Source organism: Nothoprocta perdicaria, unplaced genomic scaffold (genome assembly GCF_003342845.1).
Source record: "Nothoprocta perdicaria isolate Ctin4 unplaced genomic scaffold, notPer1 scaffold_194, whole genome shotgun sequence".
NCBI lineage: Eukaryota > Metazoa > Chordata > Aves > Tinamiformes > Tinamidae > Nothoprocta > Nothoprocta perdicaria.
In genome coordinates this window covers 36,829-108,917 of record NW_020455138.1, presented here as the reverse complement: position 1 = coordinate 108,917, position 72,089 = coordinate 36,829, and the positions used below count along the sequence as shown (strand labels likewise).

At 36.6% G+C, this 72,089-nt stretch overlaps 1 protein-coding gene and 1 long non-coding RNA gene across 2 annotated transcripts; both read right to left on the bottom strand.

Annotated features, from left to right (window-relative positions):
* Positions 1-19,049: 19,049 nt before the first annotated feature.
* FAM19A2 (family with sequence similarity 19 member A2, C-C motif chemokine like) lies at positions 19,050-69,921 on the bottom strand. Its single transcript, XM_026037248.1, has 5 exons — positions 69,813-69,921; positions 43,623-43,775; positions 42,445-42,569; positions 27,790-28,036; positions 19,050-21,014 (listed from the first exon to the last, which is right to left on the bottom strand). The coding sequence occupies exons 1-4, from the start codon at positions 69,916-69,918 to the stop codon at positions 28,025-28,027; spliced, it is 396 nt and encodes a 131-aa protein (XP_025893033.1). The 5' UTR covers positions 69,919-69,921; the 3' UTR covers positions 19,050-21,014; positions 27,790-28,024.
* Positions 41,271-42,221, bottom strand: LOC112945608. Its single transcript, XR_003249046.1, has 2 exons — positions 42,008-42,221; positions 41,271-41,369 (listed from the first exon to the last, which is right to left on the bottom strand). It is a non-coding gene; the product is annotated as an uncharacterized LOC112945608 (long non-coding RNA).
* Positions 69,922-72,089: the final 2,168 nt, after the last annotated feature.

Below are 72,089 nucleotides of genomic sequence, written 5' to 3'. Positions count from 1 at the left end.
ACTAGTATGTTGAGGTATAACTGCTAGATCTCACTACAACTCAATAACCCCCTGTTGACTGTACAGTGTCTGTATAACCATTTGTATGGTACCATTTAAAGGTGCAAGAAACACTTCAACAGAAATATGTCATCATAGTAAAATAGATGTAGTAGCAATATAATAATGTCCGTCTGAATTTTGGCTGATTTTCATGGCCAAAGGCAAGATGAGAAGCAATAACTAATTCTACAGTAGATGAGAATTTAAGGTTTCTCATCTTTTCTTTGCTGAATATTTAGATAAAATGCATTTTACAGCTGCCAAAAAAATTACAGCACATACCACAATTTGCAGTTCCATTACCCAAGATAAATTAATACAGTATGACAAAGTGATTCAGCAGCCTTACTCTGTTATTATTACCTGTTTCAGAACTCCCAAATAAAATCAGTTTGCTGCAATGCATGTTGTGTCTCCCAGAGCCCCATTAGTTCTCTTGCTACCTTAGATACAAATGACTGTTAGAAAGAAAAGGTTTATCTTAACGCCTATAAATATCACACCACATAATTAAGTGGTCTGAAAAAGAGGTAAAAAAAGTTATTTTAGGACCATGTCTATATTAGCACTGTGGTAATACTACTGCTACTTAATAAGACACATATCCTCCAGGGCTATTGAATTTCTTTACAAATGAGAGTCCAGGAAACAGCATTATTTGCATTTTAATCTGATGAAGTTGAGGTGTGCATACACTATAAATCCAAACTTAAGTGGTGAATCAGGCAGAAAAACAGAATAGAAGTGATAGAACAGATTAATTTTGCTTATTGTATACCAGCCTTCCTCATGGAGACAGGAAGTGGCCCAGTTAACAAGATTTTGCCAAAGACTGCAATCTTGGTATTGACCTCAGAATCTACCAGGCCTTGTTTTGATATGAGGTGATTTTCTTGTGCTTAGCTATGATATCCATTGTCTAGCAATGAGGTAAATATTGTTTAAATTTGTTTTAGATAAGTTTTGGTTTATAGTAACCACAAGTAAATATTCCATATGGAGTAAACAGTCTAGGACTTGGACAAAAAGAGATGTGGCTGGATGCAGACATGGCATGATATCAGAAACCCAGACTATAAGTACCACTTACCATGGTCAGTCATTAGCCTGTGAATAAACTGTATAAAAACAACTCCAAGCAAATGCAAGACTGAGCAGGAAGAAACCCACAATGCCCACTCTTGTTCTCCTAACACAGGTCTCAGGAGTATGACAACTCAGTGCAATGCTCCCTTCTCTGTTCTTCAGCGAGGCTTAAGTATCCAGAGAGACACTGAAAAGGTGAGCACAACATCAAAGTATAGTGGAGATACTAGCAAGATTTAGTATAATTAATGAGGATTTTCTGCATTAGTTTGGACTACTAGACTGTTAAAACATTAACTAGGCTAACAATAAGTTCTTAGTTCCGGATAGATGATATATTACCTTTTGCCTTTAAGAGGATTTTGAACACAGTGAGGTAGAGAAGCTGTGTCAGATTTTAGGTAGCTGAACAACTATGCACTACATGGTCATCTGTTAATGTAGGCACTTCAATTCCGTTCCCAGAGTTAAGTGAGATGTGGTCTCCATCAGCTTATATACTCCCTGCTAGGTCTAATATAATACACAGACTCTGATAGGAATTCTCACTCTAATTTCAGAGGAAATTAAACTTCTTTCAACATAGAATAATTATGATAAATTTGAATGCAAAACTCATTTTATAATATGAGGTATTGTTAAAAAAATCCATTTTCAGTGTGGGAGCTGAACTCCTGGTCACTTCGTTTCAAAGATAACAGTCTGTGAACTGCAAATAACATTTTTCCAGAAAAGGATTTTCATGTCTCCTAATAACAGCTTTACCTGTTTTAATTTTAAGATATATGATATTGTTGCTTTCTGTCCACTCTGGAATGGTTGCATTTTAGTGAGAGGTAAAATTATGATCTCTTTAATACAAATGACAAAAAAAAAGTAAATAGAATGCCATTCTTACTACTTGTCACTTTACAGACCATTCTTCATAACACAGAGCTAGCACTTTTTCGCTGACTATTGTATTGCGATATATCTTTTTTCCTCTCTTATGCTCAGTATCACATTATCTACCATGGTAGATTAATCCTGCAACTGGGGTTTCATGTCTATAGAATTTAAAATTTCTCAGAAAGCAAGAGTGAGAGTAGGAGAATGTTGACACTGACAAAAAGAGACTCAAGATTCAGTTAATAAGGTCTTGGGTAAGAGAATATTTAGGCAAAATATGGTTGGGAAATAAAGCAGCACAAAATCAAACAAAGTGCAGTAGGACTAATATCAGTTCATAGGGTGATCTCTGAGTACTTCACAATCAAGAGATTGTCCAAAAACTAGAAATGTGGACTTATTGCTTAGAATGATTAAAAGAGCCCATGTAAGCTCATTGCTTACAGGAGCCCATGTAAGCAAAATGAGGAATGGATAGAAACAAAACTGTATAATCTAGCAATGAGTTAAAAAAAAAAAAAAAAAAAAAAAGTATAGATACATTAGAGGGCATGGAGAGGCAAAGCAAAATATCTTGAGCTGAAGTCTCTCAAGTTTTGTTTCAGTTTACACAAAAAGGTTAATAGTGATCAGATGCTTCACAAGATTGCTGTTAACAACAAAGGGATGTGAACACAGGCCAGACTAGAAAAAGAATACATTGGAGAATATTTAGGTATTCAGGAAAGTTATATATATTCAAGTCACAAGGCCTGAGGAAATTTGTCTTAGAGTAAAGCAATCTTTGAATCATTAGTGATTATCTTCTAGACTTCATGGAGAATAGATGAAATCTGAAAGGGATGGAGAAGGATAAATATTGATTTTGCCCTTAAGAAAAGTAAAAATAAACACCTGGGGAATTGGAGATCAGCAAACATAACTTTGTTATGCAGAATGATGTTGAAGCAAATGATTAAATAATCAATTTGTAAGCACCTAAGAACAAGAAATCAACATTAGGCATCCACAATCCATTTCTTGAGGCAAAACTATGTCAATGACTAACCTGTCTGCCTCTTTTTTGGCTGTATCTCAGTGAAGAAGAGAAGAAGTATTAGCAGAGCTACATATGGAACTAGAGAATATTTTTGGCATAGGCACTCTCTCAGGAGAAAAAGTAGGGCAAAATGCTTTACAATGACATCACACCAGGAGCTGAAAGAAGTATTGGCAATGAAAGTTGTTTCTGTTTTGCCTGGACACAGATGCACAGCAAGTCAAAGAACAATTTTTAAGGTAGACATCAATCAGTTGCCTCACACTAGGAGATCGTATTAGGTGGGAACTACCTAATTGTGTCCTGAGTTCAAATCCAGTCCATGTTTTCTAAGGTGAGGAAAAGAAAGGCTTCTTACAACATTTGTGTTTAATTGAGCCAAGAGGGGTTGCAAACACTTTGGAGAGCGGATTTAAAATCCAAAATAATCATGATAAATTGGTGAAATGGACTGAGATCAATATGGTGAAATTCAATAAAGACATCTGTGAAGTACTACAGAAAGCTCAAATGCACAAATATAACACAGGGAATAAGTGACTAGGCATCTATACTACAAGAATGGATTTGGGGGATATAAAGAAGTCCATAGTGAATACAGGTCAATAGTGTGCTGCTGTTGCAAAGAAGATAAATATAATTTCAGGATGTATTACCTGGAGTGTGGCATGTAAGAAAGAGAAAGCTCTAGAGGGCCATCTGTCCTCTCTCCAGACCTGTCCAGTCTGAAGTAGTAGTAGGGAGATGAAGATAAGCCAGAGAAAGTGCAGAAAACAGCAATGAAAATGAAACGGTTTAGAAAATGCAAAATGTAAGAGGAGACAGAAAAGACTATATTTAGACTGCAAAAGGCCAAGGGGAAAACAAGATCATAATCCATCATTGTCCCTCCAGGGTCAGTCTTGTCTTCAGTGCTCACATGACTCCTGCTTACGTCTCTTTCCCTTGATATTTGGAGAAAGAGGAAGGAAAAAGTTTCTAGACTAACTTATTCCTTATTGACAAACAATGACTGGGAGAATTAAAATTGAAAGACACTGTTTATTTTTACAAGTCTTTTGTCCCATCTTTAGAGTGTCCCCGCTAAATCTTTTTTTTTTTTTCCCCAAATCTTTTTAATGAGCCTATTCCTCTAGCATATAAATTAATATGTTTTTGAAACAGTGCAGCTAGACCTCACCATTTAGATTTAGGTCAGTGCATGATTTATTAACTGGGACATTTATAAGCATAAGTTGGTCTGTCATTTTTAGGGCCAGATATTTGATGATATGCATAATCCTTATGAGATTTACTAATGATGTGCAAGATAAAGATAGAGTCTGTTATCTGTAAGCCACTCTAAATCAGCTCCAAAATCATATCAATTGGAATGGCTCCCATAGTGCCATAAAAAATTGAGCATTTTCACAAAAGAAACTGAGCTCATCAGTGACACGAGTATATTAAAGCTCCTTACAATACATGAGGTACATGGTAATCCTCACTTCTTATTGACTTGCTCAGTAAGTTAATACTTCAGCTGGACAGACACCTACCAGCACTTATACTGGTAGATGTAGCTGCAGAAATCATATCACCGGTGTCTTGTATGTCTTGTCCTAGATGTAGCGTTGCACTGCAGCCGTTCTGTGTTAGTAGGGAAAATGTCAAAAGGAGTATTTACTTTGATGTTTAGAGAGAAATCAGATACATGTGGGGTATTTATATACCAGGCCCCATCCACTAGAATGAGCAATCTGCAGAACTGACTGTTTAGTCAATGTTTCTCTTTCAAGACTACACGGCAAGAGTGTTCATTTTCCCTTTAGTTTTGGTTTTGGAGAGACCCACTCCAGATTTCCCAGTACGTATTCCTAGTAAATAAGACTTCTTCCAATGTCATCAGAACTGGTTAGTGGTGATCCACCAAAAGATGTAAATGAGAACTGCAGGGTTAATAGTTTGGGATGTCAATTTTGTTTTCCTTTTATTTTTGTTTCTCTTTTTCGTGCTGCTGTCTGATACTACAGCACAAGGTCCTCATTATCTTTGAATGAATCAAATACAGGCAGACAAATAGAAAGAACCAAGCAATAAAGTGAGTGCTTCTAATTGAAGACAGAATAAAGCAGATAGAAATTATAAATCACACTTCTTTCTGGTATCAGAGATTCTCGTACTTATGATTAGCAATGCAATGAGTTGCAAATTTTATGAGAATTTGAACCATATGTTAATTCTGAAAGAATGAGAAAGCACTTGAAACATTGCACTATTATCACTCACAGCTCAAAGTGAAAGGGAAAGAAAAAGAATCAATGACCAGGAATCATGTTCAGAAATAGGAAAGAGAGAAGGGGATTAGGCAGTAAAATAAAAAATGTTCAAGACTGTGAAGGAAGGAAAGGAAAGCTGTAGAAAAAGTGAGGCTATCTCTGAACAAATGAGACAGTTCTTAAATAAAAGGCAGAAGAAAACAGGAAAGGGATTTATGGTCTCTGGTTTTCAAAATAGCAAAACCACCTCTCCCATAGAGAGCAGGTATGGATTGGGTAGATACTTGCTCTCCACTGCTCTGTCAGGAAGCTGTCAGACTACAAATGCAACAGGACACAGTGCTGCAGACACATTATTATTTTTGAAAAGTAGGTTGCTAAAACGCACCCTGAGCAGAAGAGTAAGGCTAGTCTTTTGGAGTATTACTTACCACAATTACTTAATCCCAAATTTGATTGAAATTTACAGAACGACATAGTGTTGACTGTAGTATATCTACAGCATGGGAGGTAACCTGTAGCTCACACCATGAAAAGCCTGCCAGATGTGTGCCAAATTTATGCATATCTTATGTCACGGCCCTTTGCAGCATTTTGCATGTAATGGAAGAAACGTTTGCTCAAGAGGAAGGCAAACAAAAGGAAAGAATAATAGAAAAGGACATTTGGAGCTGTAGGAGAGGAAAAAGATGTCAAGTCCATTTTGTCAGAAAACTTTTCTCTACACTAAGTTTTCCTGCATAAAAATGCAGAAATAACAGTGTTCTCTAATTAGACTTCATATGAATATAATAGTGAAATATTTCTTTAAAAATCTGTACAGTCTCCAAATCCTTGATGGTTTTGAAAATCAGCTTGGACAAAACCCTGAGCAACTTGGTCTGACCTCAGAGTTGACCCTGCTTTTAACAGGAGATTGCACTAGAGACATCCTGAGGTTTCTCCTAGCTTGAATTATCCTACGATCTTGTGATGCAAAAAAACTTTTTACATCAGAATGCTCATTTGCACATCTGAAAAGCCACTAAAGCAGGAGGCAGGTTCTCAGAAGTTTGTAAATATGTCATATATGTGAATACTTTCTGAAGTTGTATCTGTGAATAGCTGCAGAACATAGAGGCATAGGATGCTTTTCAGAACTTTTGAGTTCAAACCAAAAAGTGTATTGAGCCTGGATCCAAAATATTTTACCATGAGATGCCATTTTTGTGATACTTGTCACCGTATAAATGGCATCAAATTATGGTTCCAGCTCACAAGAGAAGGGAGGGCTTCAGGGAGGACAATGTACTTAAAGGAGATATCATCTCTGTCCTGCATGGATGAGGTTTTGTGCAACAAATATTGGATCACAACTTCTATCATGTCATTTATCCTATATCAGCAGGCTGTTATACTATTTGTTTTTCTTGTTTGCTGTAATAGTGTTCATCTTTGCATAATTTTTTTTTTTAATTTCATTGTGACCTTCTGCGATTGTGGATTCTTCTGTCAGCTAAGTCTACTTTCCACCATTTGAGCAGCATAAACAATGTCATGGTGAGAATTATAGCTGTGACAAGAAGTTCCCCACTGGCAAAACAATTGTGGAGGTTGAATTGTCTCCTCCCATACTGCTCAGTTAATGAATAGGAAGGCAAAGTGATGATGTGATCATGAAACCATGCAAAAAATCAGCTGAGAAAAATGCACCTCAGATTTAACTCAAGATGCTTTTTGGGAACTGTTTCAACAGCAGTAGGAAATGCAAATCAAATGCGGTAAACCATTTTCTCAGTGCACCTGAGTAAATATCACATGTACAGATATCACTGGTGTCCCAGTTCAATTTGATTAGCTCATACCACACTGCTTTGGAATGGTTCATATTTGTATTGAAAGCTCTTTCAGTGTTACCTTAAAATTTCCTCAAAATGTGAAAAGGAATGTGAGAGAACATACCACAATGAAGGAACTGGGAGAAATAGGCACAATTACTGACAAAATGAAGTGCTTTCCATGAATATTATAGCATTATGAGTATTGACAGGGAAACAAGAAAACTTTACTGTGTACAAGATTCCAATTTCCATTCAGGCAAGAAATTGATGCCCTTTAAAATCAACCATTCATGGCACTAGGGAAAATCCTCACTATGCTGAACATGCAGAAGCTGTTGGGATGCTCAAATGTCATGCATTCTCTGTGAGGACAAGACACTTTTGAAAAGAAACAATATCAAAAATAAAATAGAGAGGAGGAGGAGTTTGTGGTGTGAAAGGTGTACAGTTCTTGAAGCTGTCTAGTGAACAAGGCCATTCTCTTCATTTAAATTACTGCCTTGGCAATTAAATGTAAGAAAATATTAGCACAAAAGAAGTATTTTGCCTTCTGTGAAAAGACATGTGTGTTGCATACAGACTTTGTTATCTATTCCTTGCCATCTCACTAAAATCATGCCGACTATATAGAATTTTTTACAGTGAAATATTTTATGGTTGTCTGGAAATATGACTCCTTCCAGAAAGATATTATATAATATCATATATAGACGAGTTTTAGAAAGACACATATGGGGTAGGGAACTAAAAATGTTTCATATTGCACATATGAATACTAAATACAGATGGATGTTGATCATAAATCTGTCTTCTACACTAGTTTCCAGATTTTATACATAAACTTCCCAGAGCCTCTTGCATATACTTTAAATCTTATCATATTAAACATTTTCAGTTTCTTGGAGGCTAATCTTTTTCTCTAGCTAATCTAAAATTTATATTAAATGTGAGTGTATCAAATAATGGCATGTGTTTTGTTTGTTGTTCAGATGTGATAATTGTTAATATCTTTAGATAGTATTTTCCATTAACATAGATTAGATTACATCAGTTAGCTGCATCTTGTGAGCTGAGGAGATTAAATGTTGCTGGCACAGAGGAACCTTAATTGGAATCACTTTGAACCTCATATCTTATGCTTTCGTGGAGGAAAACAGGGTAAATTGTAGTGGTGATATAACACAAAAAAAATCCTCCTTTATTTGCAAATCATTTAAGAAAGCATTCAGTATTTTTTTTCTCAATAATTAACAGGAAATCTGCCTTAATGCTTTTGGTTAAACAACTGATTAATGATAGTTCTGAAATTTAAAAGGCTTTAACAATTCACTGAAGAGCTAAGTGACACTAGTGTGAGCAAACGGTTCACAGGATGTGCTTCTGTCCTGCAATAAAGGCTATGTGAAGTACACTATTGAAGTGTACTCCACAGAAATATGTGACACCTCCTAAAGAGCACTCTCCTTAGGCCACCAGTCCAAAGTGAATCAGGGTAAGGGAACTTCAGCACTCAGGCATGTTTGTTTTCATCTATGGTGTATATGGGCATGTAGCACAGTCATTGGCTGCAAATTTTTAATCAAAATTCTTAAAGCCTGTCGTATCGATACGTGATAATGTTTTTAGGTAACTATGTGTTTATTTTATTTCAGTTCCTAGGATGAGGAGACTTTTAATCTGCACTTGCTATATTGTGCCTGATAAATTTTATGGATTGAGTAAGGGTTTATTTCTTTCTCAAAGAATATCAATTTAAATATAGGCTTCTGTGCTTTGTAGTTCAAGGACAGAGAAGAATTTAATTGGCTTATGTAGATTGCTTTCTGATTTTTGATACTTTAATAAAACCCTTTGGTCTTACCATGCCTTTCCCTTTCCTAACAATTAAGCAGAAAACAAAAGCTTAATATAAAAGCAGAACTTTATTAAACTCACAGACACATGCAATAAAAAGCTCCAGAGCACTGCAGTCCAACCTGCTAAATGTAAAAGTGTTTCTTCAGATTATCAAACATGTTTAACCTAAACAGAGGGGGCAGGAAAAGAAGAAAGAAAACCCAAAGTACAAATTAAAACCAAATTATCTATAAATAACTTCTAATAAATTCTCTAAATGTAAAAGGACCTCTGTTTTCTTCTCTGAATCTGCCTTTTTCTTTCTTGCACTGGATGAAACCATACCAAAGCTGAGTTAAGTAGGGAGTATTTTTGTCCTATTCCTTCTGCAGTTGCTTAGGCTATGCCTGCTCTAAAAAAAATGTGAATGTGACCAGTGAAGCACCTGTCTGGGTACTTGCTTATATTCTAACTGATGGATTACTCACCTTGCGGAGCACCTTCTCTGATTCTCTTTGTTCATATTTTGAAACTCTCTCAAGAATCCAGAGCCAGAGAAAATCCCATTCATCCAAAGCTGTCATTTTATGATGTGGCATGGATAGAATGACTGTAACAGAGACTCAGACTGAAGGTGCAAATTAACAGCCTTGTATTGCACCTTTCAGCTGCATCTGGCTACATAGGTACATTTGGTCCACTGCAATGCAAAGACACCCACCAGCTTGAGCTGGCTTTGTTGCTTCCCTAGTAGAGCAAGGCAGAGGTGCTGGTGCAAGTGTGGTAGTAACCACTTGTTGGTTGTACCTGACTGCTAGCTTTGTCTCCAGAAGAGAGAGCAAAGACATGGTTTACATGGACAAGCTTGACTTTGCTCTGGCACAGGGAAACATTTTTTTTGTACTATCTCTGTGAAGATTTCAGTCATCTTGGCTCTTTACTTGGGCTTCTTGACAGGCTGTGTGACCCATATGATTTCAAAGTGTCTGGAAAGGAAAAGGCAGCATCTGTCTTTTAAAGAAATGAAATATTCTCACATTATCAAACTGCATATACTACAATGAAGAGATGGGACATCTCACAAGGATGAAACAATAGGGATGCAAAACTGAATTCAGTTCATCTGTCATCATTCAGTCTAAGTAAACATATTTATAAAAATATCTGTAATGTAAGACTCTATAATCCAGGAGGCTATCTAATTAGCAATTATCCCATACATAAAATAAAGACAAAGGATGGTAAAGTAATAAAATATACAGAGATATAGCACTTTGTAACAGAACAGCAAAAGAAAGCAAGGTATTAATGGGAAAGAGCAATCATGGTATTGGATCTTTCAGGAGAGCTTTGGAACCATGTAATGCTATTAAAGGATGCTTTAAGAGAATTGCAAATGTGTGAAACTTATGAAATGTTTAGGGGAAGGAAAAAAGGAAGGAAAAAGGAGAGACTAGGGTGGATCAGCGAGGAACAAGTAAAACTGAAGTGGAAGGGGGAAAAAAGGGCTGATGGTGCAGAGCTGACTGCTGATCAGTATGCTTGTGCTGATCACCAGCTGCCTGTCCTTTCTTCTTATTAAACTCTATTTAATATAGCCATTTTCTGTGAGAGTTTGCTCTCTGTTCTGTGTGGGTGTGAGTGATTCACTGGCAAACTTCAAACAAACTGAGTTTGTCAGTGACTAGGAGGAGATCTACATCAGGAATAACCTCAGGTCTGACTGGATAGGGGGCCCAGTAACCAAACATTGATAACTGACAGATGTACTCCACCTTTGTATTCTAGGGAACTACAGATGTGGGAGTGCTCAGAAATTGGGAGAGTCAAGGTGTATATGCTCCACTTAGAACTTTCAATCCTGATTGACCAGAGACAGAGAAAAGGATTGGGCTATTTCATGTTTATATGTGTGTTTGTGTCTTATTAGCCTCTGTTGGTAAAGGCACTGATCTCTTGTCTGTAAAGCATGTGTATTGGCATTGTCAGAACACAACTTCAGTAGCTCCTGGACCTGGAAATGGGAATGGCAGCAGCATTATCTGGGAGAGAGGAGAAACCTTAAAGCTCTCACACATCTTGGACTTAAAGCTTTCTGTTACACTACTGGAAGCTCAGCTTTGAAATGTAAGTTCTTCTTGAGGCCAATTTTGCATGCATACACAATGTGGCATCACAAGGATAAACCTCGCATCCTTAGGAACGCTTAAATATGAATGTGAGTCACCATGAGAAGAGTTCACAATCTGCAGCCAGGCTAACTTGCAGGACCACAAATATTTCTTATGGATGACAAGAAAGGCATGTCTCCCTGTAATTATTAGCTGATAGTAAAAAACAGATGAAGAACTCCTTTTAGCTCTGCTGAAAGTATTAGGTCTCCTTCCCTTGCCCCACGGAAGAAAAAGCAGTACAGATTAGTGTAGTTAAAACAGGAAAGTATAAGTAACTGATACAAGGATTATTGCAAAGAATCCTTTCTCTACTACCAAACAAAAGAGAGATGTGAGCACAGCGCAGAGGCAGATCCCAAGGTGGATTTCCAGGAAGCAGGATTACACAGTGCCATATTACTGATGAGGATAGAGCATAGCATGGCACAGCAATTCTCTTGACATGGTCTCAACCACAAATTCCATTACACCTATTGCTGCTTAGATCTCTGAAAAGTAAATCAGCTCATGCTGCTGGGTATGAGTTTACTTCTCACACTCAAATTAGAGCTCACTCAAAGCTGTCTCAGGCATTTCTGTGCGCAGACTGCTGTGTAGATGCCCCAAAGTGTGCACAGATCAGCACACTCTGCAATATTAAACTCCTTGGCTCATGCTCTTTAAGTACTCTTAGGCATTTGCACAGCATTTTTTTGTTGTAAGTGTGAATGAAACATTGAAATTTGAGGCCTGCAAGCCAATATTTCAAACTAACTCATTTGTGCACTTAGTGTTTGATCCACAGCCCGCTAGAGACAATGGGAAGACTGCCATTAACTTCACATCAGGCTCATAAAAAATGAGGCAGATAACTCCCATTAATGTTAATGAGAGTCATGTATATAAATCACCTAACCACTGATGGAGAAAGGAACCTTTCTCAGTTCTGCTTTATACACAGCTTTTTCAAACTGTGGTGTTCATGCTCCTCCTGTAGTACTGTTAAGACAAAAGGTTTTCCAACAGCCATGTCTTTCTTGCTGGTTGTCAACCCAGTTCAAGAGTCATGTAGACAGAAAAATACATTTAATCAGACAGTCATGAAATAACTATATTTAACATGGTAATAAGCAAATTCAGAAGTACAGTGAAAGCATTCCCCAGAAGAAATACACTAACAATTCTTTTCTTTTTTTTAAATGAATTTTACCTAAGCATTTTACTTAAGAAAGAGAATTATTTACATTTTTTCACCTCTCCCCCCATAAAAAGATGGGTTAGATTTTTTGTTTCCATCTATGATTGCTTCGTGTAGCCTCAACATCATACAAATTCCCCTGCTCTACCAAGAAGACATACATCTGCAGAGTTATAAAGCTGTCTACAATTAGTCCCATTTGCTTTAGCCTCATTTGTAGGCGTGTCCTGCGTAGGCCAGGTAAGATTAAACGACGTGGATAGGCTACTATGTCTATCTTTAAGGAACTTCTGTGGCTTAGAACATTTTTTACATTCATTATTTATACCAAAAAAAAAAGAGACTTCATATGTTCAGTGTTCTCTAACTCCGCCTTTCTCTTTGTATAGATAAAAATATGTAAACATTTTAAAGCAAATAGAAATTAGCTTTTAGAAAGCAGGCAAAAATATTGTGTGACATTAACTGTCTATTACAACCTCACCAATAGTTAATTTTTAAGAGGAATTTTAATAACATTCTAGAGGCTACATTTTCCTGTACATTTCAATAATGATGGATCGTATAGACATAGCGCGGGAAAAATGAGCTATCATTAGCAATTTGTCACCACCAGGAGATATTGAGATTCCAGAAAGCATTGCAAATGGATTTTTAGTTTTCATGACTAGGCTGCAGCTGCTTTGCTCCACCAGATTTAGTCTTTCTTTGGCTGCTTATCCTTAACTCCTTAATGTGACACATTAATTATAGCCCCTCATATGCTCATTCTTTCAGGTCCCCCTCTCTGGAAATGTTGCCACTCAAATAGCAAAGTGCAAGCTTTCCATCATTCTAATAGTTAAATAATGGCAAGACTGTGCAATTGAAACAGCATGAAAGGTCACCTTGACAATTCTCTGACTGGTAAAAAGTAGCTAAAGGCATCACAGCTCTTTATTGTGAATGAGCTGACTGAGTTTATGACTACGCAGGATATTTTAATAATCTTCAAGTTTGGCACAAAAGAGGGAAAGACATTCTGGAACTGCTGCAAGTGATCAAATATATCAAATGCAAGGACAGTGTTTACAAAGCATGGTTTTGACCATATTGAACAACTTGCTGTATGAAGTTTGAGCCAATGACAAAGCCTTGGGAATGGCTGGTACAGGTATTAAGTATAAAATTTAAAACTGAGCAGAAGTCCATAAGAACCCTAAGGCACTTGTGAGGTTCTAAGAAATCTCTATTTTCAGGATTTAAGTAGCACAGGAAAATACTAGGAACTTGCACTGGGGCTTTGCACAGGAAAAGCTTTTTTCAGAAAATTTGGAAAATCTATTTTCCAAATACCTCTCATAAATTGCCTTTTCTATGTGTTTTATGGTAGAAGTAAAAGCAGGACAGGATTTCACATGTTGTTTTCCTGGAGGTGGGTCCAAAGGCCATATAATTCTTAATCTCAGCACATTAATACTGTGTCTGGAGAAACTGAACAGATTCAATATTTTTTTGGCACCTGCATTTTGCTGTTATCTGAGTTCATAGTTTTTCATATGCCCTTTCATCTGGATGTTCAATGAACTGCAGCTGAATTTTTTGAATTATATAGCTTATACAGTATATAATTTATATGCTTATGGACATATTCTCCTAGAGGAGAACTTCACTAATGATACTAGATCTATCCCAAACACAAAATGGCCTTTTATTTCCTATTATGTTTCCTATCAAAATTGCTAAATATCTTTGCTCAGCTTACCACTAGATCCTTTAACAAAATGCAAGGTAAGATGAAAGCTATATGGACCTGGATAATAAGCACTTTTAACCATCATTAACTCAAGTCCAGTTAAATCATTTCTTTGGTCCCCAGTCTCATGGTGTATCCATATATCTTTCCAAAGACATAAAAATGGGGACTGCTACAGACTGCTACAAAAGAACTGCTACATTCCTAACCAAATCAGCAGGGACATTAAGTCCTGAATTTCAGAAATCATTGCATACATCAGTACTTAAGGACCCATCTTTCAAGAAGCTATTAATCTTTTATATTAATATTACTACTACACAAATTTCCATATAATCAAATGTGAATCAAAGCATATTATGAATGACGAAACACAATCTTATGCACATAAGCTGTAGCATCCTTCACAACAGCAAGGTTTAGCTGCTGTTCTAAGTAAATCACAGTACATCTTCAAGATTATTTTACTGCTTTATCTCTAACCCTGGTGCTGATGGGATGGAAAATAACCACACGCTAATGAAAGGTTTACAACCCAAACAACATTTTCTTGCAGTGACTAAGAAGTCACCATCTGATGGCATGACTTTAACAGGTGCAACCAGCAGCTGACAGGCTAATACATATATAGCACAAATGAATAAAGTGCAATGGGATGAACAAATAAGGAGCTGTAAAATGCATCTTTTACATGCGTTGTTTATACTAGTACAAAGTAGCAGTGTTAAACTTTCATTTAATAATAGCTATTTACACTGAAACTGTCAGAAACAAAGCCAATAGAAAAAACGGTCATCAGTATAAGATGAGAACGTGTAATAATGCATGTACTGCTTTCTGATGAGGCTTGAAAGAGCAACTGTTCTGGTCTGAAAGGTGCAGAGCAAAGGGTGCTGCTTGCCAGCAGCATACAGTGCAATCCTAGCCTAGGAGAAGACTAAGTATAAAAACAGTCCAATTTCAACAATAATGGAGGGTGATCAGTTCTGAATCTTTGGACCCTCCCTCCCAACAAAATGTTGGCTGTAGATAGGGATATCTGCCATAACACACACACCCCTTTTGGAAAAGCAATGACCCTGTGCATCAAAGGCAAACCTGCTGAAGAAGTGTCCAATATTTTTAAGACCCCACTGTGAGAGATGCTCACTCCCTCTCCATTGCTGTCTTTGTACTTACAGTTTTCATTTCCATCTATTCAGTTCCATGAGCCAAGAAATCTCTTGACAATATTTTGCTTTAAGAGTTGGACAACAGTGGAATCTGCAGAAGGGTTTCTACAGGTGATGGACCATACTTCATGAATCAGAGGGCTAAAGTTATAGTGTTCCCATATATGAGTCTTTCCATCTCCCACTCATCTACTAGATAACTTCTGCCACTGCCAAACTTCATTTTTGGTACCTTTTATAGCATCTAAGTTGCACCCCCCTGAAACCAGCTTTATGTTCAGAATTGAGCCAAGAATAAGAACAGGAAAAGATTTAACATAAAATAGAAAAGAATTGTAAGTGTAATTTAAAAAGCAAGAGAGCCTAGAGCATATACTAACTTGAATCCATGTTGGACAATCTTCTTTTATTTTGGAGACCTACATGTGCTGGATGTCAATCCCAATCCAACTTTCAGCTGAGCTGAATTAAAAGAATTTTACAATCTTTTGTGAAACAACAAGCCATAAGGCAGTCCAAATGATCGCTGATTTGACATTGAACTTACAAACACACAGCCAAAGGCCTGATCCTGCCAATAGATCTGCAGAGGTGAAGCTCTGACTTCTAGTCATGCTTATTAGTGAAAAGACATGGCTACATATAAACTATTTTGACAAATAATGTAGGAAAGACAAGTTGTCCTCAAATTAGAAGCAAAATTCCCCCAAATATTCCTAAGGCTACTATTTTATCCATCACCTTTCAGTATCTTTCTCCACAGCAAAACACAGTCCCATAAATATTGATTTTCTTAAGAAGTGGGACAAAATATTTCGAACTTTCTCCATGAAGTTTGCCTTTGTGTACAGAGGTCTTTTATAATATAAATTTAAATACAAAATCTTTCTTACAACATTTTCCATCATCTCTCCTCTCCATATGTTCTCCCACTAGGAATCTAATGAGTTCTGCATGTGAGGGATGACAAGGGAATATGTCTGAGAAATAATTCGAGCAATTATGGCATATGGAGGCATTGTTTTTGAGTCACTTTTGCCATGAACATTAGGCAGAGCATCTGGGACCAAATTCTGTCTACCTGCCCATGGACATTAGCAAAATCATCATCTTCCATTTGTAAATTCTGCTGAGATAATCCGCCATACAGAGAGGACCATTCCATCAGCCTTATGATCACAGAGCATATTGAAACACAGATCATTTATAATTACGAAAAAATGCTTCTGTTCACACAGAATAGTGTAAATTGGAAAGAAGTTTAAGAGCTAATGATAGAGACACATCATCTCTCCATCTTCTTCTCAAGATGTACTACAGAGAGTCCTTGTTCAGTTCCAGGACACTATTTATAGAAGAAACTTATTTTTTTCTATTACTTAGTTTGGTAAAAACTGACTGGATCCCAGCTCAAGAGAAAACGGCCAAAGAAAAAAGAAAGGTAAAGAGTTTAAAACTCTAAATCAGTAATATGAAGGGTTGGTTATATTTTGTATATATATTTGTATATATACAAATTTTCTATATATTTGTATAAATACAAATATTGGCAAATGAGGAACAAGGGGAGAAAATCTATTATATGAAAACAGAGTGACTAAAATGACTACAATATATAGTGGGAATTCTGGTTATGAGGACATAAGACTGAATAATATAATTCCTTTTCTTTGTCATATTTCATTTTGCAGTAAAGAGAAAAACATCAAAAGATTCAACTGATACATTGATATTTGAGTAGATTGCAACTCCACTTCCTTATCTTATTCAATAAACATGCCTCAACAAAACAAGTTCTCCCAGTTGCAAGAGTCTAGGCAGAGCTGTAGGTCACAGATTACAGAGACTCTGGGGTGTCTCAGCGCTGGAGAGAAAATAAAATGGTACTGCTTGTACTTGGGCTTAAACAGAATTTTATAGTTATGGCTATAAACATAATTCACAGACCTAATATAGAACTTTTATAGTTAGGGCTACATATAGGAAATAATATTTCTATTGCACAAACTATTTCTTGAAGTTTGTTTATAAGGCAATAAACTGGCTTTCAGCTATTTTCAAGTCCCTCAGTCATGGCTAATATTGATCTGAATATTTAATGAAGAAAATCTATTATCAAGAAATAACTGGATTTCATTTCTCCCTACATTACCTAATAGCATTGTCTGTACAGTAGCAAGGAGGGACTGTAATTAAAGGGAAATTCTTTCACCATTAACCCAAATAATGTCAGATACTTGTACTTTAGTGATCTTGCTCCTTCAGGACTTTCCTTGAAAAATCACCAAAGCATTTTGCTGTTTCTGCCATATGGCTTTGAAGGAAATCCCAGGGACATGAAAAAGATCTTTCCACCAATATCCCTAGAGAACAGGTCTTAAGATCTGTTGTCATCAGCACACACATCCCAGTCTTAGATTTCTGTGCTGTATCCCAGCAATTTCACCTTTTATCACAACCATATAAAAAGCTCAGATTAAAAAAAGAAGATAGATAACAAATAGCCAAGAAGGATTTTTTTTCTCAAATATTTGGCATGATAAAGCATTAAGCAGAAAGTTTTGTGACATCTTATACAAGCAATATCAAGGATGCAAGTTGAGAATGTTTTCAAAGGCTATAAAAGAAAAAACAGAAAACTATCCCAAGATAAGAACTGCCTTGTAAAGACTAACATAGAGATTAACTAATGTCCAGTGCAGCATTTAAAACCACTAAAATCATGAAAAACCATTTAATGCAATCAGATTGTTCAGCTGTGACATGTTTGATACAGAGCTTTCCTGGCAAAAAGAAACTAGAGACTAAGGCAAGCCTTCTTCTACAAATAAAAACTGAGCTCCTTTCTCTTACTAGCATCTTGATTAACAGCAAGTGTGTCAAAACTCCAGGTGTGAAAGAAGAGGCAGTAAATTAAGAGAAATGTTTTAATGAAGTCTTAAAGCAAAGAGAACTACAGACTGGGACTCTGTTTTCTCCTGTAATTCAGAGCTTCTGAAGATTAGTAATATCAAAAGGTAATATGATTTCCCTCTGATAATAATGCCTGGTCATCCTTGTAATCAGATGAAACAGGGTGCATCACAAGATATAGGAATGAATATATAAGGAAAAAAGCAGTTGAAGCAGGATTCATCTCCACATGTCTACAACATGAATGTCCATAACTGACCTAGTCATCTGTACTCTGTTTTCAAAGGCAGTAGTAAAAAGGGCACTATGGAGAGAGCTGAACTATGGTTTCCATCTATATCCCTTATAGAAATTCAACATATTAAACTGAAATGTCACCATTTCAAGAATGTCTACAACATTCAGTAAACAGATCTAAAACAGATATTTTCAGGACTCTCATTCTGTGAAGAAGAACAAGATTTTCATTCAGCCTCATCTAAGAACACTATGAATGCCCAACAGAATTTCCCAAGGCAATGCTAGAAGAGTTGTGATAAACATCATTTTCTCTTTTTTTTTTTTTTTTTGGAAAAGAACCTCTCAAAACGGTCAAAGATATTCCCAGTTCTGCTGAAGAAATACAAAATTATTATAACCTTTGTGATTCTTGTTCATTGAAGAAAAATTCTTTTTTTTTTTACCCCATAGGTAAGTAGAATACAATTTTCAAAGCACACATTCATACATGGGACTCTATTTTATATCACAATTTTATTCACTTGTTATGAATATTCACAACATTAATCTACTGCTGATAATCTATTCAGTATATTTGAAAATCCATTTATTTTCACTTATTGATATGCATGTGTTACACTTGTATATAATACAGTTTTCGTAGTGTTAGTTTAAGAATCAAAAAAAAAAAAAAAATGAGAAGCATGATGCAGATTTTTGACCAAAGAGAGGCCATGTTCAGATTTTATAAAATAGCATATTTGTACTTTGCACTGTCCCAAAGAAATAACTTTTTTAAGATGCTAGCATGTCTCATCTGTTAGCACAAATCCATACAATATTGTTCCATCTTAAAATACTGAGATACCTTGTAGCTGCTACAAACAGTTTATCCTAATGAAATTTTAATCAGAAAAGAATATCTTTCTCTGCCAACATCTTTGATTATTCCTCAGCAAAATGGTAAAATACACATGTCATTTTTATTTCCAACAATCATTTATTTTAAACTCTCCTGTGCAAGAATACAGCAGAGGTAATGAAATGGTTTTGGAGCAGCAGGGGACAGAGACAGACAGACAGGCAGTCTGTGACAGACAGAGAACTCCAGGGTGTTCATCCTTTATGGAGTTTAATTTATAACTACCTAGCCATGTCGACAGCTTGTAATGATAAAAAGGTTTCCCTCTTTTGCTGAGTCTGGTATCCACATAGGATATTTAAGTAAGTTTACCTCTATATAGTTTTTGACTACCCTCAAGTATGTGTGGTTTTCATTGCAGTGCACCAAAGCAAACAGAACTCTCTCACCCTCTCCAGGCATGATGCTTATGCAGTGTCACTAAAAGGAATTGCCAGCTCTCTGTTGTATCAATATTACAGATGGTACAATATACATTAAATGGACTATAAAATTATACATTCTGTAATAACTTAGAAAAAAAGCTCATAGATGCTTAAGGCCTTTAAATATTGAGGATTCTTTTCATGGAACAGCACATCACAAAGTTTTAAAAATTGCTACTGAAATAGAAAATAAAAAGTAAATGTTGTCATGAGATAATTATTTTGGCAAGGATCAGGAGATCTGAATTGAACGACTGTAAGTGCTTTTCTCTTATAGCAAACAAAGTGAGCAGACCTACATAAGCATCCAACAGTACTTGAGTTCAAGCAAGAGATTTTATTTTTAATAAAAAAAAATCTGAATGAGTACCATCCAATTTCAGAATTGCAAAACTTATATACATCCCTGCCTACCTTTTTAAAAAGAGATTAAAATAGTATCATTGACTGCTTACTATGAATTTCAAAGAATCAAAGGTCAGGAGAATAAAATATATAGCAGGAACACATATCTCCTTCAAATTAAATGGAAATGTATATCTTAAAGGTATAAAATGCCTTATAATCAAAGTGGTAATTGAGATTTGACTACTACCTTTTTAACTGCCAAAGAGCTGCAGTAGTCGGTTAGCCTTAGGAAAACATGTCAACCTGACTATACATTCTAACATGAATGATGTATTCAGATAACTATTACTTGTCAACAATAATTATTAACAATGGATATATATTTCCATTCCTATAACAAAGTATCTTCAAGAAGTTGAAATATGTACCTTTCAGAGCTCCAAGATTAGAATACAAATAAAAATGCCTAGAACTGCGCCATGCCAGAGGACAATTTCTGCAACAGAAACTTAATTAAAGTAGTGTGCAGTTCACCAGCATTCTAAATGCTGGACCAGGGTTCATTTTAGAGAGAAGGAACCAGTACATTTTGGAGAGTGATGTCATGAAGATGAAAAGCCATCAGTCTGGAATGGAGAATCTGAAAGGCTGCTGCTTTTTTGCACCTCTTGCAATACAGCTGCAAATTCCTCCGCAAGTGCAATTTTACAAGTGTACACATTTCAATCAGTTGAAATCTTTGTGACATAGAAGTTCAAAATAACTTTCCAGTGTTTTTGATCTTGAGGCTGTTGCTGATCACATGCCAGGTTCTCACTGATACAATTGATTCTGAAGGATACACCCCAGCAGTATAAAATTTCACTTCAAGGACTGCATGGAGGAATGAAATTCCTGGGTGACGTGTTTAATGTTACCAGCCTCAAGGTTGACTTGATTTGTCTTTAGCTATCGGGTTACCTGTAAAGAAAAAGCAAAACAGAAAATCAAAATTCTACATAGAGGACCTGTTCTCAAAGTACTGGAAATTGAGATTGAAATATAAGAGCTCTGTCCAGCAAAGTTCTTTCATGTGTTTTTAAGTAAGATAAAAATACTTAATGGTATTAAATGGGGTTGCTCCCCAGCTTAGACTGTGTGTTGAAGTGCTTTGTTGGAATGAGATCTGACAAGAAGAAACTGAAATATGACTATGCTTAAAAAATTCATGAGAAAAATCTAAAGGTCACAGGTTACCAGTCAACAAAAGCTAAAAATACTAGTTTCAAGAAAACCGTCTGTATTATGTTCATTTTTCTGTGTTGAAACATCTGTATCTTAACAACTATGCTTTTAAATTGTTAGCAATTGAATTTTAATATTGACTGTAACTGGAGATATATTCTTCTCTTTTTGCATGCTACTTTAAAATGCAATGTCCTGTTAAAGGCTACATACATTTCAGCAAGCAATAATCACTTAGTGAGGAAACAGGACAAAAAGCATGCATACATAAACAGGAGATAAATATACCCCGCTATTCACCAGGGGTAAAATAACTGTCAAGAAGTCCATTTGGAGTGGTTTCACCCAGGCTAACATGAAACAAGAGTGGAACAGAAGGACCACAGAGAAAGAGTGAGAGACAAAGTACTTCACAGTAATTGGACCTTTCCTGTGTTTGACTTGGATTTTAGACATGAAAAGAAAAAAAGAAAATCTGTCATATCAAAGAAGTATAACTTTAAGGAATATTTCTGCTGTGTCAGTGGATACAATTAATGATCATGTAACATTTTAACATCGAATTGTACCAGGGGACACCATCCCAGCTCTTGAGGAACAACCCATTGGATCGGTCACAATAGCACTTTCTGGCATCACGGGGCATATGTTTTTCATTTTGATTGAAAAGAGAAGGGTCATGCTCCTTAATGATGAAACATTCTTTTGCCCTCAGCAAAACTATTTGCATACAGCTCTTGTCAGCTCTGCAGAACAGGAATATTGAGCAGAATATTAAAAGGCCTGTTCTAGGAGTTCATTACTGTTTGCCTTCTCCATCAACCAGTTTCTAGGAATTGCACTTAAGAAGGCAATAATAAAATTGTGCTTTGTGATTTTTATGATACATGGGGTTATTTATCGCACTGCTCTTATTTTGTTCTTGCTGTTGGAAACAGCCTCATGTGGCCCCTTCTGTAGCGTAAGAATGCCTGAAAAAATAATGAAGAATTAATTTAAAAGTCAGGCAACATATTTCTATGCCACACACCAAAGCTCAGAAGGCTGACACAGCACCTTATTGTTATTTATTCTTTGTGTTATTATAACATGCTGGAATTCTGTTCACGGACCCAGGTGCCACTGTGCTGCATATTGTAAAATACACATCTCTTGATCCTATCCGCAGATGTACTTTTATTAGCTCCACTTGATACATACATATAAAATTGTGGTAAATCAACAGATGCAAAGCGCACTGAAGACTGATCAAATTATGTGAGGTTCCCAAAGAGGCCATATGAGGCCTATGCAGGGTCAAAGCATCTTACATTTCTGCACCACAGAGCAGAGCAGAACCAAAGCAGAATTAAAAGAAGGTTTCTCAGAGGCACAACTGAACAAGTACAGCCTCAGTAACTCACACAAATCACCTGCTCTGCCTACAGACACACTAAGTAAACACTGGCTTTTGAAAAGAGAGTCATACAAAACAAGGGCAATATATAAAGGGATGTTTTAGCCCTCAGAGTTCACAACACAGGTATGCTTTATGCTAGTACTGAACCGATCTGAACCAAGCTGCTTGACAAGGCAGGCCAGCATACCCTGGGAGAAGAAGGGAAACATCCTTGCAGCAGCATTTTCTACCCTGCTGGTCACCATTTAGAGTTGCAAAAATGTCAGAAAATATTTCCGAGTGACAGATTTTCCAGCAAAATTCAAGTGAGATAGTCTCACATATGGGGAAATTCAGTTTCCCCATTTGGCACTGCAACTTATCACATGCATCAAATGAAGCCAAAGGTAGCATGTACGGTGGTTTTATACTGTTAAATCTCCAATCAAAATCTTTTGAAAGCATAAATGCAACATGAACATCTATTTATTATTTTTATAACATCCAGTTCACCTACTTCAGTGCTTTGGTTACAGAGATAAACTGGAGCCAGCATTTTCACACATACATGAGCACCCCATTATACATCTGTTTACAAGTGCAAATGTGTTCTCCTCAATTGGTGAAGTCATGAAAAAATTATTGAAATCTCAATCTGCAGGCCTAAACTGCTAAGTCCAGCAGTCTAAACTGCCAGTGTAACTCCACAATTGCATGGGGAAAACATCCATTTACAAACACCGCTACATGGAATAAACAGGTGATGTGAAGCAAAACAGCTTCAGTGAGCTATTCAAATCTTTGCTGTAGTGGATGTTCCATCATACACACAACACATCACAATTATATAGACTATGAAGGAAAGCAATCAGCACATGCCTAGTTTTTATGATTACATGACTGGAGTTTTTAACTGCTTTCCCTTGCCTGAAGTTATATTATTCCCCCTGCTGTCTTTTTCTTTCCTTTTAACTCACAGTTCACATGCACCAACTCTGAGGAGCTCGCACAGTGATCCACGTTTGCCTCTATGTAAAAATGTAATTCTTGTTAAGCAAGCACACACCAACCATTAGCATTAATGGAAGTTATATATCCACACACATTAAGGACAGAATGGACCCCTCAGCTGGAAAGGCAATTTCATAAAGAAGCAGTGAAATTTTAGCTAATATCTAGTCAAGCTATTTTCAGAAATGCTTAATTCTAGCTATATTAAAAGCTGTGCATTTTGAGCAGCTAGGAAGCGAAGTATTGTGCCAATGGTCTTAATAGGAGAAAAAGGACTGAAAGCGGTGTGTTCTGATCTTTAAAATCCTAAGAGAACAGTAACACTGAATAGGAGCAAATCAAGTCTAATCAAATTTTCAGTTAATAATTAATATGTATGAAAAGTATCTTTTCTGCTGCTGAATGCAAATGGAAAAAAATAGGACATAACACCTTAAGCATTTTAGGTATTGATTTGAATTAATTTGTTCATACTTGGAGCATAATTACTTTATGCTAATATATTTTTAACATGGTTGTTATATCATAAATACAGCACATTAGACTCTCCTCACTTTCTTCTACTAAATGTGCAATTAAAGCATAATTACTCTGCAGTTGCAGACTTTTTAATTTAAATTGGTGAGTGGCTGCTGTAAATTGACTGTAATTGTACGTGAACTCACTAGTTGTATTTTAAAACAACAATGCATAATTAAATACAACTGTAGTTTTCCGTTTTTTTTTTTTTTTTTTTTTTTTTGTCATTAAACATGTTTAGCTTTTGGGTAGAACACATTTGCCAGTGTAAACCAAAGTGGACAACAGATCAGGGGGTAAATTAGAAAAGATACAGGTTCAAGATTTTTCTGGACTGCCCATCTCTCATTCAAGTGTTGCTGACAAAGGGTAAAAATGTGCTGGCTTGTAAAAACGCCCCAACTGAGGCACATTGCAAAGAAAACCCAGCCAGATACTTTTTCTGAAGTCTTCTTTCCACATAGACAGAGGAAGGAGGCAAAATCAAGTCTACAAAGAATGTCTGAGTGAATGTTCTCTAAACAGTAATGCATCTTTTCTTGATGTCATATACCCAAGCATCAGAGTAGCAGGGCCAAGATTAGGAATAATACATACCTTCTGTTTCTTCAGGATGACAAATATACCACTACATACTTGCTAACTACAAACTAGTTTATATTTGCAAATGAAGCATCTAATTACCTTAATTACTATTTAATGATGTTAGAAGAAAACAAGTAACAATGTACATTATATCGAAATCAGTGTGCGCTGGAATATTTCATAATACAATTTTTACATTACTAATGTTTTGGCTGGCAAGTCTTTAGATATTTCTTTCCATGTTTATGACAGACCATACACAAAATTCATATCAAACTACATGCTTTAGTTTGTAAAGTCCAGTACTTGAAACTTAGGAACTTGCAAATTGAATAGGTGCCCTTGTACAGTAAGCAACAGAACTTAGTAGAGGGGGTGGTGGGGAGAAGCCCATTATTAGGCCAGTGGGATCATGCAAAGGATGTCTTACTGTTAATGCATAGGCAGGCTGCAGGAAATTGTTAACAAATGTTTATTCCCCCACATTTGATTGAGAGGTACGGTGGACCTTCTGTTCCAGGTGTTCACCAAAGTATATAAATAAATACAGGAACAACTTAATGCCAGCCTTTTCTTTTAAATTAGAACTGTTCTGTCAAGCCTACAGGGTTGTGTGCACCATCATAGCCTGAGCATTATCTCAGAAATTCTCACAATACTCAAGAATCTTCAAATCTATCTTCTTTTTTCCTGAGTCAAACATGGTAGAAAGCACTTAAAAAATAATTCAAAAATTCACTGAAATACATGGAATAAGAAAAGACTGTGATATCCATGGTTTGCCTCTCCCATTTTTAAGAGCCTATCAAAAACAATAACAATGTGGGGATTTCTTAAAAAATAAGAAGCATTCTACAAATCTTTTTAATGGACAACCTCAGAAAAGCTAAATACAAGGAATGTTGTAAGATTCCCTTAGATTAATGCTTTATGAAAATGACACATTATGAAAACTCTTAGCAGTGGATTGCTTCTATCTTCCAAGATATGTAGTCAGAGATCTTGTACCAAGACAACCCTATTTGTACATATAAAAGTTATATCAAACTATTAAAAAATACGTAAGCAAAGTAATTCTTCAGCAAACCTTTCCTAATACAGAAGGAAATAGCAGTTGAAGAGGACTATAGTAGTCATACATTGTTTTGGTGCTGAAGGCTATAAGTATTACAATGCAGAACTAGCAGGGACCACATAACCAGCAACAAACATCTGTCAGTGGCTTTTTACCTCTCATGCCCTCTGCAAATGGAGGTCTAGATTGCAAAAGAATATTCTGAACAGATGGAAGAGCACTATTTTTTTTTGGAATTTCAAAATCCATACAGTGTACTTGCCAGGCACTATCATTCATATGTGATTTATGAATGCAAGTGACAGTTTGTATTGCCACTTGTGCATGTTTATGCACCAACACAGATCAACTTGTAAGCTTGGAAGGTATTTGCTCATAAAATATGACTACTTTGTACTTCTCTAATACTTTCTGCCGGTGATTCTCAAAAGTGCTTAGCAAATGTTAACAAAGGCAGGCTCACAACATCGTTAAAGCTTGAGAATTCTGTAATTTGTTTTCTAAAGAAGTACAGAAGCTGAGCAAAGAACTGTTAAGGCCATTTCTGTAATAGCATTCATATGCACTTTATAGTAGCAGGTGTAGATTTGGGTGCTTGTGGTTGATAATTAAGTTTCTGAATGCACAAGAAATCCTTGCAAGGTTTTGGGAGAGGTTAGAGGCATTCAAACATATTTCAAGGATAAGCATGATGCAATACCTACACCAGAAAACAGGCTGCTCTTTCAGTGTCACACACTTTTGACTTAGGCTAGTGATAGAAGACAAAATTGAGTGATTTTGTGAGTAGTTTTAAAAAAGGATATTTAATGATAATTATACAGGGTTGCTTACCTTCAGTGACAGGTATGTACTGCTAGACAAGTTTTTCAAAAGTCTTTAAATGATTCATTCCTGACCCTAAATCTTTGGCCTTACCTAACTTCCAAAAAATAAAAAAGGCTTCAGATCTATATTTACAAAGTGTTAAAAAGTTTCCCAAGCTGAAAGAAGAGAAATTTAGAATTCTAGATCCTCAAGTCTATCCTTTAGTTTTTATTTCTACCTCATGTTATTAACTAAATGAAACATTTCCCAAAACAGTTCAATGATTCAAAACTTTCTGATGCCTTCAATAAAACCAGACTCTAAAGCTTCTAATTCTTCAGTACTTTTATCACACTCTGATTTATCAGAATTATATCTGTGCTAATTCTTGCGCTTAGGAATTTCCAATAAGGAAGAAACATATTGAAAACTCAGTTCACACAATGTGATTTGAGGTATAACTCTGTATATCAAGTCTTAAGGTTGCCAGTGGGAGATTTTTCATGTTAAAGAATGCAGGCCAGTGTTAAAAATAATAAGTAAAAAATAAAAGAGTGTGGAATTTTCCACATGTAATTTAGCTTTCTATTAGCTCTATTTCTGTCAAGCTTCTGTCAAATGGTCTTAAATACAGGTAAAAATAAATAAAAATAAATACTAGTAAAATAGAAAATTTGACAGCATGGCATAACATTTTGTATGTTAAACATGGTCTTAAGATAAACAACATCAACCATATCTTGGATGGTCGGTGGAAACACCCTTTTTCCAACTGTTTCCTGAATTTTGAGAAATCTGTTAAAGGATGCCCAGCTATCAGCCATGACTATAAACATCACCTAAGCAGATATACCAAGAAATACTTCATTTTCAAGGTCATTTCTTCTCTGCAGAGCACCTGATTGCTTTCCTACAATAGAGGATATATTTAAGATCAAAAATTGGGTCTGCCTTTGAAAGGAGAACGAGTGATTAGTGACTTTTAAAGGCTCCCAGAAACACCTGATTGACAAATGGAAGCTGCCCAGCTCCACCAAAATAAGTCACGATTCATGGATATCTGCAGCAAACTAAGTAACTACAACGAAGGTACAACAATTCCTGTTAATACTGTGGAAACCTGTATTTGTACACACCTGCTGCTCTGTGAGTAATAAACCAGGGCTGGAACACATTTTCTGGAGTGGTTTGACTCTTTGTTCCTCAACGAACGTCTGGCCCTTCCTTAGAATCCGACCAAGACTAGGATTCATCACAACTAGTGCTCCAACGTGGAGCCAGTATATTTTGTATGTGTGGAAAAATCAAAAATTGTCATCAGGCACAGCAGAAACCTCCTTTTTCTACTTCTCCATTCGGACTTGAAGAGTTTTACACGTTTGCCTAAGAAACAAACATATGTCAAGTACTACACTGTTACGGAATTAGTTACAGAAAACAAAATGGGGATTGATGGAATTTTGTTGTACTTACAAGGAAAAATACAGAACAACAGGAATAAAATATTTTAGAATCAGAGTACCTTCTCTTTCCAAAAGATCATTGTTTCAAATTTTAAAAAAATCAATCAATAACAGTAATCTCAAGAGAAAAAAATTAAACATATTCAACTTTAACAAACTCATTGATTTGTCACCAGAACCTCATTGAGTCATTGATCTGCCACCAATAACAAATATGATAGATAACACTCATTTTGTCCAAGAATATCAGCAATTTTTAATTATGATAAAACATTCTTTGAAAAGCTCTTTGAAAATAAGTCCATCGATAGACCTGTGGTACAGAAAAAAGGTATAAAGTCAGAATTTATTTTTCTCTAAATGAAAGACTTAATGTGTTCTTTTTATGTATGTTTAAAGTGAAAATACAACAGCAGGATAAAGTTTGAAAAACGGACACATTCTGAGGAGTATATTCTACTTATAATTATTACTAGTGTTAGTAGGTTATGGAAAATACCGTAAAATAACAGATGACACATTTCAAAAGACAATACTGAACTTAAGTAGCCCATTCCTTGTTGAGACATACGGTATGATATTTGGAGTTGCTGATAATGATCATTTTCAAAAGGGCTGCACAGCATATCAAAAGTTTGCCTATTTTATTTTAAACAATGTCTGCAAAAAGATTAATACTTTGATTTTCTTTTACTTTTCTCTAGACCTTTTAACCTTTCATGGCTAGGATGTCATGCTGTAAATCATTAGACATATCTATTACAAGATTAAGCACTGGCTCATAAATTCAATAACTTGTTTTTAAAATGTCTCTGCACATGTAAATACTATAAAACAAATAAATATTTTGATATTATGATTTTGATATACGATTTACATTCATATTTCCTTAACTCAATAGATTACAAAATGAACTTAATTGACATAACTCACTGGCACAATTATCACAGTCTATCTTGATGAAGACATATGAATTATGTCAAGCATAAATCTAATTCATTAGGCTTTCCAATGTACCTCATTATTATTCTTTTCCAAAGGGCAATGTCACTAGGATGCACATTGTTCAGAACAATGCCTAGACTGTCTCAGTGCTTCCATGCCTCAGCAGAGAAACAGTTTATGGCAGAATTGTTTTACCATCATAAAAATTTATCATTTTCAGACAACAGAATTTTAAGCCCCCAAAAAAACACATTAACATAAAACTTATTTTACTTTCTGTAACAGATAATAACTGTAGAAATTCAGACAAGAATATCCTCTTATAGTGTTTATGGTGACCACAGCTCCATACTGGGACTGAAGCAACTCGCCATAAAAGACTGCAAGACAGTTAATCAAATAACTGTAACTTCCTTCACTTTTACAGCACTTCTTCAACTTCAAATGGAAGATAAAAATAGCCTCTTTCCTTTTAACAGATGGATAAATGAAAGCCTTATAAAGAGTTATACTACCTTGTCAACTGTGAGAGAGCAAAAGGAGAAGGGGAAACGGGAGCACAGTCCTTACCTTAAGTCCTTAAGTTAAAAAGTTTAAACCTACTTCACTTATATAAACAAAAGCTTATAGCTATTCTTATTGGAAAGGGAAAGTTCTAACAAGCAATTTCCTATTTCTAGTATTCTAAAAGCAAACAAACAAAATGATAAAAAAAACCCTAGCCTTGTTTTAAAACTAGGTGAAGACTCTAAGTTATCTAATAAATACAATGCATTTTCATCTTTTAATATACTTTTTACAGACACAAGGATAAGACTGAGCTTTCAATTATCCCCAGTAAAAATGAAAATACTTTTTAGAACTATTTTCTTCATCTGCTTATAGTGGGGTATTTTTCTGGAGATTTTGAACAGTCATAAACCATTTGAAAGAGACTGAAAGAGAAACATAAATTATTTCCTTACCTGCAATTTTACCTTCTCTATGAAGGTACCTCCTGCCTTGTTAGTGCAGTACTGATGTGTTTTCTGCCTTTGTCTCAAGCTTCAGAGATTCCTCTGATGATTTTTTCCCCATTTGCTTACCAACTCCCATTGCTGGCATTTTGAGGTAGTGCACCCACATTTGGTTCCAGGAATGCTGTCACAGCTGAGGGAATATAAGAGAACTAAAAAACAAGTTAGAAAACAGCAGAGCAATATCCAGTGAATATCAGTCATCAACTTGAAATGTTTTGGTCACTTTCCGCTCTTTTGATCAATTTAATATCTCCAAATGAAGAAATGCTTTCCCCATGCTTGGAAAAATCCTTGACAAAGAAGTGGGAACTGATGGAGTGCTGGGTACTCACTTAAAAATATATATATTTTAAGATGTCTCCAGCATGAATACCCATCGACTCTAATCCACAGAGGAAACAGATGAAAGGTGGCAGATTTGAAAGATTACAGAAAAAAAATCCCTGTCCTTCAAGTTTTAATAGAAGCAGAGAATGGGAAGCCAGATGATCTTTTACCTAAAAGATGATTTAGAGAAGCAATTAGGAGGATTCCTCATTGCCTAAGGAAAAAAAAAAAACATAAATTCTGACTCACTGTAAAGTAGTTAAGATTATGGTTGTTCATTCCCAACTAATAGTTCTTGTCATCTCAGTCACTGCAGAAAAAGAAGGAAAAACTGGTACTATTTGCTTAAAAAGCAAAACAGAAAATAAATCGGATGATAGCAAATCCACCATCCATGTTTGTAGTTTTAAGTAAGAGATATGAAATTTCACTGTCATCCTTTTGTGTTTTTGAGATACACAATCATAACTTCCTGTAGTGTTCTCGGAAATAGTTGTCATAAACACATCGTTATTTGCTTAACTCCTGAAAATGATAGTGTGATGCCTTTTCCTGGTATCATGCCATTTCCTGAACAACGTTTCCAACCATGATAAACTGATGCAAGACACTATCATCAGTGTTGAACTAAGTATAAACGTCTTCTTGCTTGATTATTATACAGACTTTTATAGGGAAGTTAGAAGTTCCTATAACTCTTCTTCATTGGTAATCATCTTGATATTATTCTGGATTTCGTGGTGTACAGAAAAGACATCCTTTCTGAAAGAAAAATATATATTCTAGAAAGTGTACTAATAATCTGCTTAGATATTTAGTTTAATTTGCATTTTTTAAAGAATATCATCATTCTTCCTCTTACTTGTTTCTTCCTGTCCTCTGACCAGTATGCAACCCAAAGCAAAGCATAATCAAATCAGAGTAGCTAACTGTAAGTAGACTCTGTGTTTCAAAATATGGACAAAGGAAGGAATGGCTAAAGGGGTCTGAAGTCCTTTAAATTTCAGGGGTGTAAGTATCAATGATGTTGTGATTCAAATTGAAGAGACAGAAAAAGAACTCTTGAATAGTAATCTCTTGACAGTTCTCCAAAAGGAAATGGTCTTTAAAAGTAGTAGGTTTCAAATATCACAAGTTGCAATCTCCTGTTCCATTGTTGTACTTTGAAAATGTTGAAGAAAATTATAGATTACTGAAATTAAAATGGTGCCTTGAAGATGATAAATTTGCTGTGCTCTACTTTTCTAATATCACTTCAAAAAGATGACAATGTGTTCAGCACAAAAAGCTTCAATTCAGGGTATTTCAGGAACAAGCTGTTGTTCTGGATGGCAACAGTAATATATATTACTGCATTCTAAAACTGGAAGAAGATATTTGGAACCTCAAAAATTGCAGCTTCATTACAACTCTTTAATCTGCTACTCATACTGAGTTCGTAGATACTGTCCCTTTGAGATCATATGCATGCTGCAGGTCCTACTATACAAGCTTCAGGTTACATCATACAGAGAAACCACAGGGATATTCCATAGTTTTAGCTAGACTCTCCACACTGAAGTTACATGAGACTCCTCATCATAGACTCTTGGAAGGGTCTGGATGACAGTTAGGACTGTTGGATCTTGGAAGACACAATCTTTGGATGTTAACTAGATGATGAAAATTCATGTAATATATACGTTTTTTTGAAGTTGTCTTATATTTGCAGTAGCAGTGCTTTTTCCTAAGGCGAACTTGGTCTTCACCAAGGTATAAACTACAACTTATGGAAGATTGAGGAAGAATGAACACTTTCAGAAGTTTTATGCGAATAGATTTCATCTTGGTCGTCTTCTATTTTTTTTTGCTTCATTTTGAGCAGTTCTTAGACATGACAGGACCACCAGTACATTCACTTTGTTTTTCATGGGAAATATATCTTAAAAACTGATTCCAATTAGTTTGAGAGCTTTCCACTCTTCCAGTGGCGTTTGTGAGTATGACTTTTGTATGTCTTTGTCTTATATAGTCCTTGTGTGACTGAAATTGTATGATTGATACTGATTATTACTCATTTCCTCCCTTACCTCCTAGAAGGCTCAAAAGCACAGAGGAGTCAGAATGGTAGTGCTGAGGTTTTCTATAAACAGGGGTAATGCATAAGGAGATGCCTCAAGAGAACCATGGGATTTGGGAGAATAGAAAATAGTACTTCTTGGCTTGGCGGTGGTCATTTCTCCAGCCCTGCATATCAATTTTACAACTAAGTAATAAAAAAGTTAAATGGATAGTTTGTTTCCTCATTGCAAATACCCATGGAAAGCGGTAGGTAGTAGATAATGTGAGATTTCACAATGCCTAAGTCTCTCTGAGATGAAATGCATCATTGTGTGTCATCTTCGTATATGGTGTATGAGGTAATTAAAGATCACTAGGATTTTCTAGGAAAAATAAAGAGGACTACTGGATAGTCAAACAACTGTTCTATTACAGCAAGAGACTGATAGAAAACGGAGCTGTGAACAAGAGTAGAAACATCTTTGATTTCAGTATCGAGTCTTTTCAACTTATTGGGGAAATGAAGGAGCCTTCAGAACTCATTCTTATTTTCCATCATAGAAGCAGAAAATAACCTCCAGAAATAAGGACTGTATCTCAAATATGCCAGAAAAGGGAAAACTCAAAAATAAATAAATAAAAAAGGAAAATCACAAGTGGAATCTTTTGGGACAAAGGCAGAAAACCTCTTGGCTGGACTGAAGGAGTGGACGAGTCTTATGTGGAAGAAAGTCATGTTTGATTAGTTAATTAATGATAGGCAACTGAAATCCAAATCTCAAATATTACATTTTTTTTTCTTTTAATTTTAGAGTAATTAATTCCATCAGTATTCAGGTTGCACAGAAGCTAACATAATGCTTTACAATGGATGTGTATGCACTCTTACCTTAAGAAAAATTATCCCCTCATAAAAATATATCAACAAATACATTTCATTTATTATGATTTGTACATTGTGTCTTCTCACAAAAAAAAAAAATAATGTGGAACCCATCTGAAAAGATAGAGATGGGAGCTACTGTAACCAAGAGGATATGCAACAAGGGATGAAAATGTCAGGACAATTTCTATGCAAAAGCTTCAAATTAAAAAAAAAAACTGTTATTCCTGTATTTGAAATAATAATTTTCTTTCAAGTAATATATAAATAAGCCCCTTCTTTCCAAAAGAATTATACCCATTATCACTGTCCTTATCTCATTCTCCTGATGTTCTTTCATTCCTTATATAGTTATCCGTAGGACTCTGAAAGCCAGAAATGAATGCAAAATTTGATACTGAAATTTGGTGGATGTTGAATGTTATCTTGACCTTTCCATAAAATATTACTGCACTTTGCATTCTGTGATTTTGTCTGTAACACTGCAATGTGCCCCAAAATGTCAATATTCAGACTTTTATGAACCTATTTCTAAACCTTCTCGATTTTGAAACTTTTTTCCAGAAGAAAAATCTTCTTTTTTTCCAGATTTCAAAGGATTTGGAATAAGACTCTTGTTCCACTTTATGATCAGATCAAAAATTCCTAAATAATTCCATATTTATGCTATAGGAGTGATGAGTATGAAACGAAAGAACAAAGACCAGAAAATAGGTCCAACCAGACAGTACTATAGTGTTAACTTTTGCATTTCTGGCATTCAGGTATATCTTTAAAGAACTTTGTACTTAATTTCACACATGATTTGGATTTTCTGCATTTACAGTCATTTGGTAGTGTGAAAGTTTAGTACTAAACTGTTACTTCTACTTCAAAGCTCCTGCATAGCATGATGGAATATTCCTACTGCCTGGGTCATTACCTTGATTCCCTTCTTTTTAGTCCTTTTGATTATTAGTCCCATTGACATATGACTTTTTTGTAAAAAATTGCCTTTGGTGCAAGGACTGTGACTAGTCTAGATTTCTGACCTATAAATGATTATCATAAAGCTGTAGGGCTAAACTCCCAACAAAAACAGGAACTTTTTTATATGCTAACACAGTGCTTACTTCACAGTAAAGAAATTTTAACAGTAAATCAACACAATAATTTCTGACTAATATAAGAAGCTAACTTCCTGACCCCAGGAAGTTTCATCCTATTTCCATCCTCAGCTTCCCAGCTAAGTTGTCTCCTGAAATGTGTATATATTTTTATGAAGATCTGAACATACTGTGAAAATATTTAAGCATTGTTTACACATGTATAAATATTGCTATTTTGATGACTGATTAGATACAGTGGGTCTCTGAGGTAGCAATGAGAAACATGCTGAGACAGCTGCAAATTTCTTCTAGTGACAGATTAACCATAGGCTTGAGAAAGAGATTCCAAGGCAATAAAGAGACTATCATATAGTGCAATCTCTCTTTTCCATGGCTAATATTTTCCCCAGTCCATACAGTCTGTACTTCCCTGTATTGTAACCATGTCCTTTTTATGAATTGCAAAGACGTTGTAGAAATACACTAGATATATGCTTGACAGTGTACACATATACATATTTTTGCTATAAATGTTCACTAAGGTACAGGTGAAGAGTCTATAGACGGAAGCTTTGTAGTTTTACAGTGAAGTAGCTTACTGTATAGCTGCCCAAGTAGTTACAGTACAGCCCCTCAAAGAATTGAAGGAGAAGCTATTTCTGTAATGATTTACTACTAACACCTGAAAGGTCAGTATTTCAGGTTTCAAAACAGTCAAAGCAAAAGGCAAATCAGTTCATGTGATGAAGGAAGGTAGTGGCTTTACACTGAAAAAACATCCGTTGAGAAATGCATTGCTATATTAGCATGGTTCTAGCACAATTACCTGTCCACAACTACCATCAGAAGGTAGTTGTGATCCATCAGAAACATTCTAGAAACTACCATATATAATACCTAAATTATGAATTTTTAAATATTCTGATTATACATCATCGCTACTGTTGTTTCTGAAATGCCTGGAAGAAGGAAAAGAAATAAAAAAGTGGGAGGCTACCACAACATCGATAATTCTTTCATCTTTGGCAGAGCAAACCAATATCTTTTCCACTTTCTCCTTCTCTGCTGGTTAAAGGGGCTCTGCATCTGCTGCTGATGCAAAGGAGCAGAGAACAATATGGAACATTGCTGATGCTAACACTAGGCTTACTTTCAAGACTAATTTCCTTTTCTTTTCGTATCCAGCAACACATTTTACCCTCCTTTATCACATTGCCTTATTCAAGTGGTGACTGTGACAGACATGTAGCAGTTGGCTCATTATTAATGCTGATGCTGGAAATATTGGTAATTACCATCCTCCCTCTAGCTCTCTTCCTTTGGCCTCCTTAGCAAAGCATTGCTATAAGATGCCTGATGGGAGCATCTTCGTTCTTTTGTGCTGAAAGTGTTATGAACAACATATTTTATAAACTGAAGTATAAATGAAAGCACTGCCTCTGCCATCAGCAGCTGTAATTAATTTAGAAACAATCCAGCAGCTACAAATGAGAAAGAGGAAGACAGGAAAAAACTATAAGCAGTATCAATAGCAGCAAGAGTGCATTGATTCAGAGCAGGGGAATTTACGTGCTGAGCACATTTGGCTTCACACAGACCCAGCTGTTGTGTTTAGATGGCATACCTTGTCCTCTTCCAAAAATGTTATTCAGTTGTTTCCTTCTTTAAATTCTAGATGCCATAATTCAAAATTAGATTAAATGGAATATTACAAATATCTGACTTCAGGCTCTCTTCAATATTGTTTTGGAATGTAGATAAACATGCTGAGTATGGATTTCTCCTCATCCTGGCAATATTCCTGTTATTTTTCACACTAGTCGTCTATCTCTGGTATTGATTTGGAAAGCAAATTTGGATTTGGAATGTAGATAAATATACTCAATATGGATTTATTTCTGTCCCTGTAATATTTCTCTTTTATATCTCTCTATCTCTGAAATATTTATTTTATATTTTTTACAGTACTCTATTTCTAATATTGGTTTGGAATATAGTTACATAGTAATATATTAAATATATTTGATTTCTTTCTCTACGGGAGTGTCTTTTCCCCATAGATTAAAAAATAATAGCTAGTTTTCAGAGTGACAATTCCAATTCTTTCTGTTTCTCATAAAAATGTAGGTGCTCGGCACTTCCAAAAGTTGGATATTCATTTCCAAAATGGGGTATTTTACAACTCATGTAAAAATACTACTAGCACCTGTTAATCAGAAAATATTTTGTTCACTTGCATCATGTTGAAATTGTCCAAGATTAATAATCTGTTCCCAGTATGCAACATTTCAGGTATTTTTGTTTAATTTCTATTTCATCATTACTTTCATTATACCAGCAAGTCAATTCTAAACGGCACGCATTGGTTGCCGGTTTCTGCTGCAAGTTAGATTGTTCAGCATGTTGCTCATCACAGTATGATTAACCTAGTTAGTTTGCAGTTGTGTGTCTTCAGAATATGACTACTGAAATTTCTCTTATATTGCATTTGTTAATAGCTTAAGTTAAAAATTCCCAAACTGACAAAGAATGAGGGGACATGTTAAGTCCATGTTAAAGAGTACCACCATCTTCCCTTTCCATCTAAATGTTAGATGCTAAGATAGTCATTGTAGATTTCCTTTAGTGTTCTGGGGAGAAATAGGCACCTCCTAAGGTTAGAGATTAATTGTTCTCTAGAAGTGAACAATTCCCTCCAAAACTACAAAGACAGTCTAGAGCATCAGCTGAGTTATCTTCCTTTAGAGAATCCAAACTCACACACAGTCAGATGAATTCCAATTTTTAATCAGATATTAGTACTGATTAGTTAGAACTGGTGCTAGCCATTTTACCTAGGTCAAACTAAAAGCTTGAGGACAAGATACTATTTCACATGGAAAATATCAGTATATATTCGCCCTACAACTTAATGTAACATCAAATCACCATCTCTGAAAAGACCTCAGCTTGTATCAAATCTCTGCAGCCCATGAGAACTTCCAGTTCATCCTTGGGCTTGACTGCACACTATTTCCACTATGTTACAGTTCCGAGATCTCAAGATAAAACTCAGCACACACCATTTACTATACTTCCCCACACTCAAGACAAGATATGTAGGAAAAAATAATATTTAAAAGGTAGTAAAAAAATTTAATTTATAATTTGCAATCAGATATACTTTTTAAAAGCGTTGAAGGTCACAGATTTTGGAAACCTGTGACTACAGTAGTTTTTAATTCAGTCTTCATGAATCTGTGAGCATGCTCGTATATCTTAGTTGCATACATTATATAAGAAAGATTATATGAAACTGTATAATATCACAGAATCACAGAATGGTTAAGGTTGGAAGGCACCTCTAGAGATCATCTAGTCCGACCTTCCTGCTCAGGCAGGGACACCCAGAGCACGGGGCACAGGGCAGCATCCAGGTGGGTTTTGAAGATCTCCAGAGAAGGAGACTCCACAGCCTCCCTGGGCAGCCTGTGCCAGGGCTCTGGCACCCTCACAGTGAAGAAGTTCTTCCTCACATGGAGATCAAACTTCCTGTGTTTCAACTTATTACCCCTTGTCCTGTCACTGGCCACCAATGAGAAGAGCTTGTCCCCTTCCTCCCTACATTCTCCCTTCATGAACTTACACATGTTAATCATATCCCCTCTCAGCCTTCTCTTCTCCAAGCTAAACAGGACCAACACACTCAGTCTCTCCTCATATGAGAGATGTTCCCGCCCCTTAATTATCTTAGTTGCTCTCCGCTGGACCCTCTCGAGAAGCTCCATGTCCCTCTTATACTGGGGAGCCCAAAACTGCACACAGTACTCCAGGTGCAGCCTCACCAGAGCTGAGTAGAGGGGCAGAATCACCTCCCTTGACCTGCTGGCAACACTCCTCCTGATGCAGGCCAGGATCCCATTGGCCTTAATAATAATATACATATATAATATATAATAATAATAATATACATTCTTCTCACCAAAAGCTAAGCAATAGAGCAAATAGTCATTGGCACAATCATGCCAAATCATTATGCCTCAGCTTAGCTATTTCCAGCCTATTTCCCCAGCCATGCTATGCTTATTTGTATTTTGCAAGAGTAGTTTCATATCAATGCTCTTTGCCTCTTCTTGAAACAGCTTTTTGAAAGCAATATTCAGTATTCCAGTATATTCTTTTTGATAAGAAAATAATCTCATCTCTGGCTTTTCTGTGGTATTTTACAGTTTTAACTTAGACATACATATTTGTATGTGAGTCTATTAAGAAGGAGATTATGGATGTCAATTGCATTCATAATATTAACCATATGCGGGTGTCTCGAAATAGTGTGAAAATCTCCTGTTTTTAAAAGACAGTTTCCTTGTTTTGCAAAAAAGGAAAGAAAACACTGTCAAGAAGAAACTTTGAATGAAGGTAACTGTACCAGAAGGAGGTTGTGGGGAAAAAAAATCAAAAGTAAACAACTGTTTTCCCTCCTTTTTTACATTTTTAAAAAATTATGTAAAGGAGGTAACAAGACAAAAAAAAGTCTTTATTTATTAAAACATTGAGGATAGACATACAGAAAAAAAAATCAGTCACTTCCATTCACAAGATTGTTTCAGCCTGGAGGAGAATGCCACAGCTTACCTAATAAATCTCAACTCTGTATTTATTTCATAATCCTACTAAACTGTTTATGAACATCCTCTTTTATATTAATGTAATACTTAAGAAAGCAAATATAAATTTTTATACGAAGTCAAAAAAATACTTTCTAAAATGTCATTCCCACTCTGCCATCCCTCCCGCAGACTACATAGATGTAATATAACTAATTCAAAGTCAATGCCTGAGTTTATGAGACCATTTCACACACCCACACTTTTACTTCCCCTTTCCATTGCTTTTCTGTAATTAATTCTTAATGTCAGACCTCTCCCACTATAAACTATATGCAGGCAAATTAGGAAATGTGGTTCCACTGTAAAATCTTTCCAAAATACTTGTGTTTCCATTCATAGGGCAAATAATTTCAACCTCATCGTTCTTAACATTTGAATTCTGAGTACAACAACATCCACACTCATTCTAATTCATTATTCATGCCTAACCTTATTGTATCCCTACATCTGAACAAAATGCAAAGCCTCAAGTTTATCACATTTTAAAAAATCAATTATTTTTTTCTCATTACTCACTTGTCCTTTTAGCAAAAAGTGACTGATATCATACGTATCAAGAAGCTGGTATCATCAGTCTCTATAGCAGTATGAGTAAATATGCTAAAGTACTTCCTTCCTATTGCTGTTTTTCTCTCTCACATAATATTGCACTATGAACAGGCTGAGATACAGAATATTGGTGCTGCTTTTGAATCTTCTATCCTGTAGAACAGGAGTTAATTAGGTTACTTCTGCTACACACGAAGAAGGCAAATGTACAAAAAATATTTAGAGGTGAATACAGATCTAATAATTTTTTAGGCCTTCTAGGAAAACTTTCACAAGGATTTTCCATGGTCTACTGAAATCATCCAAAATGTTCAGTTCCCTTTGTTCCTTTATACTTCTACATTATCTATGATAATCACATGCGGGTTATTTAATTTGACAATCAGAGGCTTTTTATTCATGATTTCTTAATACGGACTCTCTGTACAGTTCTTTATCATTTGTCTCAAAAGGGTGTTTGAAACCAGAGAGCTTTAGAATTCTTCCTTTTATTTCTAGCCTTTGGGGAACAGAAAAGGAGCTACAAAAGCAATGTAGCCATCACATATTAGGGGAAAGTACTTGCTTTTTGAAAATAAGCTACTCTTTTAACACAAAGAATCACTCACCTTCCTAGTAGCAATGTATATTTTTCTGAGCATCAGAAGGATTTCTATGAAATCCTCAGCATCCTGCATCTGGAATGACAGATCTTCAACCATTTAACTAGCTGATCATAGTGACTGAGACCGAGAGCTAGTTAGAAATTTGAACTGAAGTTTAGTATTTCCTCAAACAGGCTCTGAAGAGGTGTGGGAAATGAGGGAAGAAGGGGACAACAGACACAAAATGAACAAAATGGGCAAAAAAAAACAAAGGAAATTTCAGGAAATGGAATATTCTTCCAACATGACTGTGGTGATGACTATACAATCAGTGCACATCATGTCAAACTGAGCAAAGGACTGGCTTTTCCACAGCATTTCTTCTGAAGAGCCACGAGATCAATTCCAAGTGGCTACCATGAAGGACAAGAGAAGGCTGAATCCCATAAAGAAGTAGTCCTGTAGCAGAGGCACAAGTCCAAGAGGACAGGACCTCTGAATTTCTGCCTATTCCTAAAGAAAGAGAGAGCTTCCTAATCTCAACCAATGGAGAAAAGCCTTTCTTTCAACAAATATATTGACAATGAAGCCTCTTTAAGGAGTCTCTTACTGCAATCTCTCCTTTCTGTGATCTATTTTGCTGCACATATTCCCATTATTGATTACTGCTTTTTAAGCCTACACATTAAATATAAAACGGACTGTATACTTTAAAGCTAACTGTACTATGTATAAATGCATCAGAAACTAGGACAAATGTGTGTAGCACTATACATATATCTCTATAGATCTTAGCCTTGAGATCACAGGATCTAAATAAGACAATTTGCACCTAAGTAGAAGACAGCAATTTATCGGGAAGAAATAGAAAAGACAATCAAAAGAAAGGACTCAATAGCATTTCCAAACACTCACAATACCTTTTCTTTCTGTTCCAACACTATTAAATTTTATCTAACATATTCTACATGCATATAATGTAATTTGCCTTAGCATGTTCAAAGTTACGTGTAGGCAGCATTCAGCAAGGCTAGCTTCAGAGGAAACACATTCAAGAGAAGAGTCAGGAGTGGAATGGTACATCAAACACTGAAGAAGTATTCTTCCTTGAAAGGATGGCAAAATGTTTTAAAGCCTCATAAATAGAGAAGCAGCAGACATGCAGAGCTCTGTATGAAACAGAAGGTGTATAATTCAATCAGTACACACTACAGTGCACTACAGCCAGGACGTATCGCAGACTTAGGGTCTATACAAAGGTTTCAATCAAATGACATAAATGCACACACACATCAACACAGAATAAATACCACACTGGCCAATTATGGCTTGATACCACAAGCAATTATTAAAAATGCACAAACAAAACTGTCATTGTGTACACCTGGAGATGTGCAGGGACGAAGGTGTTCATGCTTGCACATATGCATATGTTTGTTTAGGGCAGATTTTTAATCTGCTTTGTATAGAGTAAGCATTATACTGACCCTGAAAAGATTCCCAAGCTGTGGCTTTAGGAAATCTGAACGATTAATGTGAGGAGTTATCAGAGGAATTTGTTATTCTTTTGTTTCTGTTAGCTCCTAGAAAGCTGAGATTACAATGGGTTTATTTTTTTTCAGATACTGCATTTGGTGAGAGTTAGATGTAACCCTGTTAATTCAATTTTGAACCAAAAACACAAAAAGTGCCAAACGGAGAAAATGAACGTACTGAAACCCAGTCAAAATGTTATAGTAATTCTCAGTTATACAAACAGAAAGAACCAGAAGATCATTAAGTAATGACACATTAAGTGCTTACTTACCATGTTCAGCAGTTTCAGTGTAGAAACATTGTAATTCCATGTTGCTGACAAAAATTCATTTGTCTTCTCTCCTGTAAATGAATGTCTTGTGCATTTCAAATATTACATAGAGCCTAGGTGGATTTATAGGCTTTGTGCTAGTGGTTGCAGAATAAAATATATACCAAAATGTAATACATGTGATTATTATCGGTAGCTGAAAAAGGGGTCAACTCTATTGTCTCTGTTGCTCACCTGAGAATGTCTGGCAAACTGCTTACCATGACCAAACAATTGCAAAGAAAGCTGAAAAAAAAACTGCCAGACCAAAAAGTCCAATCTCAATACGATGCTCTTCTCATGCTTTATTCTTCTCAGCTGTTGTCTTCTGAGTGCACCCAGTTTCCTGTGCGCTTTTTGTACCTGTTGGTAACATGTCAGGTTGGTATCATACCTACCCTAGTTGTTTTCACTTTATTCCCAGAGGAACAGCTCCATCCCTTCCGATCTGGAAGAACTTTACATTCTTCCCCTTCAAGACATGGCTGCATGTGGCACCACCATTTCTGCTCCACTATTGAAGCTACAAGAGAAGAAAACAAACACATCTGCTTGTTCTTGAAATGGAGGATTCAGTATGTCATTATGCTGCATTATCTGATTTATTTTCCAAGAGAATCTGAGAAATATATTAACTGACAGCTATGCTGTGACTTGCAGCCAGCTCAGAATCTGCATAACAAAATAAGCCTGAATTTGTACATGGTGCTGTCTGCATCCAAGTCAATTCCTCTATTATTTTTTTCCCTTTTTAGCTGTACTTCTAGAATTATTTTTATAGCATTTCTTTCCAAACCTCTTTTTTTTTTTTTTTTTTTTATGCTAACAGTTTTAGGTTTTAAGCAAAGATTCTTCTTTTAGTTAGTATGTTTTGTGTAAACTACTAATATAGTCTAGTTAGGCTGATTAAATTTATTCCCAAAGTTTGTATATTTACAGCTTCTTTGATGGTGAATAACATTTCAATAGTAAAGATAGCATGTATACAGTGGATCAGTCCTGCTCTTCTTTCAGAAAAAAAGATATGAAAAATGAACCAGGATTTTCCCAAACAAAACATATGAACCCATGACACATTTGTATGGAAAACTTCAATATCATACTGTGAATAGAAAGTTCTCTAAAAAGTGCTGGTATTAAAAGAGTGTAAATAAAGCCAGCATTATTTTATCTACTATCAATTTGTTTGTTCTTTTCTCTACAGTAAATTGTAAGTCTACAGCATATGAAAGTTATGCAGATTTTGCATAAAGACTTTTAATTCACTTCAATTAAGTGAATTTGATACAACACTGAGGGCACTCTTCTAAGTTAAATCAAATTTAGCTTCTCAAGGGGTCTCCTTTGCTGGCATCTAATAATTTTGCTTAGCACTTGCACAGAGTAATATCAAACAATTATTTTCCCTATCTTCCTTATAGTCACCTCAGGCGTGCCCTTCAAAATGAGCCTTCCTACTCGTATTTTAAATACTGCTAATTGTAATGGAGTGGTTCTCCTTGATAACTAAGCCTGGCACATCCCCTCCACCCCCTTAGCAAGCTGCAGCAAAAGGAAGCAATAGAAGGAGTCGCACCATCAACACAAGAAGGAGCTGCCCGGGTGGTACCTGCTACCTGCCCAGGGAAGCAGGAGCACTTCACCGTCTGCGACCTTTCTTCTATCTTGTTCTTATTACAACATCTGTGGAGCGCCACCACTTCACAGGTCCCAGTTTTAACATGGTGAGCTGTGCAAATAAGAAGATGCGTAACTGGATCACATTGCTAGGCACCATTATACTGTTTGTGATTTTTGTAATTAGAGATACATTAAACTTCGATCTGTGAGGCAATCTGCGATGCATGAAACTAATATTCCAATGACACTAACACTAAAATGTACAGTTTGTTTGTTTGTTTCTTTCTTTCTTGAGGGATAAACCTTGAAAGAGAAATGTTATAAACTTTAAATACTTTACTATGTTTTCAGAATCTTTGTCTCCAAAATTTATGTACAGGGCAGATGCAAATTTTGATATCCTACAATATCTGTCCATCCTTTCTGAGGACAGTGACTGTCCTCAAATAAAAAGCAGGAAAAAAAATTACTGAGGAATCACATTTAAACCTGGCACTGTAAATAAAGTCTGGGAACACAGAGGATCAAAGCTTTCCAAACATATGGGGCAACAGGACAATTTTCATTACCCAATATCCAAGATAAGGCAAGATAAGGTAAGAGGAGAAAATAAATGCAAACTGCCCTTATAGTTCAGCAGCCAGTTAACAAGTGTTCTGCAATTTAGAACAACAAAAAAAAAAAAAGCATTTTGAAAGAACTTTCACTGGTTCACTAAAATAATAATAATAATAATAGTAATAATAATAATAAAAAAAAACCAGTCCAGATGTTTCTGGGAACAGTTCATTTCCATTTGAAGGAAGAGAAAAAGAAATATGAACTTTTAGTTGGCATTGATACACAAACTAGTAAAGGAAGAAATCTGAATTTTGAATCATGAGAAGCAAAAGATTTTAAGAGGGTATCTAAGTCCTTTTCTTTCTTCGGCCGCATAACAATTTGAAATCTTTTTGCAAAGCCTATGTGTTACAAGTTTCAGCTACTTGTACATGCCTAGAGGCAAAGCATACATGAGAGCTTCCACATGGAGGAGACCATACTGAAGGGCTTACGGGGGCCCAATGATGATCATTGCATCCACCCAGATCTTGCTGCACACTCTCACCTCTCCAAAGGGCCAGCATGGATAATAATACATGGATATATAACAATAGTGAGGTAGGATATGGACCTGTCCCTAGGATGTGCCTAGGGACAGAGCCCACAGGCTTCTGTACAGCTACTTAGAGGATCTGGGTCCTCATCAACAAAACAGAAACTACTAAAATTTGCATTCAAGCACTTATGCAGTTTTCGCTAGAGCAAAGTCTGTGATCTCTATAACGACTTGCTGCAGCGCACTATGCCAGCTTAGATTATGCTCTTTAGTATCACGCCGTCCTACAGCTGGAATGACATAACACAAAGCGACTGCTTAAACCACAACATGTCACATTGTGATACACTGAAATGTGATACATAAATCAGAAACCTAAAAGAAAAAAATCTCCTTCTGCATATTTTTTAAAAAATTAAGCTTTTTAATTCATTAGATGAAGAGGAAGCATTATCTGTAGGAACTTTGCAGTATCTGGTATCTTTATATCTTTGGGAGATGCTAAATAAACATTTTTACAACTAAGACTATTTTCTGCTATAAAAATTATTTTTATTTATATTCCAAACAGTTACACGGGTTTATTTTCCAATGGAACAATTTTAATAATTGCATTCATTTTTCTCAATATAACTTTTAGAATTTTTTAAACTAGCTTTATTTGTTAATATGGTAAAAAACGATTCTACATTATACTTATGTATAGCATATATTAGAAGAAATAGATTCTGCTTTTGTAAATTTGCATTAATGTTTATTTTGATAGGCAGATTTGCATTTTATACCCACATATGCTAGCACAAATTCACTGATTTGCTTTTTAAAAGAGGTATAACAAAACAGATATAGAATCTTCAGAAAATGAAGTAAATCTAGTGAGTGGTAGGCTGTGAACTTGTTCTCACTTTATTTTTCTCTATATTAGTTTTCAATCCTTATTTGTATTCTATTATGTCTCCCTGATCTTGAAATTTTGTCTCCTTGGGTCTCTTATTAAACAGCTTTACACAGCTCCACTAGGTCTCCAGAAATGCCATAATATACCTGCTAAGAGAAAATAAAGTACTAATTATGTGCTCCTTTAGCCATCTGGAATGGAAGTTGGTTAAAAGAGTTGCTGTAAAACGCTGTAAGGGAAAAGTTCATACTGAAACAAAACTTTTGAAAGTCTCACTTCTTGCTAATTAGGGAGAGAAAATCAAGCATTTACAGACTTCTATGGGAAAGCAGTCTAATTAAATGAAATGGTCACTAACTCACATACAGTAAGGCACAGCGTTTTTTAAGGGTGAGGACATGAAAATGGGATGGAACTAAAAAAAAAGATATGAGATAGTATTTTAGGGAATCTTTAAAAAACCTACTTTGAAGTTTTCTAGATATAATAATAAAATAACCTGGAAAAGTATACTAAGATATCTCAAATGTTGAAAATCTAGGCCAGCTCTCCTCTAGTTTCTATTCACCATCTGGAGTATGCTAAGAATATTCCTAGAGAGGAAATGTAGTGATTTCAGCTCCTTAGCTACCAAATAATTAAGTTGCAGTGCAGTAAGTATAATACCTGTCACATTCACGTGAAATGAAAGCCTCTATACATTAGACAAAAGTTTTCCCACAACCTAATACAAATTAACCTCATTAAACCACTGAACCATTCCAAAATAGTACTTTATGAAATTCACATTTGGGGTTTGCTTCTTCTTCTCCTGCCACAGACTTCCAAGTATGCTGCTTGCTATGCAGAAAATGTTTGAGGAATTGAATGTCATTCTGGCATCTGAAGAAAATCATTAGTCAAAACCACTGCAAACACTCAATCCTGCAATCTCTACTAATGCACATAATACCTCCAGAAATCAATGTGAAAAAAGACTGAAGAGATTCAGAAATGTATTATGCCATAAAAGTGTGTTAATATAGATATGTACAGACTGCGCAGTTTCTCCAATAGCTACTTATACCAATTCTAGAAGATATAGCTCTGTAATATTATCATGATTAGAAAACAGAAATAATAACATCTCACCCATTAATAGTATATCCTGTAATTAACCTGTCATTTTTATAATATTTTTCATGTAGTGAAATTGTCAGTGACTCTCCCAGAAATCTGTGTGATATTGGGACATTGAAAACATGCCTGCAATTATACACAAAATATATAAATCTAAAATCAAGAAAATGTGGTCTTCTAAATTCCATTGTTCATAAGATCTGATAATCTTTTATTAGCAGTCACTTATATACTCATAAAACTATAATCATAGTCTAACTATATTCATAGTTGTGATACCCATCTACTAGGCCATAGAAAATGTTCTTCGCTGAAAGCTGAATAGGTTACACATTAATATATCCATTGACCATTAACAACAAGGAAAAGATTATTTTGCCTTGGACTACATGAGATTAAGTCACAGCTTCTCTCCGTCCTTGGGCCCCAGGCTCCTCCTCATCATAGTAGTCACTGTATAAACAAAGAATAAGAAAAAAAAAATCTCCAAAATGAAGCTCTGTTATATATTTCCTGTGAATATATAGGTACAATAGTTGGTGATACCACTAAATCAGCGAGAGCTACTCAAAAAGAACGCCTGGCTATTTTCTCACACTTTTCATCTCTTGCTTTCACAGACACTACCCTTGGATGATCCTTATGGTAAGCCAGAGATTTAGATGGGCTGGATACAGTGACTGCAGAGTAGTTTTGGCTGGAGAGCAGCAGCAGGAGCATGCAGCCCTGGGCACAGAGACAGGCAGCTCCATCACCTCCTCTTGTGGAAACCAGCTTCTACACCATCTTACAAGCACTGCTAATCCATTTGCTTCATTTTATTACATTTCAGGTACTTACTCTGTGATCAGATAACATGTGATCACATTTTTTCAAGTGTGCAAAGCTTTGCTTGCATGTGTCTGCATGTTTTTTTTAAGCTCTTCACAAAATTAGAGTCCTAGTTGAAACAAGAAGCAACAGATCAGCAGCAACAAGAAGAGTGGAAATGTCTTTTAGCAATGAATTTCAATCCAATTTACATTTAATATCATATAGACTTTGTCATCTTTGTCATCTTGGGTATAATCAGCAATATGTCCCATATGAAATATTATAGTGATATAGTCTTTCAAATATTCACATAAGTACTCTTTATTCATGTAAACCTTAACCACATGAGTAATTATTTCAAAGCTATAATGGAACTACTTTTTTTTTAGTAACCATCTGCAAGGGAAAGCATATAATATTTCAGCAGATTATCAACCTGCTTCATCCTTTTGCTGGAGTGATTAGTCAATATTCTGTACCGCAGTATTTTAAGAAGTACACTTAATGGGGGAGGGAGGGGAGAAGGAAGTAGTAATTGATATCAGGAAAATAAATAAAATTAGTGCTTTGACTGTACCATTTCCCAAATTTGCCTCTAAATTACTGTACTACTGTTAAGTGGCCTGAAAAAAAAAAAGTGAGTTTTTCTTCTCTGTGCAGTTCATGCAGACTGACATGGAAACTGCACAATATCCCTCTATACTTCAGCAATTTCAATATGTCACATCAGTCTTAGCGCCACTGCAGATAGGAAGCATACAAATTAACTTGCAAAATCTCACTCTCTCACACATACAGTATTACATTTTTTTTCAATTGTTTAATAAGCATTACTAGCTGCCACATCTAAGCAATCAAACTCTTATGAAATCACCGCTAAGCCAAGATTTAAAGCATACAAAAAGAAATATATTGACTAGCTCCTTCACTCGATTAATTTCAATTTCCTTCTTTTATATATCCACCCTACAGCAAGTAAGGAAGGAACAAAATTTAATTTAATTAAACTTTACTACTACCAGTGTTGATACGTCTGCAGTTGTGATAATCTAAGACTATATGAAATATGAAGTTTATGTTAGAAGTCAAAATTTTATTAGACCATCCATTACTGCAAGCAGGAAAAAGCTGAGAAGCTTTTGGGCTTACAGGCTTCAGGTCAGCTTGCATGAACAGAAAACACAAGACACCTTCATTTTTGCCTCACAGGACAGATGGAGAATTGGCACGACCGAAGTCAGAAAAAGGAGAAGTGTTTCCCCATGTTAGTCATAATCTAATTGCCTCTGGTATGCAGTGAGACACCAAATCCCTAAAAAGCACTATTATGTTTGCATCAGCATGAACTTTACTGAGCATAACCTTTAAATACCTTAACCCTTTAAATAAAGGGGTTTTACTTGATGTAAAAACCTTTAACTCCAAAGACTTGGAGTTGATCAGCAGCTTTACTTTATCAATCATAGTTGCAACTGGATTTGCATCTTATATATGTATTCTGATGACTGTTTATACTCCATCTCTTACAGTGATGGATTGAATGATGACATACATTCCAGCTATGTGACTGAAAGATATCATGAAATATGATTAGTAAATCATGTTTTAAGCTGTCATTAGAACTGTCATTTTAATAAGTGGCTCATTTGCTAAGAAATCAATACTGAAGAAATGTAACTATATGTAGATTCCAAGCAAATCTGGTTACATTAAACCAAAATCTTAGCATGCTGAGAAGGGACAAGAAATAATTGTTTCCACTTTCTTTTTTTTTTTTTTTTGCATTAACAATATATCAGAAAATTTTAAAACATATTTAAATGATGCTTTATTTTCAAAACAAAATATTTAAATTAATATGGCGGGGGGGGGGGGGAAGAACCTTTTGTCTTTTTTTCCTGTTTGGCCAGTGAACTGAAAAATCAATTACAGCCACAGCAGTAATTCCTGTGTCCTCAATGGTGACAATGAGGCATGTTACGGTTGTAGTGCACCTCAGGAAGAGCACTCATGCTGCTTTATTTTCCAGATGACACATGGAGAATCACTGTAGAATCAGTAGGAAAAAACAATGATAATCTTATCTTATTGCATGCTATTACTACATTTCACATGACTACTTAGGTATTTGCTTATTTATTCAACTGATGTCATATGCATTCAAAATATTTATGTAATTCAAACCTAGAGTAAAATTCAAGTCAAATATTAAATTTTCCTGTTGAAAGGAAAATTTTGTCCACCGGCAAAAGTTGTTCTTTAAGTCTCTTGATCATTACTTTTCCATATGCCTAAAACTGAGCATGTGACAAGTACCCTCACCTTAGCATGGCAATGTTACAGAAGGAAAAATATCCATTCTTCACTGAAAGGCAGGAAAACCTGCTCTAAATTAGAGCTAGCTTTGGCCAGACCCATACTGAGTGGGTAGAGAGGCAGCCTATTGCCCACAGGGGTATAGGACCTACCTATAGGATGTAGGCAGAGTTTGGAGATCATTTAAAATTTATTCTTAGTAGTTTAAGGGAGTTGTGGGAATGCATGAGATTCATTATGAAATGTTTACTGGAAGGATAAAGCATTGAGAAAGGGAGGGGAGGTCAGGGAGCAAAAAGTGTCAAAACATAAAAGCGAAAAGATAAAAGGGATTGGTCAAGTGTGAACTGGGACTGCTCAGTACACTTGCCTGGCTGAGCCCTGTGCTTGATCACTGGAAGCTATATTCTCATCAGATCCTACTTCTAGCTGACTTTTGTGGGTGTGTGTTTATGCTCTATTCTGAGAGAGTCTGCGTGAATACCAGGCTGGACTACTTAGCGTAAACTAACAGATCTGCTTGCCAGCTTCTGGAGTGGAACCACAAAGCTAAGGCTCAGTGATCCTGTGAATACAGCTGGGAAGCTGCACATCTGAGACCAGCTGCCAGTCAGGCTGAAAGTCTAAGGCAAGCTACTGCAGCACTACATACTCTGTGTATGTACATATATATGTATCCCTCTCCACCAGCAAACTTCAGCCCTGGAGAGGAGGCACCAGATTGTGTCACAAGTGCCACTTGTCATGTCTGTGTGACTGTTGGACATGTTAATGCCAGGAAAGGCTCTGTGTGTTGTCTGTAAAGACCTGTGTGGATTGCCACTTGGCTACTATGTCCATGAGTGTGTCTATGTGTTTATTTAAACATGTTCATAAAGCATAAGTGCTCAGGATCACTGTTGGCAGGACCTGGGGATAGGGAGCCACAGCTGCCTCACATCTACTCAATTCCTGAATTTTGCAGCACCTAGCAGCATTAGAAACCTTATGGAAAGAAGAAATAAGCAAGGAAGACAGAGACATTTGGCAAAATAACCTTCAGCTTTTGCTCCTAAGAAATGTACACAGACTGTTAGAGAAATGCTCTCCTATTAGGAGGGTTACCTGCTAGATCAGCAGGTCAGTAGATGGAGAGAGGGAACACACTGAAGCACAGCAGCAGGTCAGGCAGGGGAGCTACACTCCTTGATCAGAAAGCTTCTCCCATGCCACAGACCATGCAGACCTTATTTTTGCTTGATTTGGGGAGTGCAATGAGGTGGGCAATTCCCCGGGGCTTTGACAGCTTATTCATTGCATTCACATTTTCATACTTTGCATAGCTGCTAGAGCTGTTAAAAGTTGCTTGGTCACCTTGGGCAGTTAAAAAGTCAAAACAGACAGAAGGCAAATGACAGTCTGCCTATACCGGTGGAGAATGAGTTCCATTAATTTTACTTTAAAGTACAGCATTGCTATTCAGTTCTCCTCTCTTCTATTGGGACTTGTATCCTGGGACAGGTTCTCAGGTGAATTGTTAAATAACAGAGCTGATTGCTTGGATAGATTATTTTTGTACTGTCACCTGTAGGTAACACACGCACAAAAGATCCTGCTAAATGCAGCCTCTACCAGCCTTCCTGCATTCAGTGTGGTCTTTTCTCTCCTGAGAGACCCATTCTAAAATTACAAGAGTAATTCTTGATAAGTATTTATCCTGCAGATGTTAGCCTAGCTCCTCTCCTAGGGCTGCCTCTACCATGCAATTAACCCACTTAGTCCCGTTGGATGGAGACTGGTAAGGAAAGTTCAAATGGCAACACTCTGCTGACAGCATCTCTGGTAGCCTTTAAAAACAGAGCTAATGAATGGCTTGCCATAGTCACATTGCCAAGCATACTTTTCCGCCCAGTGCCAAAGAAAAATCTCATCCATCAGCTTGTCTGCCAGCCACCAGTTATAGCCATCTGTGTGGGAAGACTTTCTCCCTTTTGGAAAAAAAATCAAGGAAAACTACAATGTAAGCATTCCCCCTGAGAAGAGCTCACTAATGATCCACTGCAGTCAACTTAGATATCCCAAAGGTACCACATGTGCACTGAAATGGACTGAAGTATTGAGTTATCTCCACTGAATGAGAAAAAATCTTACCAGCTAGTACAAAAAGCTGGCATGGCCCCAGCTGGGCACGCAACCTTTACAGATATAAAGTCACAGATGGAGCACTTCATGTAGGATCTCTTGGACCTGCAGAGCTTGGAGCCATCTGACTTTATCCTCGTGGCCTTGCTGAGGCTAATTTTATTCAATCAGTCTTTTGGCAGGAGTAAGCCAATTACACAAAAAAAGCTTATCTCCTCTCTAACTAAAGTCAGGGTCTTGTAGCAGTGTCTACAAATGACAGATTCATGATGAAGTTTTAACTAAAGGTACAGGAGCTCAAAACAGATTTTTCAGGGAGCCTAAAGGACAATTTCCCCTTTTTCAAATGATCCCCTCTTGGCCAGCAGTGTTTCCCTCCCTGGGTCTCACTTTCAATTTTGAAAGCTGGTGATTGCCCCCTTACCTGACCACAGAAGAGCTAGAGGTGAGATTTAGGAGCGTCACTTGGGACGCTGCAGATCTTTGTGTGCCCACCCAGAGACCAACAGCACAGAAAAGGCACTTGCACATTTCCCCATCCCGCTCACCACATTGCATGCTCCTGTATGGACCAGAAACACAGGTGACCCACTGTGTTTTTTCGAGGCTTCCTTTGTTTGTTGTTGTTGTTGTTGTTGTTGTTGTTGTTGTTGTTGTTGTTGTTGTTTGTGGTTTTTTTTTTTTTTAAACCGCTGTTGACTGACACCACCTATTAGACAAGCCCATGTAGAAGTGGCTTCAACACTCAAGGTGAAACACGGCTTATAAATATTACAGGAAGTCAAAAGCCCCAGTACCTCCAAGGTTGTTATCAAACATGTTAAGCAAACGATATAGTAAAATGTACAGAAATTTTGCAAATTAACAGTCTGGGGTTTGAGATTACTAATTATATGATTTTACAGAGAAAAAAAAAGACCAATCCAGCTCTCAGGCACTCAAAAGAACATTTGGCACAGAGATTTTTTATTCTCTCTTATTCCCTCTATGGGCCTTCTGCCAAATATTTCAGCTCAGCAAGAAGCAGTAGCACATGTCTCTGTGCAGTCTTCAGTATGAGGCAGACTACCAAAAAAAACTACATTTTTCCCTCTGTTTCAATGCTTATGAAGCTTGTAGTTTACAGAGTTTACAGAAAATATGTTTCCCCTGTTTCCTTAGATGACTCTCATCGTCAATCTCCTTTTCTTTCCAGCTGACCCAAAATGTTTAGGGCACATTTTACTAGATGGCAAATTAGCATGATTTCAATCATGCATCAGAAAAAAAATAAAGCTTTCCTCCATCCCCTTATATCTGAATGAATCCCTGGCACATAGCCCTCACCTGATGTAATATCTTAAGAAAAGTGCTGTGTATGGGGGTCTGTATAAAATAGTTTTTGTATAACAAGATGGAGGGGTAAATTCACCAGTACTTTTGATCAGCTTCCAGTGCTCTCATGCTTATCAGAAAGTAGCTCAATCCCCTCAGCAGACTAAAGGTGAGCAACTAGGGAAGAGCAACTGTGGTTTTCTTGAGGAAAGATACAACAGGAACCCTGTGGGTTTTTTTTTCCCCATCTCAACTCACAACTAGTTCCTTATTTGTGATCTTGTTTCCACAATTAAGGTATTTAGATAACAGACCTCAGCATTTCAAGTTTAATTCACATTTAAGAACCTGTGCATTACAAGGAATTTGAGTAACATTTTAATGCTTTTTTCTTTTATGAAAGATGTTTTGCACCTTTTGTTAACCGCCCCCCTCCCAAGACTCTCCACGGTTAGAAGATCAGTAGTCTCTCAAATTTATTTTGCATCTCTTTAATAAATTCCAGAAGAAAAGAAGAATAGAAAGAAAGCAGCATCTTTCAAAGTCATCAGCCCAAAGACTTTTTCTAAGGATGTACCTGAACATCAGCTGTTTAAACAGGCGACATCTGCATTGAAGAACAATTACGCTGATTAAATGCAGAATACAATCTGTGTCAGAAGCACTTTGGGACTTTAATGATGACCTTACACAACCCACTTATGACCTTATACAACCCAATGAGGTCAAGCTGGACATATGAATATCCTACTAACTTAGTGATTCCTATTCTGTAGAATTCTTCAAAACATAAAATTCATAATACAGACCCAAAGAACATCTGTCTTTTATATAGAAAAGCAGAAAAAAAAAAACTTTTTTTGTTGTTGCTTGCTGCTTGTTTGCTTGTTTTTCACAGGCAGAGCTTTAGTCAACGCACCAATTTTTTCTTTTAGGTTTGTTCAGCTTTATTTTGCTTTGCTTTATCTATTTTCATAGCTAAAAGTAGAATGATATATCTGAACTAATTTAAAGCTTCTTTAATGCTATAATGCATTTTCCAGTACATCACATACCATTTTTGCAGCTCTCTAATGCATTTCCACTTAGTCTGTCAATTAAACCAAAATATATCAAATATCTGCCTCGAAATAGTCTTCCCAAGAACTGCAAGTGCATATATAAAAACTATATTGCATTGATAAATGCATTGATAAAAACTATATTAACACTTTATTTTTCTTGTCCTTTCCCACTCCTAACTTCTAGGACTTCCTTACAGCTCTTCAGACTTCCCCAAATGTATTAAGAGAAACTTTGTAGGACATTCCAGTGCACAGTTCACCATCTGAAAGAAAGATCTTAATTTTAAGTTTCAGCTTCTTTCTGTCAAGCCCCAGGCAAGCTCTTTGAAGTGCAGAGTCAGGGGAGGAACTTAACTCAGGCCTTTAAAATAAAACTGCTAACAAGGCACATGTCTAGTCCTGTGAAATCCCCTCTTTTAGAATGAGCTCCCCTGCCACCACCTTCCCTCTACATTATTGATTCCATATAAATAGCAAGTCTCTAAGTCATAGGCATGATGAATCAATAAGTATCTGTAGAGAGAGTCTATGAACTGGATGGCCTGGGAAGAAACTGGCTATTCTTCAAGAAGGAGAAAAAGCAAGCACTTTTCAACAGGCAAAATAAAAGAGGAGAAACTGTCAGGAGAACCATTCAGGAATGTGCAATGAAGAGTATTTTTCCTCAAGGATCTGTAGTATATAGTATTTTCAGATATCTCTGCTTGCTGAACTAGTGTATTTTAAGACGCTCCTAGAAGATTCCTTGGCACTTGTTTCTGAAGGAAACCTGGTTAATAAAAGCTGTTGATAGAAAAAAGTAACTATCACTGTCATTGCTATCTGAAGTCAGAAACTGCAAAAAATATCACAATGCCCAGGACTTCATAAGCCCATGTTACAAAAATGATCAGGTAGTGAAAGCGTCTTAAGTAATCCCCACCTTCAAGGGAAACCTGTTAAAAACTAAGATATTAGAAAGAAATTATAGTTGTACAGTTTTGCTTTGCTTTTTTGACAGAATGATGACATTGGTTCATACTTGTTATTTTACTCTCTATTTCTACAGCATCTGGTATACCTAGAGACCTTGTCAAGCTGAGTTGTATGCGAGAGGCCAGGCCAGGCCAGCCTGTGCCTCCCACTGCTTGCTGCTCTCCCAAGGAATAAGCCTGGCACCACGCATGTCCAGGCAACTACTGAGGAAAGAGAAAGCAGAGGATCTGCCTGCATGGTAAAGGCACCACCTTCAAGCTAGGCAGGTATCATCCCCTCTCACCAGATCCAGATCTCGCTGTCCCTCCTCTGCACATGACCCAGCACCCTGGATGCTTTGTGTCTCACTAGACCCTGTGCAATGCAAAGACTGGAAACGAGGAACCCTCCAAGGTGTCATTGTCACAGAGGCTGCTTGTGGCAAAGGGAAAAACTAAAAAGGTGCCTCTAATCCTCCAACATATTTTTACCACTATGAAGAGATGACGAGAAAAATGAGAAGGATGGACCCTAATGTCAAAAATTCTAAGGAAAACAAAATGGTCAAATTTTGATTCAAAGGTTGCTAATCAGAATTTGCAATGTATAAACAAATTACCATTTGCACATAAAAGGACAGTTTGTGTATACTAACTCTACACATTTATATAGTACTGTATCTTCGATTTTTTTTTTGGTGCTTTGCTATAGAATTTTCACCATAAAGGTCATACTAGAAACTCAAAACTTCAAGTCTCAGGTCACTTTGAACAGTTTGAAGTTGATTTAAATAATTGGAAGAGCAGTAGTTCAATAAGTAATTATCATCTATGGGCTAGTTAACATATTAACTCTTTCAAAGGCCCGAGTACGAAGCTGAAAGTCATGTATGGTATATACAGTGCAGTGCATATGTCTTACGGTGCCCAATAACATGTCACATGACAACAGAAGAGATAGTCGTTTATAAATACTCATAGTGTCTTTTCAAGGTTAGATCAAGCTGCTTTGAGGAATGAACTGATTATCCATAGTTTTTTAGGCATACCCATACTGACTCATAGCCAGTATTTTTACTGCTTTAGTCCTTATATCTACATCAGAAAAAATAATAGATGAGTGCTAAACAACTGTCCTGGTCTATAGCATTGATATGTTCTGAAGGGAGCTAAGCACAATCTTTCAGAGTGTGGGGAAGGCTGTCCCCACAAAACAAGAACTGCCTTCTCCTCTGACTCACTACCTTAAGAAGCTGAGCACTTCTAAACGATGCACTGTAGGATTTGACAGAACATCATCCATGAGATACCTTGTCTGATTGCATGCACAAGTCCAGCAGGAGTTTTATCTTTGCCGAGGGCACAAGTCAGTGAAATCTTAAGAATAATCTTAGTACATATCCTCCAGGTGCATCTGCAGTTAGCAGAGCACTGTAGAACGAAATAAAAAGATGGGGAAATCAGGAACTGCATATGCAGCCAGAGAGAGCTGACCTTTCCAGACTCCAGTGGGACAGCCTTGCTACTGCAGCTATTCCTTTATGTCAAAGTACTACACTGCCTACAGTTTGAATTACACCTGGGAACTCCTTCTGAGGAGCAAAACCCACAACACTGAAATAAATACGGGCACTCTGTGTATCTCTTACTTCACACAGAATTACTCTGATATTTATGGTTAATGACTGCTCTTCTTTTGGATGATTAGTTTTGTAAATATGCTGCAGAATATGGAAATTCGCTGATCACTTCTGATATTCTGTATCACCTCTTCAAGAGAGAGATAAGCTCAGTCACAGTTCCTTCCCATATTGGCATTTTTTTATTACAATACCTATATTACATGAGCATGAATGAACAGGCACCAAATTTGTCAAAAGCACGAGCGAGGTTCAGACCCTCAAAAACAGGACCCTCTGCAAACCTGCAAAAACAGTGTTTAATCCTGCTTTTTCTTTATCAGGTATTATATATATGCATACATACATATGTATACAATCACAGGCATGGAAGAAAGCATGGAAGGAGTCAAAGTTTAAACACATCAATACAATTTACTTTGCTCACTTTCTGATTCCTTAAACTGTCTTTTATTATTTCAGTATATCATCTACAAGAAAGCAAAGTTTCCTCCATGCTTTACAAAAGCACAGAGAAATGCTTTTGTGCTTGTCATCACAGCTAGGATATCTGCAGCTTTGACATCTAATCTCATCCATCACTCTCGTGCAATCAATGCAGAGGTAGAGAGAGAAGCACTCCCAGAAAGTAACACAGCCCTCCAATGCTAGTCGCCTGTTTGGGGACAGGCAGAACCATCCTTGTCTCACGGTCCTCTCTTGAGTTTATAGGGAGAACAGATGAGTCGTTACAGCCAACTTTGGGCAAAGAAGACTGGATCAAACCTGGGTTTTATCTGTTGTGAAGCAAATCCCTAAAAGGAAGGGTTACACCAGCATGGATGTGCATTTGCTCCTCATTTAGTCTCTGGTTCGTACTTTCTTTTGGGAGACTGACCCCATGAGAACACAGTGTTGCCACAATACTGAACCATGCCTAACAGGTCACTGCTATGAATCTGCCAGTGGTGGATGTGTATAACTAAAATAAGTCAGAATATATATCCACAGACTCTTCCTTCACTGAGAAGCTGACTTGTAAGATCTCACATGTTTGCCAGGGCTGAGCAGAGGGGTGACATTCAGGGTCAAACAGAGCACTAAAGGCCAAGGAATATGCAAAGGGCTTTCTGAAGAAACACTCCCCTAGCTATTATTTCAGGGACTTTGAAAATACTGCCTGTTAGGGCAGCAGCAGATCTAGACTGCTTTTCAAAGCTCTCTCTATCCAGTGATCTTTCTCCTTCAAAGAAGAAAAACAAAGTGTTGAAACTTAGACGACTCAGACAGTTTCTGGATTTAAAATATAACACTACTTAGTAGACAATTCATTTTATTTAAGAAACATAGAAAAGATCCCAAATATTTTCTGAAGCTTTTCTGTAAGAAATCATGTTTCCCATCTCTTTAGTTATTGTTCTTTCTAAACACAAAACCAGAAGATTTTTTTTCACAAAATAAAAGAAATAACAAATATAACAACTTCATTAAAAACTGTTGAGATTTCTGCCTGCAGATAATCACAGTTAGGAGAAATTGAATGATATTTTATAGTTTAAAACTACTCTTCTACAGGATACAACGACTACATTTAGGATGAGCCATAATCTGGCCATTTCCCTTATTTTTTAGTGCAGGTCATAGTGCTGTTTAAGTGTAGACTATTGTATTCCTAGCACCAAGCAGGAGAGCAAATGAGGTTAAAATCACTCCCACAGATCTGCTCAGACAATAGAACAGATTTTTTGGGAAAGCTTCTCTAGGTAGCCAAAATCAGGCTGATAAGTGGGTGTTTTTTATTTATTTATTTATTTATTTATTTATTTAACATTCTTTTAATGTTTAACTCAGGAGTAAATTCTCATGGTAACCTTAAATGTGAGTTCTTTACAGGAGTTATTGTATATTCAAGTTAAATAATAATAATTAGATTGAGTTACATCTGAAGGGAGAGATGAGAACTCAACTTGAGGAAGGAATTTGTTTAAGCAAATTCATTATTTTTAGAAGCACTTTCAGCATTTACTGTCAATAGTACCCAACAGATTACCATTGCTTATTTCATAAAGATGAAATAGAGGAGAAAATTTGGCCTATCATAAGACACATGAAATAGAAATAATAAGAGTATGATTTAAAAAGATCATTTGCATATTCCCTCCAGACTACTGTAATTGAGTTTTCCTCTAACTTTCTTCTATGAACTCAAGTTTTAAATAGACATAAATCATTGATATTCTATTAAAGGCAAATCCCTAATAATAATAATAAAAAATGTGTTTTGCTATGTCCAAAAATAGCTGACTGATTCTGAACATTTATTTGGCACTTGTTTAACTAAAGAACAGCTGTTCTAAAATATGGCATTTTTACAGGCAATAATATGCACTGGTCCTTCTGGTATTTATTTTTTAAAAGAAAATTAAAAATGACACCAATTCAAAAATTCTTTTTCTCTAAAATGTAGGTTTTATTTTAGGCTTATAAAGTACAGTGTATCTATTTAACTTTTGATAGATGAGTGGTATTTTTCCCCTGCATAAGCTGCTTTTAGAATAAGCAAAGGAGAAAAAAAAAAAAGAATGACAGGAATGCAATGGAAAGAGGGCAGGAAATATGACCTTATATCACTTAGCAGAAAACTAAGTCTCCAAGTTTTACAATGTAAAACAAAAATGAGATAGGCAAGAAAGACATGAGATAAGGCTGGTTAACATTGTCTTAATGCACTGGCTTACCAGGAATCTCCCTAGTTTCTCAGTAAGAACCTTTTAGCTGTCTACATCCCATCTTCTGCCCTAACATAAGGCACACTGCTATAGGTACAGCCATGAGGCTGGATTGTCTGGATTTCCCCAAGCTGCAGAAATCTGAAAAAGTAAATATAGGCATGGACAGTGTCCTTTTATTTTCCTAAAGTGCTTCTGAACTAAAACTAGAAGGAGAAGAGAGATTTACACAGCCTTCATATGCACAGTGTGCCACAGGGTGACAAAATGGCACAGTATTACCCTTCCTCCTTCCTTCTAAGTTTATATACTCTCTCAGATATAGTTATATTTGCTCTTAATATCTCTGGCAGATGTTCTTGGGTGAATGATACAATTAAGAATCCAAATTTCCCATTTCCTCTAGATGCCTTATTTTCTCAATATTCATTCATTCAAAATATATTTACTTATCACTGTATGGTGCCTAGCATTTAGCACACCTTCCGGGTTCCATTTCACAAAGCTGCCACAGTTAATCTGACACATGCCACTGCCTCTAAGAGAAGTTTTGCCCTTGTAGTCTATTGGTGGTAAATGCACAGTGTAAGCAAACCAAGCAAAGGCTTAAATAAAAATTTAACCCTAAAATCCTTGCATTTTGTTCTTTAGAACCACAATAGAATCTGCCTTTTTTTTTTTTTTTTTTTAATTTATGTTTGGCTTTCCTTAGCTGGACAGCTCATTGAATGAATGATGTTGTTTTCAGTCTTTTCTATGAGTCATTCTTCACTGAGATTGTATCAAAGGCTTAACTGATCTGTCCCTGCTCCCCTTTCTAATACCTGTAGACCTGGGTTCAAATTCAGGATCCAGGATAACTCTGAGGCCTCCTGCAACTCAGCCAACCTCCTGCGAGCCCCAGCTCTCACCTCACACCTATTCCTGGAGCACAGACTCAGCTGAACCAGTTTGAATAATTTGGAGCTGAAAATAACCTTGGAACATTGTACCCCATGTTACTGTTAGTCTTAAGAGAATTTTTCCAGGTATAGCCTTTCCACAGCTCTGCATCTCCCTGAATATCCCACGCATTCAGCTTTATGCTTCAGTCATTCAAGGACACTTGATATTGAACCCAGAAGCATTTTGCAAAAGGAATCCTAAGTCTATCGCATTTACTTGAGAACAATTTGAGTACAAGAGTTATACAAATCTATGGGGAAAAAAAAGAACAAGACAGACTTGGCAGCTCCTGCCTCAGCCTCCTCTTTGCTACAGCGAGAATTCTTGCTCTGCCTGGTAAAAGAAAGCTACACAAAGCAGACTGCTTTTATTATGATTTTGCGGCCTGCTGTCATATAACTCCCAAGCCAGTCTACCTCTCCACTAGGTACTCCATAGCTCTATTTCTGTCTATGTGAACAAGTGAGTTTTTCTTGGTCGCAGTCACCTCTTTTTGCAAAAAGTATTTCCATACTTTAATTGGAAGGTTAGAATTGCAGCACCATTGCTCTCTAAATTTCAGTTCTTCTTCTTGACAGTTTCTATGTATTTTAGTTCAACACAGAAGTAAGGAACAAAAGTAGCAAATCCAGACTTTATACCCAAAACTTTTTTTTTTCACAAAATGACATTTGCCGAAATTATATACAGATATAAATAAATCTACCACAGACCAAATTCCATTGACTTCTGAAATGCAGCATTAGATTCTATTTGAAGAGCAGCAGTAAGATAAGAACTTTACAGTTTTACTTAGGCATTATGACTCTGGAACAGGACAATGAAATTCCAAAATATTCTCGATAGTTTGCAGGCACTTTGGTATACGAATTTAGGCAAGAATCCACATTTGGGGAATCTGAGATGCAGTTCAGACCTGAGGTGCCTTAATTCCCATTCTGGGAAATAAAGGAGTTCTGAAGGGTGTTTCAGAGCACCCAAGTGAGATGCCTAAGCCAAATGTTGTGAAAAATCCCTTGACTTTTCAGTTATGCTTGAAAAGCACCCAGTATTTTGTAAAGCTCCTATAAATAAACAATAAGCATTTAAAAATGCTGAAAAGATTCACAGCAAGCTATTTCATCAGTGATGACTTTACATTTCTCTCTTTCATCCAACTTTGCATGCATATGTGCATGCATACAGGCAGGCACTACTGTTTTGGGGCTGCTGGCTTGTGCAGCTTGGACTCACACCTTACCCCCTGATTTTCAGAGCAGGTGCAATGTATTCATGAATCTCCACTACAATGAAGATCATCTCAGGGAGCATTAAAATGCTGAAACTGTCCTCCTCCTGCACCCACAAAGGTAATTAAAAGCTTTGGTTTGGGGAAAAAAAATGTATAAATCCTAAACTAAAAGCACCTAATGGACCATTCTCCTTTCTACTATTCCCCAAAACAGCTGTTTGAGAACATGTCTTTGGCACTTCAGATGGGGCAAGGGGCTGGGGAAGGTTTACAGGCACCTGTAGCAACCCCATGAGCACAGTGTGCTGCAGCACAGCCTCACAGGGCAGAGGTATCCGAGTCATTAAAGAATGCTGCTCTTCCTTGTTTTCTTTGGCCCTGATCACAGCTGCATCTAACATTGATCTCTTTCCTTTTCTACTTTAAGGAAAGGCTGATTTGCAACTTTATCAATGGCAGGATACACATTTAGGCAAATGATAAAACTATAGTATGTATGTAGTCAGCCTAGAGAAATAATATTTTCAGTCTGGAAATGCAAACAACATGATTTCTAATAATAATTAATATTAATTCAATGTAATGTTCCATATCAATTTAGCATGTAATAAGATAAAGAAATAATAGGAACAATTCTGATCATCAGCTTCAAGAAAGTGGTGCCATTAAAACAGGACTAATTGAATGCCGACAACTACCTACAGGTCTGAAAATCCTTTCATTTTTTTTTTTATGGGTTTATTCAAAACTGTGTCTTCCTAACATAAGCACCTTCTTTTCTAAGGTTTAAGAATGAAGGAATCTAATTGAATGCATTACTAAGAACATATAACCAATCAACAGCAGAAATTTTAAAGCAAAAATTATGAAAATGGAAAAGCAGATCTTACTCCAAAATCAAAGACCTGCCAATATGTTTAGTCATGCTGAGAAGAAGCAATGACAGGACAAATACAGCACCACGCTTCTTCAGACCTAACATCTCATAAATATTTTTTTGAACAAAAGGCAAGGGAAAGCTCCATCTTTCAAAATGGATATCAGCTAAAGAATTTGTTATTATTGACAGGTGAGCAAGTTAATTAAGGGCAAATAACATTACTAATAAATGAAAGCACTGAAAAATGTTAAAAAGTCTGGCATTTCTACCTATAAACTAAGAATATAGCTTTTACAAGATTATAATCTTTTACACCATCATCACTTTGTCCACTGTAAGATAAATTCTTTTATAGGAAGAAGTCCTTTTATGAATACTTCCTATAAGGAAGAGGTATTCATGGAAGCATAACAAAAATTTGACATTTGGATTACAGGATCAGGCCCAAAATCAAAAATATTTATGCATATTTATCCTTTCTTCTTTTATGAATATTTATTCTTTTTTTTTTTATTTGTCCTAGAAAAAAAATCAAGAAACTGTAATTCTTGACAAATATTTTTAATCGATCAGGATACAGGAAAACATACAGTGTCCTACTGCAACTCTCCACCTTTTCCCTCCATGGCTGCCTTCCAGACAGCAAGTTTAGTGGTGGCAATGGCAACAGGTGTGCAAAATATCAAGACAGCCATTTACTCTGATGGAGCCAGCAAGGCAAAGGATAGGCAAAACTCTGCTGTTCTCCTGGTTTTACCCATGTCCCACTGATGCCCATCATGGCTACTGGCATCTTGAAAATAGGAGAGAATATATATATTTTTATAGCCTGGCAGAAGGCCAAAAAGCCTTATCTACTGAATGCTAACAGATACTCTATTAACATTTTAGATTGCAGTGACAGATACTGATATGAAAGTGTTTGACTGGCTGTGTTTCAAATTATCTTCAAACAAATGGCAATTTTGGGATCAGGTTCTGATCCTGATATAACTGAAACTTTCAATTAATGCTGAAGCTAGATAACAACATCTAATAGCTTTCTTCCCCATGCCTGGTAAAATGACTATCGTATTCCTTTGTTTCTATATTTAAACATTAATTACACCCAGAATTAAGTTTGTGAAAGATGCAGACAAAGCTTTCTCATTTAAGAGACTCTACCTCTGGGACAAACTTTCACAAGAGATAAGATTATCCACGCTTGAAGGCAGGCAGCAAATATGACAAAAGGTTTTGAAGAAGCAAAACTGGCAGGCCAACAGGAGAGGAACAGATCTAATATTTTGACAAACCCCACAGAGTTCTGCCAGTCTCACCTGGTACCTCCTAAAGTATCCACACACCTTTCTCAACTTGTTTGCAACTTCATCTCAAGTGTTAGATGATTTTCTCCTACTTGTCAAGAACTTGGAAATGGGCAGAGTGCTTGGACACGCTTTCAGCATCCAGCAGATCCATCTTGGACAGATAAAATTTACCATTTATATTGCTATGGTAAAGACACTTTATAAAAAAGCTCAAATTGATGAAGTAGCAGTACTGGTGCTGCCAACCTTTTATATTAGGGCACATTTGGAAGTGGGAGATTCTTTTTCGATGTCTGCTTGAGCTCAGAGAGGTTCAAACTGCAGTTCATTCATCCCCAAAGGATAACATTTCCCCCAGGAGGATTCCTTCAAAGATGAAGACAAATCAGTGGGAGTCTGTGGTTATCTAGTGGTTAAACCACTTGTTTGGAAGCAGGGACTTACTTGATTTGGCTTCTGTTCTGTGCATCAAGAACCAATTATTGGTTTTAACATTTAATGCAAATACCCTTTATTTGTTCTCTATGCTGTATACTAAGCAATAAAAAATATACAAAAAAAAAAAAAAAAAGACAAAGGTACAGGCCAAACTTCAGCAGGATTTTGAATGCAAAGTCATTACTATATAAAAAATACAAAAGCATATTTTAAAACAGCGAAAACTCAGTAGTGCAGAACAAAGCTGAATAGAAATAAAAGAACTTGTCAACAAATCTGCCCTCTGTGAGCATATGGGATGGTCTTTTCCAAGCAAGGCCACCCTCAGACCAGCAACACCATGCACTTCACCTCTGGTTCCTTAAGACCCCCTTCTCTTCCATCACTTCCTAAGCTCAGCTTTTTCTCTGATCATTGATCTTCACAGCAGTCTCTCACTGTCTTTACTCTTGCTGTAGGCTTCTTGCAAACTGGTCTCTCTCCCTTTCTACCTGAGCAAACATGCCCTCAGGAGGCTTTCTCCCAGCTCACTCAAGACAGTTTCATTTGGACTGCAATAGCAGTCAGCATGAGGCAATCATTCTTCCACTCTGCTGCTTCAGATTTAAAATATACAGCAAACAGCAAATCAGGAAGACAAATAATCAGAACTATTCATCAGCACTGAGAAGCTTCTCCACTTAGGTATCATCTTTATTAAACATCTAAGGTACATTTATCCATGCTTGTAAGGTACAAGAGATACTTCTGATGATAAGGTTTTGCCCAGGGAGTAATAAATTGGCATTAGATATTAAATAATATCCGCGCTGAACACGGAAGCACATGCATAGTAATAGGGTTACCCATAAGTGGCTAGATGAATGTCAGTCAGAGGATAACAATAAGAAGTTAAGTTTGGCTAGGAGAAAATTCAAAGGATCAACTATCTTAAAAGCCCAGTTCACAGCTCTAACAGTTTCCAAAGTACTCCACAAGATTCACTAGCACGCCTCCAGTCTCTTGTGCTGCTCTAGGAGCAATGAGGATGGTAGAACTAAGGCATTAAGCCTAAGAAGCTCTTCTAACTCACCAGTGAGTCATGGCCCTTGTGCATGAAGCACGTATGAGGGCTGTGAGGGAATGCACACAGGCCATTACCATTCCTTTTAACAAAGCTCTGTATTAACTGTCCTCAGAACAAATCAATTCCACAGTCCAGAGGGTCAGAGGGTCAGTCCAGAGCTGACCTTATCTCTTATGGTTTTCCTGAAATAATGAGTCATTCAAAGACACTTGTAAGGTAAGTATTATTTTAACTATATACAGGCTAAAATCAGATGCCTAGAGTCAGTAATTACAATTAAATTGCAATTCTAACTCAGTTCCATGAAGATTTTTTTTTTTTTTTTTTTTTGCCAATTCCTTAGGTCTTGCAGGACTGTCTTGCTCATCTTACTTGCACTCTTCTCACAAAACAAAAGAAATCTTGTGATCAGAAAAACAACCAGTAGTGAAGGTCCAGCCAAGTCAAAAAACACCTCATAGCCACTTGAAAACAGGAGCGTGTTACAGCTAAAATGGGTTTCCAGGTTCATATTCCTATTCCCACCCCCAGATTTCAGGTGCATGTGCTGTACTTGCTATGTCCCAGCTCACAGCACTCATCTGAGTCTTGTTCCTGCCCCAGCAAGTCAGCTGGGAAAGGCAGGTGTATGCAGCAAGGGTTATGTAATTGGAAAGCAGTCTGTACTATATCCAAAACTGCCCTTAATTATTTTATTTGGATCACTGACATTATGAAAGCCAAAAAGAAATCCCTTTTATAATCACAAAAAGCTCAGAGAAATCCTAATTCTGAGAGAGTGTGTAGTTGTTGGCTAAGAACTGCATCTCATGCTAGCCTCTTGTCTAAAGAAGAGTGTCTATACCTGGCTGTCAGTGCATTTCTTTCTCCATTCCTTATATCTGAAACCTTAAAAATGTGTTGTGATACAATGTTCACCAAATCAATTCATGTTCCCTATGATAGAAATAGCAAACAAGCAGTGATGCTGAACTGATGCCTGCCTGCCATCTCTGTCAGGGAACACTATATATTTGCAGAGGCTTATTTGTTTTCCAAAGGCTAGTGAGGAGGAGCAAGATCAGTCTGATAATAAAATGCCCTTATGGATTTCTTGAAGTAAAAATCTTTCAGTTAAAGCCACCCTTGAGGTAGATCAGTTTTTAGATGCATAACCTTGCAACATCCTTTTGGAGACTGATATTCCATTCTTTATTTGCCTCCTTGTACACAGCTGCTGCAGCACAACTGTATCTAGTTCTGCAGGCTGATTCATAGACACACTTGCCGAAGTAAGACACCATCACTGTCGAATCAAAGCCTCCCAAAAAAATGGAAAGGCAAAATTCATTTTCCTTTTTAGAAGATAGGATAAAGGGAATACAAGAGGGCAAACACATGAAAAGCAACACGAGCCAACTCACGTGGTTATTACCTATAACAATCAGCTAAGGAAACAGAAGTGCCTCCTTCTTAATAGAAAGAAGGATAGACTTACTGACTACTCATCTGACACCAAAAAGAATTAACCTAAAATTCCAGATGGTAAACTTGGTGGCTGCAGCTTCAACCTGGACCTCGGAGTCTGGTCCCACGTGCCTTGCCTAGACCTTTGCTTTTCTTGCTGCTGACCTGAAATTTCTCATCTGTGACATGTACTTGAAATAATGCAACAAACCTAGAGATATTTAGGTATAAACATCCTGTCAAAATCAGATGTTTATACCACTGCTGAAGTCTGTCTGAAGAGCAGCATGCTCATTATGCAATTTTTCACACATTAATGATCATTCCTTTTTTTTTTTTTTAAATGGCCTTCAGAGAAGAAAAAACAAAAAAAGTATGGGTTTAAGAATTGGTGCCACTGATGCATAGTATGACTAAGTTAATAGGAAAGTAAAGATTTTTTTTAAATGTAGATTATTGATCTATGAAATTGTAGGGGCTCGTTCAAAGTCATTAGAATTTATCATGTCAATATGCTGATAGGAATTTCTGTAAATGAAGATTAATGATTCAAGGAATAATTATCACTGAAGAAACTCTCACTTTTCTCAGTACTTGGAAACTGCATTCAAAGGTGAAGAGTGTCATGTTCTTCACTGCACTTTGGCTTCTTTTAGTAGAATAGGGGGAAATTTTTTCTTTGGCACAATGGGAAGTTCATCTCCCAGTTTGATTTGTGCCTTGAAAATTGCCCATATATGATGAGTGCAACTGCTCTGCAGATGTGCTAAAACCACAAGCTAAAATCCTCCTGCATATTTTTTCTTTCTAAAAGAACTTGAACATGTACAATAGCTGCTTTTCTAAATTAAACACCCAAGTCATGCTTCTTCTTTTTATTGTTCCCTGCAAGACTTCTTCATATATTTTTGCTAAAGGCTAGAAAAGTTATAACTTAAAGCAAAAGAAGAACCAAAGCTTTTGTTAACCTGTAGGAACATACAGCAGTCCCTAGAGCTAGAAAGCTGGTTTTACAGTGGGTTTGTGTGCATATTTTTAATCTAAGACTATCAAATTTAATACTTTTCAAGTTATTTCTGCTCTAAGGCTGGGGCTCAAAATGCCAAGTAATGTCCAGATAATAAATAATATAGTTCTGCTGGGGTTTCCTGTGCATGAATATATCCAGAAAACTAAAATTGCTGGGGATCATTTGATTCTCAATTATGAAGCATTAATTCCCTCAAAGTTCTTGGGATTATCATTTTTCATGAAATACTAGGCGACAGGTTTTAGTCATCAGCTTTTCAAAAAAAGGGGCAAGCAGCTTAGCCAAACTGAAATTAGACTGAGGTGCACACAGCTTGGCCAGCCTCTGTGGGTAGAATCAAAATGATACGGGTATGGGCTTTTTGATTTTTAAAGAGAGATAATTAAAGACAAAAAAAATCCTGCATCCCCGCAGATATAACTCTGGCTCTTTTCCAGTGGGCGACCAAAGTGACAAGTCACAGCACAGATCTGTACTCCCGTTCTGAGGGTAACAAGCTGAGCAAGGGGCATCAGCACAGTTCCTGTCTGGCAGGATGCCAATCTGCGGTGGCTTGCAGCATCCCATCAGAACCGGTTTTGTCTGCAGCCAAATTGCAACTCGCGAGAGATTCTGTGGAAAGAGCCTCTGCATCCTGAAGTCTTTAATCAGTGAGGTATCTCAAAGAAAAATATCTCTGCACAGCAGAAAAAAATATCTAGCAGATAGATATATAATATAGCTGCTCAGAAAATCCTATCATCAGAGGGAACATTATAAAATGTAAATTAACATAGAGAGATGGAGTGACTTGTTTTATTAGCATCATTCCTTAATATTTAACTCCTTAGCCCTCAATAATGTTCATGTCCTGCACCTAGTTTAATCAATCAGTGCTGCTTATTTTGATCTGAAAAAGGAGAATTAATAGTCATCAGACACTAGATGAAGATGAGGAGTGAATTTCAAAATCAAATTACAGTGCACATCACATTTTAAGTTATATTTGCCTATAAGAAGACATTAATTCAGGAATCTGGGGAACTTGTTCCTTGCATTAGAGCGCCACAGCCGCACACACAGAAAGAAAATAGAAAAGGAGAGCTTTCTACAAGCTTCTAGAAACTGTCAGGTCTTGTATGTATGCATTTTAGGGGCTGGAACAGCCAGCAGGAAACAAATCCCACATTGTCAAAGTTACTAGAGCTGCTGGTCCAGAGCTAAGAAAAAAGCACTGGCATAAACAGGGTGACAGAAACACCAGAAAGCAAGGGTCTTTTTTTTCAGTGGTGAAACAGCAACTGTATTCAGCACAGATTCTCCACAAAGGCATCCTTGACAGATTTCTATATAAAGTATAGGCATTTGTGATATTAAAGATGTTCACTTTCAAGATTAATTCCAGGAATTCATCTGCAGCACATATATGTGCCATTGGATGCATCTCTCTTTATGAAAGGCATTTTTTTATTTGCTTTTTTCCAACCTTACTATCCTCTTTTACTGTCATCATTTCAACCGCACAAGCATAAAAAATGACCAAGAAGATGCTAAAATCAGACAGTGCTGAAAACTGGACCAAAATACTTAAATTCTCAGTAAATTTAAAAACTACTGTTCACTGAAAACACTCCTCCTTTGACACTGATTTGTGGACAAGTAGCAGGAGTCACAAATAAGCATAATGAAAAACAGGTCCCATAAACTGGTTGCTTCTGAATTTAATGATGCAAGATACATATACAACAATATAGCGAAACAGAGCAGAGTCCTTACCTTTGTGGTGATTCGCACCAGATGCTAATTTCCCCCACAGTGTTACAACAAATATTATTATTAGCAGTTTTCCTTTTGTTGCTTTCTGTAAATATCTCTTATTCATCCTGAAAATAAAAATATAGAAAAATAAGCATTTCTTTTAACATCTTTTTTTTTCCTTAATTTTAAGGGAATATAGTGCTTTTGAAGAGTCCCTGCTGACACCCCCTAAACCTGGATTTCTGCTTAGTTCCAAGTGATGTATGTCCCATACAGTATCAATGTCACCTCTTTTTGCCTGGTCTATATGCATTTCTCTATACTCTATATCGGTACCTAGAGTATTTAATATCTCTGTGCATCAGGTTTCTACTGGGGCACAAGCAATGTTCATATACTCAGCAACCTCCAAAGAAATGCAGCAACAGAAAAGCTTGTCAAGGTTGAAGCATCCATGCAGGTACACAGTAGGGGCGGCTGCTCCACTAGAGCATCCAGGACCAAACATGGTCAGTGTGGTCCCCCTTGGCTTCACGCAACAGAGTTTTTAGCTTTGGGGACTGCAGCTCTTTTTTGGAGACTAGTCACTTGACACCAAAACATGACGGATTTGAATAGACCTCCAGCATGTGTACCAACCAATCCACAAGCAAAATCCTGCTGGGGAGATATGAGTCTTGTGGAAATGACCTCAAACAGGACAGATTCGTTAGTCTCTCTCCTACCTATCCAAACGGTGATGAAAAGATTTGATTTACTGCATCAAGGGAAATTGCACACAGCTCTCATCTTGCTCAATGATGTTTTCACTGGGTCATCAAGCCACCATGAAGGTAACATGGATTATTTCTCAGCAACCTCCTTCAATGAAAAAATGCCTCTCCACTTGCCAAAAAGATAAGTTCAGAAACACAGACTCTAGTGCTTAAGGATTAAAGTTCTGCAGAGGGTGACAAGGGGTAATATATATAATTCTCTATAGAGGCACCCTAAAGAGCTGGCTAACAAACCATTATGCACGATGGTCACATTTCTGCTGATAGGCCAATAAGATGGTGATGACTATTCCACATCACTTACACTAAAAGCTGTAAACTTGATCATTTTAACATTATTGCTGTTTTACAATGCCTGAAGCTAGGCTACCTTCTCCTGAGCAGAAAAGAAAAAAAAAAATGGAGGGAAAGTTACATATTTTGCTCCTATTATATTCATAAGAACCCAGAAATAATTAAAAAGAGTACCTTTTTTTCTCTCTTTTGCTCTGTTCATATATAACACTATCTGGGGCAACCACAAATTCTGTGTAAAGGCAGACTGTGCTGTAAATGCAAAATAACCCAGTAGTCTGTCCCAAATCTCTTTTCATTCCTTCAGAGCAAATCCTTTCCTTTGAGTAAAATATTTTCTAAGACACCCTGGTGAGGCAGCCCTCTCTGCTCCATCCAAGATGACCAGACCACTTGCCCCAAAATTGTCCATTTCACTTTTCAGGAGACAGATGTGAGCTTGTTAAACACTGGTGAGATTCCACTCCAGGCTGTGTGAAACAAAGCTCTGTGACTCAAATTAGCAGCCTACTGAGGAGGGTACCAAACTCAGTAACATTTGACTTTAGAGCAAACAGAATTTAGTGTACTTTGACAGAAGTGTTTTCCAGAGGTTCATATATCACAGTTATCAGGGAAAAAAGAGAGAAGAGTAAGCAAGTGCTATATCTGGGCTTGTGGACGTGTCCCTGAAAGCCTGACTGATTAATAATCATCGCAGAGGTCACAGTGCTCTGTGAACCACATCGAGTCCTGCCTTCTTGCACTATGATTCCAGTTCTTTCAGTGTAAACTGTATATTCATCACCAACCCCAGGGTTATGAAATACTCAAAGCTAAAAGGAAGTATGTTATTTGTCATTGCAAATAAGAACAACAACCGAAAAAAAAGAAGTGCGCATTCAGCATATGTTGTTTCACTGCCATCTCTGCGAACAGGATATGACTTAACTCCTTCAGTCCCAGGTTCTTTTAATACACCTGTTTTGATGCTGATGCCAAGCCATTTCTCATTAAAATCCAGTTTTTCTTCCTTATGTGCCCATCGCTACTCAAATCCCTGGGGGACCTACGCCATTAAGCAAAGTGAGCTCTAACGCAGTTCCTTGCTGCGCTCTCTCCTACTGCCAGATTCATCTGCTCTGCCATGAGACTGGCTGCAAATCCAAGGCAGAAAATGCAAATATGCAAGGAAAAAAAACAGTAGCTGCAGTAGCAAAGAAAACGCAACCTATCTGCCTGCAAA

Excerpts from the sequence above, each read along its gene's own strand:
- FAM19A2 (XM_026037248.1), bottom strand. The coding sequence starts at position 69,918 with ATGAATAAGAGATATTTACAGAAAGCAACAAAAGGAAAACTGCTAATA. Across the intron at positions 43,776-69,812 it reads TGGTGCGAATCACCACAAAG|CTCACCATGTTAAAACTGGG; the intron begins GTAAGGACTCTG and ends TTATTTGCACAG. Across the intron at positions 42,570-43,622 it reads AGCTCCTTCTTGTGTTGATG|CTTCAATAGTGGAGCAGAAA; the intron begins GTGCGACTCCTT and ends CTTCTCTTGTAG.